The sequence below is a fragment of the Stylophora pistillata genome, chromosome 12 (assembly GCF_964205215.1).
Source record: "Stylophora pistillata chromosome 12, jaStyPist1.2, whole genome shotgun sequence".
NCBI classification, from domain to species: domain Eukaryota; kingdom Metazoa; phylum Cnidaria; class Anthozoa; order Scleractinia; family Pocilloporidae; genus Stylophora; species Stylophora pistillata.
Window position 1 is genome coordinate 12,848,529 of NC_142530.1, and position 58,972 is coordinate 12,907,500.

Genomic DNA, 58,972 nt, shown 5'->3' on the forward strand with positions numbered 1-58,972 from the left:
GAACATTGCCAACCAGAGGGATGGGAGTAGAGGCACGTTCCCGACGGGATTCATTTCGATTCGCGTCCTGAAAGGTGTTTACATTCCAATGCAAATGGCGCTGCGTCTCAACAGATAATAGACCCGGCATCGTGGACAGAGACTTCGATAGAGATCTTTCATATCTTTCTTTAACCTTCTTTCCAGAACCCTTCCCTCTGTATCTAAAGATATTGAAGCTTTTCAGGGTTTGAAAAACCGCTCGGTCACCAGGTTTTATAGAGTGTGACCGAAGACATAAGAGGTCGTGCCTTGAATACTGTATGACTTCTGTTTGATGAATATGGTAATTTCTGGCGGCGGAAATTTTCAGAGAAGGAATTTGAGCAAAGTCAGACAAATAAGGCCCAGGATTTAACAAGGCCGGCTGATACACTGTAACATCGGTTGGAGGATCATGTCCAGGAATAGCAACGGTGGTCAAACCGTGCTTTGTCCATTTAGTCGCTGCCAACGAGTAGCGAAGGTAGCCAGTCGATAGTAGACTGATTCGCCTGGGTTGAGGTCCGACATAAACCAAACTCATAGAGCAAGCAGCAGCATTCTGTCTCAACCAGCAAGTCGCGGGAAGGATTAGCAGAGATAAAGTCCCCAAAAATCTGTCATAACGAGCGTTTAAGATGAGTAACATCACCGAAAAGGACAGAGCCCAGAGTTTAGCGGCGGCCATTGAGGCGCCCGCGATCGTATACCACGATGTTCGATGTTCGATGTTCGATCGTATACCGCGATGTTCTACCACGTTCACCATTATCTACCTTAGGTAACCCATGTTCTACCACGTTCACCCTCATCTACCCTAGGTAACCCATGTTCTACCTGGTTTATCCCCATCTACCCTTGGTTAGCCATGTTCTACCACATTCACCCTTATCTACCCTAGGTAACCCATGTTCTACCACGTTAACCCCCATCTACCCTAGGTAACCCATGTTCTACCACGTTTACCCCCATCTACCCTAGGTTAGCCATGTTTCACCATGTTCAGCCTTATCTGCCCTAGGTAACCCATGTTCTACTACGTTAACGCCCATCTTCCCTTGGTAACCATGTTCTATCACGTTTACCCCCATGACCGTAGGTTAGCCATGTTTCACCATGTTCACCTTTATCTACCCTAGGTAATCCATGTTCTACAACGTTCACCCTGATCTACCCTAGGTAACCTATGTTCTAAAAACTGCTTTGATCGAACTATTAAAAACTACACACCACAACAAGTACATAAGTACATAAGGCTTCTGTGATAGTTATGGTTTGCAAATCATTGCTTTAATCTCTTGTTTGCAGCTTTTTCATCATCTACAAGTACCGCATCTAGTACGTGCATATGAATTGAATTTAATGACCTAAGTACAAGTACTTTACCATAAAAACAACTAAACCAGACTTGTTATCAGTGAAAGTCAGATAATCAAATTTCACAAAAAGTTCAGTTTTTTATTGTCCTCTGGGCATTGTTTTATTTGGTTTAAAAAACTATCCAAAAGGAAGCTTTTGACTAAACGAACAGATGAAATATAACCCTGGGATTAAAAGTTCGCTAGAGGAAGAAAGATAACTCATTGACGCTCCTTTTTCTAAATTGATTCCTTAACAGGTACAGATAAAGGCGAGAGACAAGCTCAACTAGCGATTTTCAAGGCAAGTTACACAACTGAAAATAAAATGCGGGTTTGAAAAGAATACTTATAGAAGCTTCTTTTTCTAGTTGAGTCCCCAACAGGAACAGATACAGGCGAGACAAGTTCATCGAGTGATATTCAAGGCAAGTTACAATTTTCAGCATCACGTGTATTCCCTGGCTTCAGTTAAATTACTTGTATGATATCTTTTTAATCACAGGATGAAGTTTTGAACTTATTTTATGCAAGCTTTTTCCAATATTCGTATTCAGTGCGGGGTGCCCTAGAATCATACATTCTTTGGGTTATGAATAGCTCACTTAAAAACCCCATGGTATAGGTTGTAAAGCATGCTCGCCTGCATCGTCTAAATATGACAAAATTGTATAAGTTCTTCCTCACGTTGAAACTTCACAAAAAAGCTAGCGAAAAATGTAGCTATTGAGTAATGAGAGTTGAAGTAATGCGATAAACCTCACAATGATGCAGTTTTTTCATTCCACTTATTAGCTATGTCACCTTTTCCTTCAGGTGATGTATCAACAGATGCTGAGCAAAGTACTCTTCGGAATGTTGATGAGCTTGATCTCCTTCTCCCCTTAGTATTTGAAGGATTGTTCAATTAAAATTAGCCATATTAAACATAAATATAGAAGCAACAATAATATGATGTTCACACGGTCACAAAGCAAGGTGTTCTCCATTAAACTGGCGAAGATCTATCGTTGGCTCCACCATCTCTGGATGTTTACTTTTGACTGTTACACATCTCTTAATCTTTTTCAGACGCGATAATTGTGAGTGATACTGAAAAGAAACAAAAGGTATCCTTTTTTGTTATGGTACACCCATAAAATACGTGTCCTGTTCCGGGAGATCTAATCTCTTTTTTATACGTTTTTATATCCTGCAAGAAACGTCAGTGCATCTTTGTTATTATAAAATTACTGTAAATCGGAAAACGAATTCCATGGAAAAAAGGGGAAGAAACCATTTCTTTTACAACTTTGCTGTGAGGTGAGATCACAGTGATTTAATCATCGCTGTTCTCAAAGTCCATATCTGCACAAACGATGTGACCAAATGATGTTTTTGTCCACTGTTTATAGAAATTGGGGAACCCGATGTCTTCAAAAGTTCCTGGTAAAAATCCACAATATTTAACTATGGAGGATGGAAACTTCATGTTATAATTTATTGCTGAAGAATAGTTTGCCATTAGAATGTGGAGGTTGAAAGGCAGAAAGTATACGAAAAGATAAAAATAACTAGATTCATTTTTCATTGAGTTTATACTCTAGTCACGCATAGAGGGTGTCCAAACGTGGAACGTTTGCTATAAGTTTCACTCGTACATGTCAACTACCAGTCGGTTTTGCTTTTTCATCATTGCCTAATGATTCTGTTGTAGGAGAAGCAGGAAGTACATTTTTTGTTACATGATATATTTCTTCTTTTCTTCAGCAACTGATAGAACGCAAGTATCAAAGACGAAAGAGCACAAAGGTATGCGAAAACGTGTAACAAAGATTTTAGAACTTCGGTATAATCTTTCAAAACCTACGTTGGGAAATGTCATATGTGCCGTTTACTTTGTTTTTCCTTCTGACACAAACCTGTCTTCAGGAAGGGGAAAGAACGAGTTAAAAGATTCGCTTACTCCGGCTGAGGACCTTCCCGCGAAAAGAGTTCGCAAAAAGATTGCTATCAGGTACTTAAACTTTACCTGAAGCAAGAACAAATCATGTCATGTTCAATATAAGATTTAAAGGTCCTCCAATATGGAAGTCTATGAGTGAAAAGTCTTTCAAATTTAAGGAATCAGTGCAAAACGATCTCGTTTTGAATTATTATCAGAGATATGTATTTATATCATCTTAGATTGCAATTCTGTCTTTTCCCAAATTATCTTCTTAGTTATTTGTTTGTTAAATTCTGTAGACCTTTGTAGGCCTTGATATAAATGATTTTGTATGATATGTATTTGATGCTATAATGTTGTTGCTGATCAGTAATTCATTTTCATTCAATGTTGTTGTCTACAGTCTACTGAGTACCTGGCTCCGCTAGTTCCTATGGTTATTCCAGATAGCCAATACTCTTTTTACTTTCAATATTGTTTTTTAACTTGACAAATACAAGAGTAGAAGTAATGATTATTGTTGTTGTTGTTGTTGTTGATAGGGAATGAAGATACTGAACGTTAATGCAGGTGGAGATGGCCAAGATCTTTCTTAATTCGATATTGCGTTTAATTAAAACCTATCGTGTGAAACGAGAATGGCAACATCGTTACTACCCGCTGAGAGGAATTAAAGTTCACCACTAAATTTTATCCGATTCGTACTGGTTTAAATTGATCACGAGACGCGATAGTGTTAATTCGTGGAGAGACACTATCGGTCCGTAGTCCCCGTCCGCGGAAAATCAGTGAAAAGTCTGAATGGTTTGACGGCCGCGAAGTTAGGCAGATCAGTAAAACAATGACTTTTCAATTCTGACAGGTATAACGTATTATTTAGCGAATGTACAGTTGCGAATTAATGACATTTGTGACAGGCTGTACGCATGAATACATATTTGATTGATCTGCATTTAGTGGGTTTTGGCTGTTTTTCAACTAGCGCAAGGAAGAAAATTTAGTGGTGAACAATAAAGACAATAGAGTGTTTATCGGTCTGATAGTTGCCCCTTGGAATTTTCATGTTCTTTAAAATAGCATATTTGCTCTCGGATAGTGACTTTTGAACGTATTTGTGTGACCTGAATAGATAGACATTGTTATTGAAGGGTGAAAATGGTCCATTTCGCATTTACTTAAATACGATTTAAGAAATAAAACCAAGGCAAAAGTCCTCGGTCAAATACTGATTTGAAATGGTTAAATGTATTTTGTGACATGAAAGGCGTCACGTTTTCTCCGCAGGGTGAAAATAGTTGATTTAAAAAAATAGTAACTCTTCTTATCTTACTGCTTTGCAAAATGAATAAAAATCCTTCTCATTGATTGAAGATTACTCCAAATCCTCGTGAAAGTCACCTTTAACTTATTAGAAAATATATCTGCATTATTCTTTTAATTTCGTTATATCTCGCCTGGTTTCGTTTCGTTTCGTTTCGCAAAATATTGTACTAGTAAGCCGCCGATTTGTTGTTCAATAAGCCTGTAAATACATGGGTTTTTTAATTAATGCTTTTGTAAGTGCGTAATCTACGGTGTCCCATAGAGGACATGACACATTTTTTTTATCGCGCGATAACTGATAGATTATCGCGCGATAAATGGAAATTATCGCGCGATAAATGGAAATTGTCCCGCGATAAATGAAAAATTATCGCGCGATAAAAGAAGATTATCGCGCGATAAATGGAAATTATCGCGCGATAAATGGAAATTATCGCGCGATAAATGGAAATTATCGCGCGATAAATGGAAATTGTCCCGCGATAAATGAAAAATTATCGCGCGATAAAAGAAGATTATCGCGCGATAAATGGAAATGATCGCGCGATAAATGGAAATTATCGCGCGATAAATGGAAATGATCGCGCGATAAATGGAAATTATCGCGCGATAAATGGAAATTATCGCGCGATAAATGGAAATTATCGCGCGATGAATGGAAATTATCGCGCGATAATAAAAATTATCGCGCGATAATAATAAAAATTATCGCGCGATAATTTTCATTTATCGCGCGATAATCTCCATTTATCGCGCGATAATTTCCATTTATCGCGCGATAATTTCCATTTATCGCGCGATAATCTTCTTTTATCGCGCGATAATTTTTCATTTATCGCGGGACAATTTCCATTTATCGCGCGATAATTTCCATTTATCGCGCGATAATCTATCAGTTATCGCGCGATAAAAAAAATGTGTCATGTCCCCTATGGGCCACCGTAGTAATCAATCGAATTTCTAGTCCCTTATAATGTCCATCAAAACCTGAAACTTATTACACTCAAGGCAAATTATTACTTCAAGAACTTTTTACAAGATAAAACGATAAACGAGCGATGTTACGCTGAAGAGAAAGAAGCAACGGAGATGTACAGGGTGAAAAAGATAGCATTAAGTCTATGGGAACAGCATGAATAAAGTACAGTTTTAGAAGGGTTGCTCGTGGCTTTTATCTTCTCTTCCATTCAGAGGAAAATAAAAGAAAATGTAAAGGGATTTTCAATCTACTTTGGAAGCGCTACTTAACGCTTCTTTTCCCAATTTTCAAAACTTAAACAAGTTTAAGTGGTGCGAGGGGGTCATGAGCCGAACGCAGGCGATATAGGCATCGTAGCGGAAAAACCAATCGAGCAGTGCACTTATTATGTTAGCCCGAATTAAGACGAGCGTACTCTGATTTTTTTTTTGTTTGTGCGCCAACTTGCAGCTATCTGTACAGCTTATCCAGATGAAAGATTAAAGGGCTTTTGTCATGATGCTTTTGAACTAATTACAAAAGTGTATAATAAGGACATTTATTACAAGACACGGGCAGTCAGAGGGCCAATAACTAATTCAACCAATCAAAATGCTCTATTGCCGGTCAATATTCTCTCAGTATTGGACCGGGCATTATCCCGAATGGTCCCGAATGATACCGCACTTGTGTCCCTTAGAACTTCAGTCGTATAATATATCTCTTATTAACCAAGCTTGCTCGGGGCCGTACTGGAAGAATATCGGCCCTCGGTCTTTTTTGCACGGACCGAGCGCAGCTCGGTCCGTACTGTCAAGACCTCGGGCCGATATTCTCCCAGTACGGCCCTCGCGCTTGGTTAATAAGATATATGTTTTCCGCAGATAGCTCAACATCAGTTAGATTTGTAACTTTCATTACACTTGTAAAAAACAACGAATAAAAATTTGTCCATGTTCCACGTATTTGCAGAGTTCCTGTAGACGATAGGAATTCTGATCCCTCAGCCTTTTCTAGATTCCAAGTGACCTTTATAGGCTGTCGACTTGTTCTTAGCCTAGGATAGATGAGGGTAAACGGAGTAGAACATGGGTCACTTAGGGTAGATGAGGGTGAACGTGGTAGAACATGGCTAACAAGGGTAGATGGGGGTAAACGGGGTAGAACATGGGTTACCTAGGGTAGATGAGGGTGAACGTGGTAGAACATGGCTAAACAAGGGTAGATGAGGGTGAACGTGGTAGAACGTGGCTAACCCAGGGTAGATGTGGGTAAACGTGGTAGAACATGGGTTACCTAGGGTAAATGAGGGTGAACGTGGTAGAACATGGGTTACCTAGGGTAGATAGGGGTAAACGAGGTAGAACATGGGTTACCTAGGGTAGATGAGGGTGAACGTGGTTGAACATGGTTAAACAAGGGTAGATGGGGGTAAACGAGGTAGAACATGAGTTACCTAGGGTAGATGAGGGGAAACGTGGTAGAATATGGCTAAACAAGGGTAGATGAGGGTGACCGTGGTAGAACGTGGCTAACCAAGGGTAGATGTGGGTAAACGTGGTAGAACATTGGTTACCCAGGGTAGATGAGGGTGAACGTGGTAGAACATGGGTTACCTAGGGTAGATAGGGGTAAACGAGGTAGAACTTGGTTTACTTAGGGTAGATGTGGGTGAACGTGTTGGAACATGGCTAACCAAGGGTAGATGAGGGTGAAAGTAGTAGAACATGGGTTACTTAGGGCAGATGAGGGTGAACGTGATAGGACATGGGTTACCTAGGGTAGATGAGGGTGAACGTGGTAGAACATGGGTTACCTAGGGTAGATAGGGGTAAACGAGGTAGAACATGGGCTACCTAGGGTAGATGAGGGTGAAGGTGGTTGAACATGGCTAAACAAGGGTAGATCGGGGTAAACAGGGTAGAACATGAGTTACCTAGGGTACATGAGGTGAACGTGGTAGAACATGGCTAAAGAAGGGTAGATGAGGGTGAACGTGGTAGAACATGGCTAACCAAAGGTAGATGTGGGTAAACGTGGTAGAACATGGGTTACTTAGGGTAGATGTGGGTGAACGTGTTGGAACATGGCTAACCAAGGGTAGATGAGGGTGAAAGTAGTAGAACATGGGTTACTTAGGGCAGATGAGGGTGAACGTGATAGGACATGGGTTACCTAGGGTAGATGAGGGTGAACGTGGTAGAACATGGGTTACCTAGGGTAGATAGGGGTAAACGAGGTAGAACATGAGCTACCTAGGGAAGGTGGTTGAACATCGGGGTAAACAGGGTAGAACATGAGTTACCTAGGGTACATGAGGTGAACGTGGTAGAACATGGCTAAAGAAGGGTAGATGAGGGTGAACGTGGTAGAACATGGCTAACCAAAGGTAGATGTGGGTAAACGTGGTAGAACATGGGTTACTTAGGGTAGATGTGGGTGAACGTGTTGGAACATGGCTAACCAAGGGTAGATGAGGGTGAAATTAGTAGAACATGGGTTACCTAGGGCAGATGAGGGTTAACGTGATAGGAAATGGGTTACCTAGGGTAGATGACGGTGAATGTGGTAGAACATGGGTTACCTAGGGTAGATAGGGGTAAACGAGGTAGAACACGGGTTACCTAGGGTAGATGAGGGTGAACGTGGTTGAACATGGCTAAACAAGGGTAGATGGGGGTAAACGGGGTAGAACATGAGTTACCTAGGGTAGATGAGGGTGAACGTGGTAGAACATGGCTAAACAAGGGTAGATGAGGGTGAACGTGGTAGAACATGGCTAAGCAAGGGTAGACGTGGGTAAACGTGGTAGAACATGGGTTACCTAGGGTAGATGAGGGTGAACGTGGTTGAACATGGCTAAACAAGGGTAGATCGGGGTAAACAGGGTAGAACATGAGTTACCTAGGGTAGATGAGGTGAACGTGGTAGAACATGGCTAAAGAAGGGTAGATGAGGGTGAACGTGGTAGAACATGGCTAACCAAAGGTAGATGTGGGTAAACGTGGTAGAACATGGGTTACTTAGGGTAGATGTGGGTGAACGTGTTGGAACATGGCTAACCAAGGGTAGATGAGGGTGAAAGTAGTAGAACATGGGTTACCTAGGGCAGATGAGGGTTAACGTGATAGGAAATGGGTTACCTAGGGTAGATGACGGTGAACGTGGTAGAACATGGGTTACCTAGGGTAGATAGGGGTAAACGAGGTAGAACACGGGTTACCTAGGGTAGATGAGGGTGAACGTGGTTGAACATGGCTAAACAAGGGTAGATGGGGGTAAACGGGGTAGAACATGAGTTACCTAGGGTAGATGAGGGTGAACGTGGTAGAACATGGCTAAACAAGGGTAGATGAGGGTGACCGTGGTAGAACATGGGTTACCTAGGGTAGATAGGGGTAAACGAGGTAGAACACGGGTTACCTAGGGTAAATCAGGGTGAACGTGGTGGAACATGGGTTACCTAGGGTAGATAAAGGTGAACATGGTGAAACATGGCTAACCTACGGTCGATGGGGGTAAACGTGATAGATGGGTTACCTAGGATAAATGGGGGTTAACGTGATAGAACATGGGTTACCTAGGGTAGATAAGGCTGAACATGGTGAAACATGGCTAACCTAGGGTAGATGGGGGTAAACGTGGTAGAACATGGGTTACCTAGAGTAGATGGGGGTTAACGTGGTAGAACATGGGTTACCTAGGGTAGATAAGGGTGAACGTAGTAGAACATGGCTAACCAAGGGTAAATGGGGGTAAACATGGTAGAACATGGGTTACCTAGGGTAGATGAGGGTGAACGTGGTTGAACATGGCTAAACAAGGGTAGATGGGGGTAAACGGGGTAGAACATGAGTTACCTAGGGTAGATGACGGTGAACGTGGTAGAACATGGGTTACCTAGGGTAGATAGGGGTAAACGAGGTAGAACTTGGGTTACGTAGGGTAGATGTGGGTGAACGTGTTGGAACATGGCTAACCAAGGGTAGATGAGGGTGAAAGTAGTAGAACATGGGTTACTTAGGGCAGATGAGGGTGAACGTGATAGGACATGGGTTACCTAGGGTAGATGGGGGTTAGTGAGGAAGAATAAAGGTAACTGATAGAACAAGGTTACATAGGACATATCGTGCAACATACATGAACGTAATAATACTTAGTATTAATATGTATTAGTTAGTGGGACATGATATGGACCTAACATGAACGCTGTTACGCTTCTTTCCATCTTAGCAACTTCCCGCGTGCATCCATAACTCGATGGTTGCACGCTGCACTCTAACCATTTCTTAATTCAAATTAATTCAATTAATTCAATCCAAAATTTCGCCGATAATTAACGGCTAAATCGAGTGTTATATATATATATATAAACCAAAAATTTCGCCGTTAATTAATGGCTACATCGAGTATTATATATATTCAAATAAAAAATTTCGCCGTTAATTCACGGCTAAATCGAGTTTTATATATATATATATTCCCTTAGCTCCGGTTGGAGCATAGGCCATTAACCACTTCCGTCCTCCATCGGGTTCTGTCCTGGGCAAATCTTCCTAAAGTGGCCCAAGTGTGGCCCCAGTTTCTCATTTGGGACTCTACACCTCTTCTCCAGGAGTTCCTGGGACGACCCCTCTTTCTCTTGCCCTGAGGGTTCCAACGTAGTGCCTGCCGGGTGATGTTGTTAGCCGGTTTCCTTAGGATGTGACCTATCCATCTCCACTTTCTCTTTGAGATCTGAGTTATGATTGGTTCCTCGCCTGCTAATTCCCACAGCATCTCGTTCGTTACCCTGTCAGTCCAACTAATTTTTAAAATTCGCCTAAGGCACTTATTGACGAAGGTCTGCAATTTCTGGGACGTTTGGTTAGTTGTTCTCCACGTTTCAGAGCCATAGAGGAGGACTGCTTTGACATTATATATACTTTTATATATAATGTTTTATATATACTTAAACCAAAAATTTCGCTGTTATTTCACGGCTAAATCGAGTGTCAGATATATTCAAACCAAAAATTTCGCCGTTAATTAATGGCTAAAACGAGTGTGATATATATTGAAACCAAAAATTTCGCCGTTAATTAACGGCTAAATCGAGTGTCATATATATTAAAACCAAAAATTTCGCCGTTAATTAATGGCTAAATCGATTATTATATAAGTACAAACCAAAAATTTCGCCGTTAATTAACGGCTAAATCGAGTGTCATGTATATGCAAACCAAAAATTTCGCGGTTAATTAATGGCTAAATCAATTATTATATATATACAAACCAAAACTGTCGCCGTTTATTAACGGCTAAATCGAGTGTCATAAATGAGTTTGGGTTTTTGTCGAGGGTCGAGGGTAAAATGTCGAGGGTCGAGGGTAAAATGTCGAGGGTCCGAGAAAAGTGTCGAGGGTCCATAAAAAACTAAAAATCGTAAATTAAAAAAAATTAAATGTCGTGAAATGTCAGAGGAAACTCAGAAATTACATATGGATAAATTTCAGACATGTTTTGACTTATTATTTTTGTATACTTTCACGCTTCATTTACACAGCTTCCACAAATGCACCCGCAACCGCAAATAAATAGATGCCGGCTGATCGAGGTCAAGCTTAACTTTGTGGAAAGCGTGCCTAAGCAATTCGTCCATCGAAATATCGTTTTCTCTTAAGCGCCTAAATCTCGCAGTTTCTGGGTTTCCATCCACCGTTAGGTCATAAGCAAAAAAACTCGAACTGAGGAACAGCAAATAAAAAATGATTTCGCAACCAGAGATGCGCTAATGGAGGGGCTTTTAGCAACGTCTGACAAAAGATTGACAAGAAAAACGTACACATTTTTGTTGTTTGAGTACACTTTTTTATCATTTTTATCGATGGTGTGTTTTAACATTTGTTCCCTCTGATCCTGCAAAACGTTTTGCACATAACTGAAACTAAAGTTTTAACTGCTGCTGTTACTGTAGTTTTAGTCGAATTTTTCATGATTTCACCCCATACTCGGAGTGTTAAGAATCTTCTTTCTCCTGACATCATAATGAACTCGGGGATTTCAATCTGATTTAAAACTCTCAGAACTAACCTTGCTATGCCTGAAGAGCCGCAACAGCGGTGAAACGCGTAGCGCAAAAGCAAAGAGAAAGACAAAGAAAAAGAGGACTTTCGTTTTTCATTTATTTTAGTATCTTTATTCGACACAGAAGTTTACAGTTTGTTTACATTTTATATATATATATATATATATATATATATATATATATATATAACCAAAATAGCGGAATGAGATCATCATCTACTAAAAAGTGCTCAATAGCAGGGCTAGAGCTATGGATAATTATACCTCAAGATTTAGGTTACTTGAACTTTTACTGCAGTAAAAGTTCAAGTAACCTAAATCTTGAGGTATAATTATTATCTATATATATATATACTCAAGTTACGCACATATGGATTTTAATACAGCCTGTTTCGTAGACCAACAAAAGTTGATCCACTCATCAGTTAAACTCCATACACACTGAGGCATCGTGACGGTTAACTCTAACTCAGCAACGTGATCACATGACATTGTTTAAAAAATTCAAAGCTTGAAAACCGTGCGCGCGCCGATAATAGCGTTAAGAATACTTGAGAAGATATTTCCGCCGATGTCTACAATTGGATATTATTTCACTTCGCTTGTTTAAAGAGGCTTCATGTGGATAAGACAAGATAAAAAATTTCTCAGTGAGGCATAAATTGCAACGTTTTGTGGCATTGGAATATGCTCTAGCCCTAGCAATAATTTTCCATGAAATCGAATAGTCTTCCCTCTTCTCCTTTAGTTTCCACAGGTACTTGTTCAGCTCTGTGTCATTTCGCCGTCTCTCGTGGTTGAACGACATTCGGTGGTTGCGCCATCTAGTCTTAAAATCTGTCGCTGTGAGGCCAACTTACGTTTCAGTTTCTTCCCTGGTAGCGACTGTGGCTTGGTAGACGACCTCGCTTTGCAAACATTCCCCTCCTAAAGGGCATTCGTTTTCGTTCCTGCAGTTGCACAATCTTTGGGGGCGGCTATCTTCGGACATTTTTGCGCTCCTCATTGTGGCTTTGTTATGCCCGTCTATGATCTGTTTCATAATGGGTGTGCATGAGTAGCTCAGTTTAATGGTGTTTCTATTGAAAATCTTCCTCAGTTTGTGGGTCACTGGAAAGCACTTGTCAATAAGGTTGATAAACGCTCTGCCAATGTTGGTCTGGACGTTTCTGTTAAATGTTGGGTTAAACCAAATTATGTTTCTTCGCCTTTTGGTTTGGTATTGCTGTCGGTGCGGTTCCGGTTCAGTGAAGTGCAGCTTGTATGTGTAGCCACTCTTGTGTAACGCGTCTTGGTAGGGAGGTGCGGCTTTGTTAAACATGTCTTCGTCAGAAGAGATTTCAGAAAGTCTTTTATTAACTGCTTCGGAGATGTTTCGTAGTATAAGATGGGTGGTTAGACTTGCTGTGTACGTATAGATGGGTAGTTGCTGCTTTAGAATAGGGTCCGAATCTGCCGGTTATCAGGTCAAGCGTTACATCGAGAAAGTTGATGATTTTCTTGTTTGCCTCGATGGTAAATCTAAGGTTGTTTTGGGCAAATATCGTGCAAATCTGTTTCTTAATTCTCTTCACTTTTTGGGGTGTCTGGTTTATAACTGCAAGGCCGTCGTCACGGTAAAGTCCGATGTTAATTTCTGGTATAGTCGCAAGCTGTGATAGGAGGTAGCAGCCGACTAGTTCACATGTCTCCGCTCCATCATAACTTCCCATGGTGACGTCGAAAAGGCCGTTGGAATTTTTCTTCTGCCAAGAGGTCTCATTACTAAATAGTAGTGATTCCTTAGCAAGCAGGACGATTTGGCGATCATCTGGGGAGATGGTCGTGTAGTTAGACGCGAAGTCGAGGGCACGTCTGTGCTGCAGTGGTTCAAAAACTTACCAAATAAATGCGAATCTGCTTTCATCAGCTTCGATGTTGTAGAATTCTACCCCTCAATAACGAAAGTTCTACTCGGACTTCGGCCTTCTTCAGGTGGAACGTATTTACATAAAAACTAAAAACTAAAAGTCCTAGTAGGTTTACAGAATGACCTCAATTTATACTAAACGTAAGAAATATAAATAGTATTGCTTAATGTATTCCAGACCTAAATAGTAGGATATAATAATGAGTAAAAGGCAAGAATGTACAAGGGGCGAAATAACCACGATTGGTTGCGAAGAACTCAATTACATTGTGTAAATGATGCCCTAATTACGTATTATAGCGGACGCGATTTTTGGATCTGAATTCGCGTCTTTTGGTAAGTCCGTGGGGACTAGGTGTACACAGTTGTGCGGTCCAGTAGGCCTCTCTCGTAAGTAATAATCTATCAATATAAGCTGCGTCCCCTTGGCTGGTAATTTTCTCAATAACAATAAAATCAATTTCAGAAATTTCGTGTTTGGTACAATTGAAGTGGACTGCAAGCTCGCACGTTTTTTTTGTTTGTTCGCATGGATGACTTGTAATTACGAAAACGCACCTTGAATTCAGTGGAAGTAGAACCCACGTATTGTAAATTGCATTTCTTGCACGAGGCCAAGTAAACAACATTTCTGGAGGAGCAAGACAAGTTTTGGCAAATCTTATAGGTTCGGCCTGTGGAAAAACTCTTCAATTTGGAAACTTGAATTAAAAAATTCTTGCAAAGGTCGCATCTAGAAGAGCATTTAAAACACCCTCCCGTTTCCTTCTCTGCCTGACTAACTTTCCCACCCACACAAAATCTAGAAGGCGCCAGAATGTCTTTGAGGTTTTTGGTACGGCGATATGCTGGAAAAATCGATTTTGATGGAAAATTTCCGATAACTCAGGTGACGATCTTAAGAGATGAGCATGCTTTTGGATAACCCTATGAATATCAGGGAGGATAGGATTGTAGTCGAGGACTAACGGAAATACTTTTTTGTTGGACTTGACATTTTTCTTGAGGAGTACTGATCTTTCAATTCTCAGCGCTCTGTCAAATTGATTGTCTACCAGATCTGCATTATAACCCTGGGATTTAAGATACCCTTTATATTCAACACATCTCTTGTAAAGGGACTCATCCGTAGAACAGTTACGTCTAATGCGTAAAGCAACTCCGTAGGGAATTGCCCTTTTACAGTGTGCTGGGTGCGAACTGGAAAAGGGTCAATAAAGATGGCTATCTGTAGGCTTAGCATAAATATCAGTAATTATGAACCCGTCTTGAAGGTGCAGTGTGAGATCCAAGACATTGAGGGTGTGCTCAGAGTACGCCAGCTCAAATTTGATAGTGGGATAGAGGGAATTGATGTACTCGGTAAACTCTAATAACTTAGGCAAACCATGTGTCCAAACATCGAAAACATCATCCCTATATCTCCACCATAACAACGGTTTCACACCACCTCCAAATTTAGCTTTCTCATCAATTAATCCCATAGCCAAGTCGGCGTAACTGCATGCGTTTTTGGGGCCCATAGTCGTACCATGTTTTTGCACAAAATTTTTCCCCGAAAATTGACAATTATTGGCTTGGGGACAAATTTCGATTGTCTCAACAATGCATTCGGCGGTGGATGGAAATTTGATCGATCTAGAATCAAGAGCTTTTCTAACAGCTGGAATGCCTAAGTTATTATCAATATTGGGAAACATAGCCACGACATCCCAGGAGACCAACAGACACCCAGGTGGTAAAGGACCTCTCTCAGAATTAAATGTTTGGATCTTGTTGATAAGATCGGTGGTATCTTTAACAAACGAGGGTAGATTTTGGGCGAGAGGCTTAAGATAAAATTCAGTAAAAGCAGAAAGTCTTTCGATTGCCGTTCCGCAGCAAGATGTAATTAAGCGGAGAGGGTTGCCCTCTTTGTGAGTCTTCACATTGCCAAAAGCCACCCCCGGTTTTGGTTCCAAATTGGCAACCCAAGTGGCAATCTCCTGACTAATCTGTCCTTCACTAAACCATTTCTGTCCCCAAATTTTGACTTTATCAAAATGCTCAATGGTGGGGTCCTGGTTAAGCTTAGTATAATGGAGATCAGTACTCCTCAAGAAAAATGTCAAGTCCAACAAAAAAGTATTTCCGTTAGTCCTCGACTACAATCCTATCCTCCCTGATATTCATAGGGTTATCCAAAAGCATGCTCATCTCTTAAGATCGTCACCTGAGTTATCGGAAATTTTTCCATCAAAATCGATTTTTCCAGCATATCGCCGTACCAAAAACCTCAAAGACATTCTGGCGCCTTCTAGATTTTGTGTGGGTGGGAAAGTTAGTCAGGCAGAGAAGGAAACGGGAGGGTGTTTTAAATGCTCTTCTAGATGCGACCTTTGCAAGAATTTTCTAATTCAAGATTCCAAATCTAAGAGTTTTTCCACAGGCCGAGCCTATAAGATTTGCAAAAACTTGTCTTGCTCCTCCAGAAATGTTTTTACTTGGCCTCGTGCAAGAAATGCAATTTACAATACGTGGGTTCTACTTCCACTGAATTCAAGGTGCGTTTTCGTAATTACAAGTCATCCATGCGAACAAACAAAAAAAACGTGCGAGCTTGCAGTCCACTTCAATTGTACCAAACACGAAATTTCTGAAATTAATTTTATTGCTATTGAGAAAATTACCAGCCAAGGGGACGCAGCTTATATTGATAGATTATTACTTACGAGAGAGGCCTACTGGACCGCACAACTGTGTACACTTAGTCCTCACGGACTTAACAAAAGACGCGAATTCAGATCCAAAAATCGCGTCCGCTATAATACGTAATTAGGGCATCATTTACACAATGTAATTGAGTTCTTCGCAACTAATCGTGGTTATTTCGCCCCTTGCACATTCTTGCCTTTTACTCATTATTATATCCTATTATTTAGGTCTGGAATACATTAAGCAATACTATTTATATTTCTTACGTTTAGTTTAAATTCAGGTCATTCTGTAAACCTACTAGGACTTTAGTTTTTATGTAAATACGTTCCACCTGAAGAAGGCCGAAACGTCGCCACATTAAAGCTGGAACAGTTAGAAGTTTGCTTAATGTTTCATCGTTTTACACTTACTTAATATTTTCATTGAAGCACTGTATCCTCCGCGGATCCTTCTACTGGGAGCTCATCGTTCTGTTTACCTTTTTATTCCGTTTATATATATATATACATACATATATAACAAGTTAAAAGGCCTCGAGCCAACAGTGACGCCGCGCCAGAAGGATCCAAAAGGATTCACAGTCCAAACCTCGATAAATGGTAGGAGAAGTAGTGTGGCACACGAGGACGGACAACTTCGAGCGAAGGAAGACATATACTCAATAAAAAGTCTAAAAAGTTCAATAAAGAGACCTCTTTTCGACTATGGCTTGTATTAAAAACAGCTTGTTTTCATAATCAAGTGTGCCTTCTAGCATAAATAATACCAAAGAGAAACGTTTGGCAAAACATCTGTCAACCTCAAGCGCTTATTAGAGAAGTAAACTACAAACACAAACACCAATCCTCAAACACACCAACGATAAAAATCACAAAAAATCAAACATTTGTTTTTCATGTCAATCCTTTGTCAGACGTTGCTAAAAGCCTCTCCATTAGCGCACGACAGTAACATATCTTTTCGATGTTATGTCATGTTTGAGAAACTTTTATTCCAGCTTATTATTATTGTAAACGTTAACTTACAAACGAAAATTATTTATTCAGAAAATTTTGATTTTGTAGCATTCGGAGACAACAAATCTTGAAACATACCATCGATAAAACAAAACAAAAAAAAAAAAAAATACCGAAACAACAAAAATGTGCGCGTTTTTCTTGTCAATCTATAGGCGGATTCATGCTGACGTCATTGTTTACATTTTTGCTCATTTGCATATGGCTTTGTGTAAAGAAGGAAGCATGTTAGATACAAATTGACTTCAGGCAGCTAAAGAGCTAGAAAACCTTAGGACATGGTGAAATTTTTAGCTCTTTGGGTGTAATATTTAAGGAGAAATAGTCCATCAAAAACTGCAAAATTTCTGGGTGGCAAAAGCGCTAATGAGCTCATACATTCTATGTAAAATTTTGAGTTTTTAATGCATCAGGCTCGTATTCATTGGCCGAGTTAATCGTACTTTGACCTTTCGATATTCAGAACTGATTTATTTTTAGCTCCATCAGAAACTGAATTGCATATGCCGATGAGGCAAATATTGTAAACAAGGATTCCCCTATTGTCAGACGTTGCTAAAAGCCCCTCCATTAGCGCATCTCTGGTTGCGAAATCATTTTTTTATTTGCTGTTCCTCCGTTCGAGTTTTTTTGCTTATGACTTCACGGTAGATGGAAACCCAGAAACTGCGAGATTTAGGCGCTTAAGAGAAAACGATATTTCGCTGGACGAATTGCTTAGTCTCGCTTTCCACAAAGTTAAGCTTGACCTCGATCAGCCGGCATCTATTTATTTGCGGTTGCGGGTGCATTTGTGGAAGCTGTGTAAATGAAGCGTGAAAGTATACAAAAACAGTAAGTCACAACATGTCTGGAATACGTAATTTCTGTGTTTCCTCTGACATTTCACGACATTTAATTTTTTTTAAATTTACGATTTTTAGCTTTTTTATGGACCCTCGACACCTTTCTCGGACCCTCGACATTTTACCCTCGACCCTCGACAAAAACCCAAACTCGTCATAAATATACAAACCAAAAATGTCGCCGTTAATTAATGGTTAAATCGAGTGTCCAACTGGTTAAAGTGGTACAATCAGTTAAAATTATCTTAGTTGATAAAGAGGCGCAATCGCCTAAAATGGACTTACCAGATCAAATGGTCGTAGGAAAGAAAAACGTCTAAATATGTAAAATGACACAAATTGTTTAACCAGAGAAAAGGGTCCAAGTAGTTAAAATGATCAAACCGGTTCACATGGGAAACTAGAAAATTGGACTAATCGATTAAAACGGTCTAACTAGAGAAAACTGTCCAATGGTTAAAAGGACCCAACTGGTTAAAAAGGTCCTAACTGGTCCAACTAGCTTAAAGGGTCAAATCAGTTGACACAGTTTCTTTAAATAAAATGATCCAAAGTTTAAAATCATCAGAATCATGTCTTAATGTGAACATAGGAGTGATAAAAGTTCTACGTAAAGTGGTCTAACTGGTACATTGGTCTTCCTGGAGAAATGTCCAGTTGTTTTAAAATGATCTAACCAGTCAACATGGTTAAAATGAAAAAATGGCCGAATCGGTTAAAATGGTCAAACTGAAGAAAATTGTCCAACTGATTAAAAGGACCCAACTGGTAAATAGGACTCTGTGCAATTAGCCATTTTCAAAACGAGCGGCGGTCTGGGTACGATTTGCCACCCTAGAGGCTCTTGGGATCGTTTGGAGGGACAGCAAGAACATGGTGGACAAGAGCAATGCAACCGTGCGAGACGCTCTCAAGGTTATTCTGACAGAAGAAGATATACCTGGTGCAAAAATTCCTCGCGAAACTGTAGAACAATGTAGCGTCGTTCAATTGAAAAGGTGGTTGCTGTGCAGGGGAGCAAAGACTACGGGAAATAAGAAAGCATTGATAACAAGGTAGGTTCACTCGAGGTGTATATTTTCATTTAGTGGTGTACATATGAGCTTAAATTATATCGAAGGAGAAATTGTGTCGTTTTATTTTGTTTCATTCCAGTCATATATCATGTTCATATTTTTCAGAGTTCAAGATTACATTAAGCATGGACTAGACGTTAAATATCTCCGTGATCCAGACGGTGGACTACACCTTCTCCGCAAGAAGGCTCAACTTGGAGTGCTGGAGGAGGAAGAGCCGCAGCTCAACCAATTCTTTCCAAAAGAAGGATACAAACCTGATTTTAAAGATTTGCCTAAGATAGCTTTTGGAACCGTTTGGCAGTTTATGATTGAAGGAGTTGAAAGTAAAAAACAACTTTCCACTGCAAAGCCCCTAGTCAAGGGATTTAACTTCTTCAAGTCAGGGCATGTTTTATACATTGGACATCTGCACCAAAATGGAAAACATTATGTAAAAAGCCAAGTTCTGCCATCGATGAAAAAAGATAAAGTATACTCTTGTTTTCTGTTAATGTCATCCATAGGTTGTGTGTTAAAAGCACACTGTAAGTGTCCTGCTGGTATTGATGGCCGTTGTAACCATGTGGCATCTACATTGTTTGCCCTTGAACAAAGCTTTAAGGAGACGAAAAGGAAAAATTCGGATGCAGCTGAGTCCTGCACATCTAAGCCTTGTAAATGGAATGTGCCAGGGAAACGCAAGGGTCCAGTGACACCTATCTCTGAGATGAGCTTTGTCAAACATGATTATGCTAAAGAAAAGAAAGCAAAAAGGCCAAAGCTAGCCTCATGTCCAGCACAGAATGGTACCTGTGTATCAGAAAAAAAAGTCTGGCCAAGTGAAAGATTACAAAACTTCCATAAATCTTTAAAAGAATATCAAATGAAATCTGGGAGAGCTGTTGGATGGACACATATTCTTCCTCAAAAGGTAAATAATCTGGAAGAGCCACTCATCTCACCCATCAAATGTCATCCAATATCAGCTGATGAACTAAGAGTGAGATTTGAGAAAGTGAAGAGGAACATTAATTTTGATGAAGAAAAAATAAAGAAAGTAGAAGAGCAAACACGAGGGCAGTCAAACTCAAATTTGTGGCATCATCACAGGCAGCCCAGGATTACTGCTACAAATTGTTACAGAATAGCTGTGCAAAGGGAAACAACATCACCAACAAAAATCATCCAAGATGTCCTTGGTTACAAAAAACCATTTCAGAGTAAATACATGCAAGAAGGACTTGAAATGGAGGACAGGATCATAGCTGCTTACAAATTATTAAAGCAGGGGGAAGGGGTTACTGATATATCCGTAGAAAAATGTGGCTTTTTCATTTCCAAGCATCATGGGTTACTCGGAGCAAGTCCAGACGGATTAGTGTGTGACCCTTCTGCAGAAGACAGTAAGGGTCTTCTTGAAGTGAAATATATTCAGATGGAAAAGCAAGAAAGTCTGGAGGAGGCTCTGCTCCGAAAAGGAATTTGCAAGAAGTTTGAGGAATCTGTGATTTTGAACTCAAGACACAAATATTATTTTCAAGTACAACAGGCAATGTTTGTGGCAGAGCAAAAATGGACTGACTTTGTGGTTATGGGAACAGCCTCTTCCACACCTTTTTGTGAGAGAGTTTATTTCTCACAAGAACACTGGGATAGAATATTCCCAAAACTTGAATCATTTTTTAACTGCTGGATTGTACCAGAACTTTCATATCCTTGTGTGAAATATGGGCTCCCCAAAATTGATGCGCGCATGTTTTGAGAGCTTTTTGTTTTAAGAGTTTTATTCTTTTTCATCTACTAGAAAACTTATAACTGAAGTTGTATTTCTTAACATGTCCAATGTTGAATAATATCATTATACTATACGCTGCATGTTTTGGCAAACCTAGATTTAAATGTGTAGTCAAAGCATTTGCAATGCTAAACCTAAAATGCAAATGACCCAACCTACTATCATTGTGTGATGTAGCTGCTCCCCAAAGTAAGCTGAATTTGAATCACTCATTTGACTCCAATTTCAATACCAATATTATTGTTTGGTCCAAACAAAATTTATTTCATTACACCATTTAATGAAAGTTATTGCAATATGAATGTTTTCGTGTTTCATCATCAACATGTGTCATGACAGTTAACAATATTACATGATAATTTTTAATTTATAAGAGGGGGTTGAAAATTTGACAAAGCACAGACCACTACAAGCATGTCTGATGCAATAGGTGCAATAGTAATTGGTATCTTATGGTCGAAGATGTGCCAGTTCTTTATACGTTCCATGAGCCGCTCCACATGAACTCTTAGGCTAGCAACCACCTTGTTGTGATTTGTTTCATTTGTGGAAAACTGTATCTTCTGTTCTAAAAATTTTGGTATAACAAGGCTTGCACCAACAGAAGCTAATTCATCCTGACAATTGAACCCTTTGTCAGCCAGTACCTGGTCACCAGGATTTAGTCTGTCTAGAAAACCACTAAGAACAGTTATTTCCTTATCTGAGGTTGAACCAGGAAATAAGTCACTCACAAAACATAAAACACCGCTTGGCGTTATGCCCAACAGTGATTTCATGGTGGTTCTTGACTTGTATGATGAAAAACAGGTAGACTGTGAATCAAGAGCAGATGGCCTCTCCATTTCAAATTCCGTGCAATCGACAATGACTGTTACGTTAGGCAACAGTTTCTTAAAACTGTCAGGCCTATAACATTGAAGTACTTCTCTTGGGGGGATGATGATAAGAGGTTCAAATTCCCTCCTCAAAAATGGAATCCAGGCATTTACAATCTTAGAGACAGTTGATCTTGAAACCAAAAATCGATGAGCAAGATCATTCTCAAACAAACCCAGCCTCAAGCGCAGCATAACAAGGGTAAACTCCTGGAATTTAGTAAGTACTCTGGGTCTCCCAACATTACCGTTCGTGGTGGTCCTTTTGTGCCCATAATTAATATTGCTAGAGGCTTGTTCTACAGTTTTGTAACAAAGAATAAAAGCATTGTAATCGGGAAAGCCGGTGTAGAATGCAATATCATCATCTTTATCTTTAAATTTGCTTATGTCAAATCTATTGTTATCTAAAGCATGCTTCAAGCTTTCGATTTCCTTTTGTAATTTGCTGTTCACCTCTTTTATGTTGTTGTTTTCTTTCTCCAACTGCTGAATCTCTCCCTTAAGCTTAACAATTTCTTGTTCTCTTGTTTGCATTCTGTTGTATAAACTGTTTAGTTGGTCTCCAGTAAGTAACGTTTGCATTTCCACACTGGTACTGGTGTCAGCATTAACATTCATATTTTCTGTCTGTTCTTCAAATTTAAAGTTCGCTTCCTGTGGTAATTGAGCAAGTGCTGTTTTTCTTTTTTTGGTTTGCTCTATTTTCTGTACATCTTCGAAACTGGCCCTCTTGCGTTCTCTACGTTGAGCTGTCGGTTTTGTCCATGGAAAAATTGAAGGCAAGTGCGTTCTGCTAAGTTTTTCTCCTCCATCGAAATGAACTGAGCAAATCCGCGTACTCGTAGAATCTAATTTCAGAGTCTCGTTCCTCATAAGAACCACGTACTTTCTACGTATATGAGGGTCTTTTGGAATTCTATAATACTGAAGGTTAGGTGCATTTCTGTAACTATTAGTGCAGCCTGGAATACAGCAGTTATAGCGTGCCATGTTTGTCACACGTCAGCTGTGCGTTTGTTTACCTTCACGCTGTCCCTCCAAACGATCCCAAGAGCCTTTATGGTGGCAAATCGTACCCAGACCGCCGCTCGTTTTGAAAATGGCTAATGTGCTGTCTGTTTATGATAGACTTCCCATAACCGATGTAAACAAATGATGGCACCATATATACTTGCTCATGACTTTTTTACAACTTTTTACAACAAACTAACAAATCACAAATGACTCTTGCTAATTGAGTCTCACAGCAAATAGAATAACAGCAAAACTGACCATCAGTTTCATGAACTAGACTTAAAAAAAAAAAACCCATGGTTGTTAAAACATCAGTCACCACTTCTGTCAACAGTTCTTCTATCCTCATCCAGATGATCAGACTTCATGATCAGACTTCATGATCAGACTTCATGATCAGACTTCATGATCAGACTTCATGATCAGGACTATGAGAGGTATACCACATCAATTATGTGACATTGCATCAACTACAAGACATTATGTCCAGCACAAGGATAGAGGGCTATTGGAAAAGGTGTAACAAAACACAATTTACTTAATGTGTTCTGAATTTTGTTATAAAAATGTGAAAACGGGTACACATTTGTAACGAGTCTTGAATCTACCATCTTCTGCAAATACAGTTTTCTTTCTCTTTGATGGTGCTACAAGACTAAATTTCATTTCCTCCCTTATTCCATTATAATGCAGGCCGGCATCTCAGGAAAATGTATTTTTTTTCTGACTTCTAATGTTAGAATGTCAGTCATGTATTTGGTTTCTCTTGTATGGGCAGATAAACAAGCAGAAATTACTTTTACAACACCTCCTAAAGGATGCCATCATGAGATAAAATCTTATTTCTTATTTAGTAATTATAGAAATAATACAAATAAATATTATCGTAGTGGCAATTATCATGATATTACAGAAAATAATAAAAGATCTAAAGTTTGGTTTTGTGTGAAACTGCAAGAATGCCATCCACAAGGTTAAGTTGTTTTTCTAAGATAATGGATTTTTGTCCACCTATAAAATGTTTGAGAAAAATTCGAAGGTTTTGACAAAGGGAAGCAAGCTCTTTCTTTACTGAGATCCTTTCAAATACATATCTGTGAACAAAGTAGAGAGAAATAGGACATCACTGGCAGGTCATAGAAGGGTCACAGGTTTTGGCAAGTTGTTCTCTGTTATGGGCAAACAAAACCCAGCTTTAGTCAGTCACTAAGGGTATGCACTGAGTGACATAAAATCCCTCATGTCTGATATTTCGTGTTCAGGCATTCCTTTGTTACTCCATATTCAACTATTTTTTATCTTTCATACAAAATAAGGGAATATAAATTATACCAAGCAGGAAGGGAGGGTACAATTTAACTGAAACTGAAGCAGTATTAATCCCATTGTTTATATTAACACTTAAGCTTCGTTGTTTAACTGTTTTTATTTTACTGAAAGTTGTGTGAAGCCAAGAAACATTAATCAGAAGCTTCACTGCAACTTACCTTCACTGGACAAATGAGAAGAATATTGTCAATGGAAAACATTTTACAAATAGAGGACTCTTTTAGAGTGGAGTAGAATTATAACAGTCATTTCCCAACAAGGTACTTATGGTTTCAGAGCCCCTCTTAGTAAATTAATATTTTGATTAATCTCTGAGCTCTAATTAGTATTAAGTAAAATCTCACCTTATTGCATCTTTAGAATAAGTTGAAAGAAGGTGATGAAAAAGATCAGTGAAAAACTGAACAGAGGACTTCTCAAGAGCCATAAAGTTCACAACCTATCAAACACAAATCATGTCATTGTTAGCTTCTCTTTTGTTGTTTTGACTGACAAATGTATGATATCAGCTGGAATCATCAAAGTGGTCCACCAACTATATATACCTTGTTATGAAAGTTAGTGTTCAAGTTTCATTGCTGTAGAAAAATAATAATTAAAGAAAAGTCCATGCAATTGACCCAAATCTATCAGATTTGAGTCGATTTAATTCATTTTTTTTCTAATTTCTGCTCCGTTTATCAATCTACCAACTCTTAGTTTTCTTTATTTCCATTATTTTGGCCCCCAATTTAAGAGAAATGTCATACATTTTTGACAACTATGAAAAAAAGTTGTTTGATACCTATACTTTTTCTGCACCAGTATCTTAGACAACAACAAAAACCATAATGGAAATAGCAAGATTCCTTCCATTGACAGCCTTGTTTAGCAATAATTTCACAACCATTGTTTGTCTTAGAGATTTAATACTTTGCATATGAAAATACAATTTCATCCTATTAACTATTACTAAACAAATTCAATTTCTTTTTGTGTTTCCCCTATTTTTAAATCTACGCCCCACTTTGAGTTCATTATCTTTATTAGAAAGGATAACAAGTAGCCTTGATTTTAACCAGCATACATTTCTTCTGGTAACAAATTAAGGTATTGTCAGACCAATAAAAGTTGCAACGTGTACAATGTTTGTAACACTGTTCCTGAAGGGAAGTGTCTACAATACTGGCAGATCTCAATTCTAAAACTAGAGCACTTTTGTTTCCTCAGTTGTCAAAAATATGTGATATGTGTTAGGTAATTGTGGCTTAGGGTTAAGCAAAATTACTGCAAACTGAGGTCTCTAAAAATAAGCTTGATAAAAGTGGAAATGAGAGTTGAAGAAAAAAACCTCACTTTAATGAACATGACTTTTCCTGTCCTACTTCATGAGGCAAGAATTCCCCTTGAGGGATAGTCATCAAATAGTTATGTCAGAAAATTATCAGTCACTAAAACTATTGATTAAATTTGCCCAAGATGTGGGCTGCTCTCGAGTACCTTGAGCATGGATAGAGACAACGCTCTTGTAGCAAAAAGATGACAAATAAGACGTAACAGGTTATCAAGACTGTGAGGTGCTAAGCTGCTCAGCAGTTTAAACTTGTCCCAAAAAGAATACTGAAAAGTTACCTGAAAAAACAAAATGCAAATCACAGAGAAATGTTAAAACTTTACTGAAATTAGCTTTCTATGTTAACCAAAAATGCTTTTTTGGTAGGTGCTTGTAAAATACTTTAAATGCAATATAAAGAAAAATTTTATGAAAATACATTTGACTTTGCAAGATTGGACAAACAGAATGTGTTTATCTTTGTTACTCAAACTGGATTGTTTTCCAATAGTACAAGTTTGTCTGTCTTGCTCTTGTATGGGAAATTTTCAGGAATATCCATCCCATCACGCCTGTATCCTCTCTCGCTAAGCAGTTGAGAAAATGTACAACATGGCATGTGGATGTGGCTATAAACAGCTCATGCTTATCTCAGATAGAAAGTGGCTGCTAAGAAAAGTTGTGGTTTCATCAATCTGTGCATGTAGATCACGTGTCAATAAGTACAAAAGTGAAATTTTTTCTAGCTATGATCAGTTCCTTGTTTAATCCCAAATCAATTTTCAATAGAGTTTCTATAGTAATGTAAAGATCCAGGTGAGTGGGAACAAAGAAACTACTAAAAACAAGTACCCATTACTCCAAAAAAGGAAAATTAATAGGGTGTGCTCCATAATGAGACTGAGCAAAAAAATATCCTGTTTGTTGCTTACCCACTGACCAAGGGCTTGAAATGTTATTTTCTACAGGTAGATTAAACTCAACTGTTGTCCACAGTGTTTTTCAGACTAAACCAGCAATGCAACAACGGCAAGTATCATTTAGTTTGGCATGCTACTTGTGCTCCAAAATTTCATTGATAATTTTCTTAACATACATACACACACTTGATTGGACTCTCCCCAAAGGGTCTTTTCAGGCCAATTTATGAATACAACTAAGAAAAGGTAGTTAAGGGTAAAATGAAAAAATTACTAAATTTTTTTCATGTGGAGCAAAAGCCACAACAGAGATAATGTACCTGGTAGCTTCTGCTGTTTTCACAAAATTTTTGACCAAGGTAGGCATAGTAAGGATTGTACATTTTCTCCTGTAAAACATCAAAAGTTAAATAGGAAAGAGTTAAGCACATCATTCTGAATTTACTAACAGGGTACTACGTTCAAAACAATACTTATCATCATAATTATCATTCAGTCATGTACCTGAATACAGCAGTCAATCAGAACATGGATGACTTCCCGAGTTTGAACATCTTTCAAGTTCAATCGCATCAACTTTTCAAATGCATCAATATAATCCTGGGAAAAGGCAGAGCATATTCTGTAGTAAGGTTGAAGCAAGTCATATCAGTGATTTTTTTCCCCTTTGTAACTATAGAAAAATATATGTTAAAACAATGAGGACTTCCCAACATAAAGTGTTGATATCGTTAGAAATATTCCATAAAGAACAAAACAAAACAATAGTACAGGGATGCAACTTACAGTATCTTGTCATTGGTGACAAATCGTCCTCATGCAAATGTAAAAGTGATTGTGTTCAAGTTATCTGTTTACCTCACTTGTCATCATAATAAGGAAAACATTCTTTCGGACATCAGTGTTCATTCGTTGTTTTCTTGCCAGTTCTAACAGCTTGGTGTTTTGAAGTTTGGTAGAAAACACTTCCATGGTGTTAATTTGCGGTGTCTGTGGCAATGCATACCCTACTGTCCACCAGCGGCCTTTTAAACAAAGAGTATTAATATTAACTCAACCATCTTTCAGAGCCAAGTTTCCACATATCACTTCTGAATTAATCTTTCTACTTTTCTATATCCTTGCACTACAGTCAAAAATTTGCCTTTAGTTATTATTTTCTTCTAAATAGGTTCAAAATATAGTATGTCATGTATAAGGTAGATATTCAGTGTTTGCTTCACCAATACAGAGTGAAAATGATGTCCATAATGTTTGCTTAATAAAAGATATTATACATACAAGGCTAAAAAGATTAAGAAAAGTTATTAAAATGTTAAAACCAAACATTTTTGGCTGTTTGCCATCGCAAAGTGAGTTGTGCAATAAAAGGTAATTGCTAACCTCCACAATGAACAGAGTTACTAATCAGTGACCTTTCGAAATAGGTTATTTCAGATGTTCAGAATTGAACTTAATAGCGGGAAAAAACATCAGTATGTACTAAATGTGATCTTAAATTGTAATTGATATGAAAACAAAACTCACAGAAGGTTGTTACAGGTTTCACGCGAAACAACAAGAATGTGAAAACCAAAATCTTAAATTCACTTGTTGGCTTATGGTGTAGTTCCTCTGTTATAATATAGTTATTCTCTATTACTCACCTTTTAACTTAACATTCAGTAAGTCCTCCAGACTGACTTTGAGCTGATTGGAGACTAAACAGCCTTAGTTAATAGACAAAAACTACATCAATGCTGATTTGCCTTTAGGTTATTATATCTAACAACAAGATGCTTTCAGTAAGTGTAAATGGGGTACATTTAGCAGAGCCCTAGATAAATAAAGAATCGTAAGACTGGTTAAAAGATGGAATGTCATATACAGTATTATTCTCAACAAAGAGAGTGTTTTCCATTTATTTGCTAACACAGTGATCTCACAATAATGTCAAAACCCTATATCCCTATTTATGTTGGGATTTATATTTATCTTGGGTTCCTTTATGTAAACTGTAGCTGCTAAATTACTGTAACAGTTGTAAAGTACAAAACACCTCCTTATAATGTGTCTTACCTATAATATTTAAATCTATACATCTCTGGTGATGCTTGGAAATTCATTGACCTCTTAAGAACCTTGCCCTTATTTTGGTCTTTCTCATGAAGAAAGATGTATTCCACTTCTTTAATACCCAAGTTTTAACCCACGGTTCATGATGGAATTTGTGCTCCTTGAGTTCACATAAATCTTTAAATAATTTCCAAAAATTCTTAAATTTATCTTTTCACTTCATTAAGTGTTGGTACTCCAATTAAAAATATGCAAATAATACCTGACTCTCTGATCAATGAGTGAAGAGTTTTTCTAAGGTGTTCTAATTGTGAGCAATCATAGCCTGGTATCTTTCTTAAATTGTTGTTGCGTAGCTTAGTGATTATTTCCAACATGAAGCAAACTCTAGAGCTAGGAAAAAAAAGAAAAAATTGATCAGGTAAACAGGCCAAGCACAGGCAGGCACCTAAGGCTAGTTTACATCACAGAGCAACTTGTTAGCCCTGAAAATCAACATGTATAAGTTAGTTCTCGTTCTCTAATCACTTGGGCATGATATTTATCACCAAACACCCTCTTTGGGTACACATGTACTTCAGGGAAAGAAGTATTGATACCAAGCTTTGGTTTATACATTATAACACTGGCACATATCCAGTAAAAACCTCAAATAAATTCACAGTGATACCAGATGCACTCTGACAGATATAAACCCATCTGACACAATTCACTTGCAGTTGGAATGTACATTAATCTTGTAGGCTTATTTTATAAAGGAACAGGGCTGCACACTTACTCATCAATCAACATTGGTGTAGAAGATGCCTTTGCTTGAATTTGGAGAATGATTTCCTACAAAGGAAAAAAAATCATTCCTTCTCAAATAAATTCACAATGTTAATGGAAAAAAAAAAAGGAAAACAATGAATTTTTGTATTTACATATTGACATAGTCATTTGAAACAACAACAATCAAGCAGACAGAGTTGGAATAAGTTATATCTAGCTTTCTGAGGCAGATCACTACCATTATGCACGATAAGATATTAATCCTCTCACTGCTCTACATAACCCATCTAAGTCCCCATGATGGACTTAAACAAGGAAATCTCTGTCAATGAATAAAATTTGACAAAAGAACTTCAAAATACTGTTATTAATGTTCAAATTATTAGTTATTACTGTTCAAATACTGTATAGCTGTTTTGGCTCTTACTCTGAAGCAAAACAACAAAGTCCGCAAATTGTTGACCAATTTTTTTTTATATCAGACTTGACTTGCTCTTTATAAAAAAGGTTAATATCCAAAAATCATATTCAAAATCTGCTCATTAATGGCTTTAATTACTCGAAGTAGCCTAAAATATCTGATTGCTGCTATTAACACAATGACATGTGAGAAAATCCTTCATTGTAGAGCTAGAGCAATATTAGTTCTGAATTTGCCACAACTATGTGTTTAAATGACACAGAATGAACTCAATTGTTTCAGATAATAATTGTAATAGTGAGCAGACAGTTCCATCCCTCATTCCTATTTACGAGCACTAATGGCATTGACATTGTTATGATAACATGAATGGGTAATTACACTGAAATTATCACCTTTAATGCTGATGGATCACCTCTTCTGATTTCTGCTCCAACCACTAGTAAAAGGGAAGTAAATAATAGACTGTAAAACCAGGACCGTCTGATTGATTAAGGGTAACATTGAGCAAACTATGGATGCTGAAAATTAATTTGTCATTCAAAACTAGCAAAAGGTAACATAGAAAAAATCTTAAATCAGATTCCTAAATGCATATTAAGAAATCAAAATGGGAGAAAAGGGAATTTTATAAAAATTTGTGTAATAATTCTGGATTGAGTTTTTCTTAAGTTTATCATCACATGAATCAACCAAGCTAATACTTTAACCTCTGCATTTTTTTATGATTTTTATTATTATTCAACAACATCACTTATTCTTTTGCTGAAGTCAACCAAAAATAGAGTCTCTAATTTGTATTCAAGACAAATTTAAATTGTGACTGTTGGCTACCGTAGATTTTTTTATTATTCGAGAACATCACTTATTCTTTGGCTGAAGCCAACCAAAATAGAGTCGTAATTTGCATTCGAGACAAATATAAAAATTGTGAGTGTTGACTACTGTAGGAAATAACTGGAACATAACAATATTAATGTTGTAGGATTATAATTTATTATCCAACTACACTTAGATGAGTACAAATAACACCATAGACGAGTACAAATATCACGCGGTATTTGTACTCATCTATTGTGGAGTACCGGTTAAACAAGTTTTCTCGCATCGCGCAAGCGAAGAATTGGATTGTAGTTACGAAAAAAACAAAACGTGGTGGACAATTTGAATCATATTTCTGACGACGAAGAGTCAGAATGGCTGGCAAATATAGATCCAAGTTTATTAGATGAATCGAACAAAGAAAAACAGCTTGATAACCAGAAAATTTCTTCATTTAATGAAGAAAATAGAAACAGCAGCACACTGCGCCAATTCCGTTCCGCTTCGCATACTTCTGTCACGCACTCCTCGTAAATAAATATCCGCGAAATTCGCAAGCACTGAAATAACAGTTTGGCGTGTTGGATAACAAATAACTTATTAGACGTTTTGTTGTGTAGTATCACTGAGTATTTTACTCATTATTTGTATTTTGACAAGCCCATAGGGCGAGTCAAAATATGGCACAACTCGTAAAAATACAATTAAATAAATATTAAGACAAAAAAAGCTAAAAGAGTAAATTACCCAAATACCCTTTTAAATTCAATGTCTCTTGCAACATTTAAAAAAATGACCACTTCTATCCTAGAAAGGATGACAAAAATCCCTTTTTAATGTACTTTATTATAATTCTCTTGCTTACATTTCAGAAGCAGTAGAAGTAGTTCAATATCTTTTTCACTAAATGAATTTACCAGCTGTTGAACAATGTCATAAATGAGACAGCAGTGAGTAATCTGTGAAGGAATGAACAATGGGAGAACAAGTCATGGTCAAAGAAAAGCAAGGCAAATATTAGCAATACATTTGATCCTGTAATAACACTTCAATACTCAGTAAAACATTTGGTTATTATATCAATTTTCAACAAAGAGAGGTGCCTAAAGAGTAAAAGGAGTCTATTTACTTAGTCCACTGCTAGCTCCTCAGAGCTACTAGCACAGTCCTTGTCTGGATATTTACCTTCCAAACAAATTATAAGATTTAAGTCTCCTGATGTACCAGATGTTATTTCAGTTTCCCAAACATTATTGCAATAACAAAAATACAGTATTTGTCTAAAAGTACACATACTTTAAAGTTGCACAGATGTGCAAACAGAGCTACAACATTAAAACACTCTTTCCCCAGTCCAGAACTGCCTTTGTTATGATGGTGTAGTTCATCAAACAATTCTGCCAGTCTCTCAATGAAGAAAGCAGCTTGGAATAAATACCCAGAATAAAATTAATCAATACAGAATACTCATCATCACTTGGAACATCTGATTTAGTAAAAAATTAATGTCAGGATGGCGGGTAAGATTAGTCCTATCAACACTTGTTCATGACTACATCAGTAAAAATTAAGTGTGATTGCAAGTCGATGGCTCCATTATAAGTTTTTCCATTGTTTCTTAAATAATTCATAACACAATGCAGTTGGAGTTCTCCCAAACAGAAGTATTTATAATAAGTCCCTGTTCAAAAATTGAACTCCACATGAGATGAACCAAATTGCAATTTTAGTTGGCCCAAAACTGGTGGAATTGAATTCAGAGCTGCAAAAATGAATATTTCAGTCAGTGGGATTTCAAATAATACAGTTTATAATTTGTTCATTAAGTTGGATCACGAAAAGAGCAATGTTCATCCCACAGTCCATCTTCACACATTCTATCCATCTGAAGCAGACACAGAATGTGTGAGTGGATCCAAATTCAGTTGGATGAGCTCATAATTTCATCTTTAGTTAGTTTAGTTTGTCTCAAGTTAAACTCAGTTTAAGTCAATTCTACATATCACACTCGAGAGAAGCTAGGTGTTCAGTTTTTAACTTCCAGAACTCTCTCAGCTTGTCCAGCCTTTACCAGGAATTTTGTAAACATCACAAACCACTAGCAAGTGATGTGATAGTGTCTATTGAATCCCTGGTGTTTACAAGGAATATGCAGCTTCATGGGAAAATGGTAGAACATTTACAATCACATTTTACCTAATAGGTCCTGAAGTACAGTGTAAGACAAGGCTCCCTATATAAATATTCATCAAGAAGTTTTACTGCAAGTAAAAGAAAACTTACCTACATCAATTCCAACATGACTTGAGAGAATTGCCAGCAACATAATATGCTCCATTAAAAGTTTGTCAGGCATCATGGATACAGAAACACAAGAGGCCAGAATATGATTACTTAGGATCTTGTTCACATCTAAGAGGATTAAAATGTTAGCTGGCTTTGTAATCATTCAGGTGATTAAGAAAATGACAACATTAATCCTCCCAGTTCAAGGTTTACGTTGACATTTTAACCACAGGCAGCAACAGTGTGTAAGTGGTCAGAGAAGTGTGGAACATGGGAAGGAGGTTTATCTGGTAGGTCCTTAGAAGTCTCCTGAAACTGAAGAAAGATTTTTGGGGGCATAACACAATTGTGTTTGCTTGATGCCACATTTTCCCTTTTTGTGTCCTTGTTTCAGCTGCCACAAATGAAATTGGTAACCAATTTACGTTAATTTTTGTGTAAGAATGTTACAGTAGTGTCCTCTTATTAATGATTAATAAATTATGTTCCAACATTTGGCATCCATAAAGAACAAATTAGCTATCTTTGGGTGTATCAGATTAGTGGATTGAGTACCCAGTTATTTTCAAGCTTTGCGTTTAGTCTGACAGTCTTCCATTTGTGTCTATCTTCTACTACCAAAATCTAATCTTATTGGTTTATTTGGGGTACATTTAGGTGAAATAAGTTATTTTTTACACATTCCTTTTCACAGAGAGCTTCTTGTACTTCCAGAATTTATATATTTTTTGGCTAAAAAAGGACTTTCCTCAGTTCTTCATTTAATTCATTCTCTCAGTTCTCATCACATTTTATTTTAGGAGGTACATTCACTCAATGTTGATACTTCATGGAAAAAAATTTTTTTTTTGGTAGACAAAGTTACACAATTGTAAGGTGACATTTAACCTTACTCATTTCCTTGACAATTGATAACACATCAGATTGCATAGAATGATTGAGGATGCTAGGTAAAGCTAATCCTTCCAAGTCACTTAAAAGAGATCAGTCACTCAGAAATACAAGCCATTCAATGTTCTTTTGGGTCATAAGGTAAAATTAACTGTTTTGCAACAAATGCCAACTTGCATGCTACCCTATTTCTTCATGCAACTTTTATCTTTCCCTGTTTTATACTGTACTGTATCTGAATGCTCCAATCAACCAGAAACAAACATCTATCCACAGGATACTATGAAATAAAAAATTATACAATATCTCATGGAATAGATATGAATGTAAGTGCAATAATAAAATAAAAGCCTTGACATACCGTTTCGGCTGTTTTGCATGTAGATGTGTTCAATCTCATTGCTGATAATTGACATATTTCTCTCATTCAGCCTGTCATAAATACAAATATAAAAGATACAACAAAGATACAAATTATAGTGAGGGGTGGAAAGGCAACATTTTTATATGACATATAAAAATGTTGCCTTTCCATCCATCCCTGTAATCAAGCAAAATTATTTCATGTTCATGCAGAATCACAGTTATTCATACAAAAAGTGCAGCAGACTCTCATGAAGTTGATCACAGTTTGAAACTACAGCTATCTAATTTGCATGCATTTGAGTTACATTGCATCTCATAAGCTCTTTATAGAACTGAAAATTGTGTTTCGTGTTCTTATCAAAATACTCATGTCTTCTACAAAAAGTATTTTGGGCAGTCTTCTGGATTTAGTAATATCACACTGTGTGCAGTTTAAAAGGATCTAAATTTACAACTTACCTATTCAGTAGACCTTTCATCTTACATGATAGTCTCTGTAAGTGTTCATTTTGGTTCTGCGACAAGTTCTTGATTCTCAAATGAGGGGGAACGTATCTTTTAAACTCATCTGTTTGGTTAGAACTATTAGCCTTACTGCCACTGTTTTTCAACTCAAAATCAATCTCTTTGTTATTTTCAAATGTCTCCATCAAATCTCTCTTATCAGTGCCATAATCTTCCTCTTCAGATCCCTCGCCGTCATCATTATTATCATGACCACTGTCATCAAAACTTTCATTGTAGTGTTTGTTTTCAATGCATTCACCATAACTGGGATCACTAGTACTGTACTCATCATCATTAACATCATGATTATTGTCATCATCATCATCACTTATTTGAGAATCACCATAGCTATCATTGCTGTCTCGCTGCGCACTTTCACTCATGTTTAGTTTAGAATTTCCATCAATGCCCATGACATCATAGTGTTCTAACTGATTATGCAAAATATAAAGAAAAAAATGGTCATATTTTACAAAGGACTACACATAGACAGTTTGAATTCTTCATAAATGTCAAGAATTACCTCCTTGGAAAATAGCCCATCACTTGACTTCAACTCATCTCCACTATCTTTATCATGTTCCTTTAGCTGATGCTCGCAAACTTCTAATAAATCTGGTGTCAGTTATGTCAAGACAACAATGTAACAACATCCAAACGTCCAGAAAGAATGGCACTACATAGCTGTGGTTGTTTTGAAGATGATAACTAGAATTATCCAGGCCTTGGTTGCTGATATCCACCTCAGCCTTTGGCTCTGGTAGATAACACAAACCTCAGCCTTGATAATTTTTAGTATAATGTTCATCCTCATCCAATAATTGTTAATAGGCACAAGTCTACTGGCGTTTTATCACAAATGCTGCAATCTGATTGGCTATGGTACTTACTACCTATTCTGTGATAAGCAGTGAGCAAAATTGGTGGCCTAACAGTTTGAGTAGATTATCTAAGTAAAATGACACTTTGAGCCTGTCTTATTGTTTACTTTTGAAAGTAAACAAGATTTATACTGGAACAGTTACTGTAATTTCCGGCTGTTTACCCACAGGTAATCCGTTGATTTGGCCTTAAACACACGCCTCTGCGGGTAATAGGGAGGTGCGGGTTATGCGACAATTTTGAAATCTACTGGCAGTTGAATCAAAGAAAATTCTCACCTACATGCATTTCCACCTCTCAGATGAATTTTATTGTATTAAAAGTGCCATAAAGCGGCACGAAAACATGATGCTGACTTGAGCTCATTTCATGCACAATTAGTACAAATTTACTTTGTTTTTAAGGTGCGGGTTATCCACCAGTGTGGGTAATCTGTTGACTTTTTTTTTCGCTGCATGATATAATCGGCTGGTGCGGGTAATCGGCCATGCAGGTAAACGGCTGGAAATTACAGTAGGTTATTCACTCGGCTTGCTTTCAGTACACAGTAGCTGATCAGGGTTTCACCCATAAACCATTTGTCACAAAACCAAGCTTTCTGTACCAAAATAGCTAGTTACTGGCATTATATAATCACTAACATTTTAAAAAGAGTATATCAGCTCTTATGACAACTAGCCCATCCCGCCAGGGTTTGTCTTGTTTCCATAGCTTGAAAGAATTAGGAGCATTACTATGTAAGTCCATCGCAGGTTTCTCTCCAGAATTCCATCAGCCTTCCTTGATGGTTGAGCAGTACTCATTAATACTCCTGGGAGGCGAGGAGAGCAGCACTGTGAGAGTAAAACGTCTTGTCCAAGAACAAACACAGTGACCCAGCAGGGTCTGAAACCTGCTCCCAACTTTTACATAATTTGTAATTTATAATGAAAAGATACAATCAAGACCATCCACTTTGAATTTCTTGCTGGTAACTTTCTCCTTACTGCCAATGTTTAAAAGCTTTTCAAGCCTCTTTATCTCCTTGTTCTCTTTCCTGTTCTCTGCTAAAAGCCTCTGTTTGAGGAATTCCTGTCCTTCTGCAACTTCCTGGGTATAGATTATTGAGAGTAAAATCAAAACGAGGGAGCATTAAAAGTAACAAATCAAAATATTTTTTGCTTCCAATTAACTGATGAGTGTTTCTGGTGCCTGGTAAAGAACTTTTAATTATTTCTATGCTCTTGATACCTTCAAATTTACCTTTCAGTCAACCCAGACAATTAAGTCACTAGTAATATTATTAGATGCCTCCATAAAATATGCATTCTTCACAGATTTTTTGTTTGTAATAATAATCATAATTTACTCTATGTGAGAGATGATATACTACCTACTATTAGGAAAGACCTGGATGCTTCTTATGGGAGCAATATGAAAGACTACTGGAAATAATGTAGTTGTTGACCAATGGCTCCATGTTTAGAAAAAAATAGCACACGACAAATATCAGGAAACATAATTTTAAGGTGGCTGAACACAGTTTTCACGAGTGCTTTTGCTGATACAATTCAGCGCGTGCACAAGGATTGCAAAAAACAAACATGCTGTCTACAGAGCGGTCACTTTATCTACTCAACACGTACCCGTACCATCTGTGCTATTTTTCTCTATAGTTGGCGCAGTGTATAGAGGGCTTTAATCTTTTATTACAAAGATATGTTAGAAAAGTTAACGGTGCAAAGAACCCAGCAATTCTCAGCTTTTTCGTCGTTACCGGAAGAAACCAGTTAAATGCAGCGCATGTGTAGTAAGTAAAAGAATTGTGATTGAATAGAAAATTGCTTTCTCGAAAATATGCCTATTTCTTGAGAACCACTCATTAGAATTTCACGAAATTTGGCACAAAAATAATTTAGGAAATAAGTAACTGGAGTATTGAAAAAAATTTATTTTAAACAGAGGAAATTCTATAAAATTGAGTGAACCTTCAAAGGGATAATCAAAGATCTCTCTGTTAAATTGTCAGCAAAATGGTGTTAACTTGTGAGTATTGTTACAAGCTCGCTGCATGCAAATTATAAAGAAAATATAATGACTAGATTTTCTACAAAGAAAACCGATTTTAATTGCTTGTTTATATCTATTCATGTCACCATGGCAATGGCACATACATCAGCTTAACTATCGAAAAAACAAAGTTTGTGTTGTTAACTTGCTAGCTGCCAGTTTTGGTAACTGAGAGATCAAGGGTTTTAGAGAAAATGGTGAAAGAAACAAGGGTATCAAAAACTGTGTTCAGCCACCTTAGGAATAAGTACACTCCTGGAAGATTTAATTTTCATCTCTGCCAACAAAAAGAACCTAATAACTAATTAAAACACTGACAGTATCCTGAGTCGTGATGAATAACTCCATGTTTTGGAAAATTGTCTCACCATGTTTAAAAAAAGTCTACAATTGACAACTGTACACTATTTTGTATCTTGCTTGAAGACTTGGTCACTTACATTACCCTTTCAACCCTTCATAATTTGGAATCAATTGGAATCTCAACAACCATGGGGTATTCCATTTCCATATAATTATACTTCTAGATAGCCAAGATAGAAATTGGATGGTGGCTGGAGCATACAAGAGGAAGTGGCTAAAGATAATTCACACAAATGTTTCTGGGGATTAAAAAGGTGTCATAAAGGGAAAACCATAATCAGAAATCCTGCACACGGTGTACATTTTTTATGCTTAAATGAGTTAGCTTGTATTTCCTCTTCTTGAGCCTTATCAAACAAACCCTGACAGTAAACATTTCTCTACAAAATCTTTAACTACCTGTTTAAAAAAGGTACACCATTTATTTGTCACATGTCATTTCACGTTTTAACCCTCATCCATAGGATAACCAGTTTGACTAATGCTGTTTTACAGCCTTTGTAAAAACTGAAACCAACAGCTATATGAAACATGCCTTAGTTCTCCTTCTTTTCCTTTTCTTGGTTGAGACCATACCACGTTTGTTTCCTGTAGGTTTCTCTGTTAAATCACTGCCTTCCTTTAGCTTGTTTCTGATGAATCCACTGCTCAACATTTTTGTGGTCTAGGAAAGATAGTTCAAGTTTCTAATCACCTGACAAGCTTTTGCCATATTAATTTTGTTCAATATTAAGTTTTCCTTTATTGTTGTTTTTAGTTTGGTGTGGTGCGGTTCTGAAATGAACTAAAGAAAAGTTAGTTAAGGATAAAGTTGGACAGCAACATCTATACCAAGTATTGCACATCAAGATCAGACATACCTTCCCTTTCTTATTGGAGAAAAAAGCTGCCTTTTTTGCCTTCTTCTGAACTCTTGCCTGTTGTCTTTTATCTCTTCTGCTTGGCAATTTTCTTACTCTTTCCTCTCCTAAGCAATATAACAAAGTATGAGTTTAGGATGACTAATTACAGTGTATCTCTATCTTAGTGAGTTACTCATTTCCATATCAGAGTTCTCAGGTAACTTGCTTCTATGCTTTCATACCCACAAGTTAAAAAAGGAAAGGGACATAGCAGGTAAAAAATCATAGTAAAAGTTTCTATTTCGTGAATACAAAAACGAGGAAGGTATATAAAAAAATGTAGCTTGCACAAAAACACGCCTGATAATTAAAACTTGTCACAGCACATGAAATTCCCATCAAAAGGGTACACATACTTTAGAGTTTTTTTTTTTCCAAAATAAATTGCAGTCTTCGGCAAGATTTCCATATAACCCCATACATTAACGTAATGTATTTAACGTATTGATTGACGACGTTGAATTCGTAAACGAGGATTGGTGACTAAAGCTATCGGAGGTAACGGCTCGCACTACTAAGTTCTTTATAGAGCCTTATCTAACCTAAAAGTTATTTATTTGTTTCGAGAAAAGACTTAACAATTAGACGAACAAAACTTTTGGACGAAAAGACCGTAATTCTTTACCATTTTGTTCACATGCTGCGTGACAGAATGTGATGATTATTTTGGAAATACTACCTGCTAACATGGTAGACGTTTAATCCCGAAATCTAGCTCACCTCCAACTGTTGAGGAGTCTTCCCCATCCCACTCTTGATTTTTTGGTATTTTCAAGTACTGTCCTTTGGCTTGAATGTGGAAGAATTCATCACGTTTCTCTTTCTTACGCTTTCTCCCTCGAGGGTCCGCCATCTTTGACAATGGTGGTTATATACTTCATGGTTTTCGCCTATGAAGTGCATCTTCTCTCCATCTTCTCAGGACCATTCTCGGTGGTAACGAGGAATGTGAGTCAGCGGTTGGTCTCTTCAAAGTAGGAATGTGGCTTTCACGCACCTCCTCGACTAATAACGGTGGGATTGTTGCAGAAGTTTCAAATTCGAGTCAGAAGACTGGGGGGCTCACATGAAAGGGCGATTAACCGAGAAGAAGTGGTCAGTTTGGATTGTCTTTTTCAGAAGATGACATCTCAGCGAAAACAAGTTGACTTTTTTTTCAAACCAGACCAGTTAAAAAGAAAAAAACGCTAAACTTTGTTACTTACTGCGTTTTTAAATTCCACCTTGTAGCCTAACCATGAAATGGCTTGTACTAAAACACAAAACAAAAAAGCAAAACCAATGAAACGACCTGAAATATAGCAAGGCCAAACAAAGATCAAACAAAGCAGAACAAAACGACGGTAGCGAAAAGCTCTTAAAAAGCCAATCCAACACTAGTAAATAACGTTATAGACAACCAAAATGATCGCCCTAGAATGAGTTGCCATCACTTTAGAAGGTTTTGATTTACCACCGTCTTAGATTAACCTTTGAACAGGTTTTTCTTTCAGTCACATATTGTTAAACTAACTTAAAAAAACAGAACAAAAAACAGAACACAAAAGGAAGAAGACATTCCTCTGTCCGAGTTATGCCGACAGCCATACTTTACTCACTAAGTTAGGTCGGGCCGCACGGAAAAATGTTTTGCTTTAGTTAGGTCAGGAAGTAGAACAGACGGGGCATGTTTGACCGCAGGGCGCCCACACAAGCGGCGTGTCTGGTCGTTTGTTCGAAATATAAAGAAATGTATGGGAGAGTATTGAAGAGTCGCAATATCGTAAACTTATATCAAGGAATGTCTATGTTAAGGCTCAAAATAAATGTAAACCTACCTCACTTGCTGTGTATTGTCGTTTCTGTGCCGTGGTTCTAAATGGCGAATTTGAGCGATTTGGTAGATTTTGCGTTGAGCGTTACTTTACTGTATAAGTAAAGTAACACTCACACTCAACGCAAAATCTACCAAATCGCTCAAATTTAACTTGCCAATTCCTAGTCCGGTTACACGAGGAGTCCACTTGTCCAACTGCAGCACTTATTTGTCGTCTAAACACCACAACACACTGATATAAAAGACAGTTGCAGCGGCCGCTTTGAAACTGAAAAGGATAGTGATTTTGACAGCAACAGTGAAAGTGAGACAGTAGTGACAGTGATGGTGACAGTGACAGAGACAATGACAGTGATGGTAGTAGTGACAAAGATGAAGATACTGGCAGTAACGGAGACAGCCAAATGAAGTAACAGTAACACTGACGGTGATAGCGACAGTGACAGAGAAAGAGACAGTGACAGTGACAATGAAAGTAACATAACTGTGGTGGGAATGGTGACAGAGACAGGGAAAGTGACGATAACACTGAGAAAGACAATGACAGTCAGAGTTACAGCAACAGAGACAGCAGCAGTGACAGTTTCAAAGTCTTCTTAAACAGAAAGTAATGCAGGTGAAAACAGCAAGTAGCCCCGAAGAAAGTCATTGCGTACATTCATCAATCTGAAAGAGAAATCGCAACGCATGGATTTTTGCTGAAAAAAGATGACACTCAGAGATAGATTCGATTCCTCTCTTTTTGTGTCTAGTGCGTTGCAATTTATTCCAATTTATTCTCGTTGCAATTTATTCCAAATTGCACGAGAAATTCATGTGATTATCTATTAATAATATACATGAAAAAATACGAGATAGCTTCTCATAACTACGCAGAAGAAAAGCGCGCGCATCACGTGCAAAATTTATTCAAACCCTGCAAGTGACATTAACCTTGACATTGACCTTGACCTTGACCTTGACATTGACCTTGACCTTGACATTGACCTTGACATTGATCAATCATTCTGACCAATCAGAATGTCCGGTTTCTTTCTTTCTTTGTACTGAATTAACCCTCTTCTGCACTGAATTAACTCTATTCTGCACTGAATTAACTGAAAACTGCATTCATCTTAACCAGTCAGAACTGAGAAATTTTTTGATGTATATTATTAATTTAGAAAAGGCGCGGATCATTGTTCAAATCAGAAGTCCATTTAACAATTATTCCACGAGCGCGCGTTGGATATGAGATGATAGATAGCCAACGAGGCGCTACGCGCCTCGTTGGCTATAGTCATCTCATATCCATAAGCGCGAGTGGAATAATTGTTTTATTAAAAACGCCCTCAAGAAGTTATTATTTCGTGAGAAGAAACCGGATGTTTTAGCTCCCTTTTGATTTTAAACTGACGCGGACGCTTACTATATTTGTAGATTATGGTATATTGGCTCATATACCATAATGGCTAAGCCAATAAAAAGTCTTGAATTGCATTATCCAATGATCCAGTTTTTAATAATTCTGATTGGATTATGCGAACACGTGATGATGGATCGGAACTAATTCAACATGGCGTCAGACATGGGGGGAAAGGTGAGTGCGAGTATTGTGTAGAACTTCTTGTAAATGGAATGTTATCGAGAGCTTTTTTCGCCTATTTACATCTTGACGAACTTGTAGAAATTGTTGTGTGTATTCATGGTCGAAAAAAATAGTTTACGGGCGAAGCCATCGCAAGACTTCTTTTATTTCGTTAACATTTGCGATCGACTGTTTTCGCGGCGTTTTTACAGTGCAGTTTGTTCATTTTCAGGATTCCTCGTCAAATAGAACAATCTTATTGGACTTCAGAAATGGACTTCTGATTTGAACAATGATCCGCGCCTTTTCAAAACGGATACGGCTATTGGGTTCAATATTCAAATAATCAATCCATTATTGCATTCGTGAAACGGCTAGCGGGTTCAATAATCAAATAATCAATTAATTATTGCATTCTTGAAACGACTGGCGGATTCAATATCCAATTGATCAATTCATTAATGTAATCTTGAGGGGTACGCTTCACTTAGTTTGACTGTAATATTCAGGATACTTTTCAATAGCAGTGAAAGTGCAGAACAGCTGTAAGCATGTAATTATATTGTTGCCCGTCACGCGTCACGCATGTTACCCGTCAGTCTTGGCAGGCTTGTTTTGACCTTCTGTTTTAACTTTAACTTTCTCTGGATTGAGTCTCATATTGTGTTCTGAAAGACGCTCTAAGAGTTCCAAAATAATACGGTTATGATCAACCAGAGCCGAGGCTAATGATGCGCCGCGACCAACTACACAAATATCATCTGCAATGTTAATTACTCCCTCAATGCCACACAGAACATCGTGAAGTCTCCGCTGGAACTCCTCGGGCGCGGAACTGATTCCGAAAGGGAGACGAGCCCAACGGTAGCGGCCCCAGGGAGTATGCATTGTGGTCAGCCGAGAAGATTGGTCTGTTAATCTAATTGTTTGGAAAGCGTCCTTTAGATCAAACGTGGAGAAGACTTTAGCTTGATGTAGACGGTGAATGTTTTCCTCTAGGGTGGGAATGGGGTATACAGGCCTGATAATGGCTTTGTTGATGGTTTGCGAAGGATATAGGCAAATACGGACTTTGGCAGGTTTTGTGGCTGAGGCTGGGCGCTCACGAACCACCATATTGGAGATCCAAGGGGTTGGGTCATTCACACACACCAGTTGGCCTGAGTCTACCAGTTTGTCTAACGCTTCCCTGATGATTGGAAGTTTGGGAGTAGCATAACGGTGAGGTGCGGCTTGAGTGAGTCTTACGGTAGGGTCAAGAGTTAATGAATAGGGCTCTCCCAGTTGTCCTAGACCCTCAAAAAGGTGAGGATAGACTATTTTTATAGAACTAAATGTCAACTCGCCAAGAGGTGGTAAAGTAGGTCTTGGTGTAGCCTCGAGTTTCTGAATAGTGTCGACGTCATACTTAAGAATTCCCATCCGTGTGCTGTCAGAGAGACCTAGTAGGGGAGCATAATAGGTCTGAGCTGTGATGACTTGAACCGCTATGTCATAAGATTTGCCACGATGGGTGCAGTGTAAAGCAGTTTGCCCCTGTGTGGGGATGACATTCTTGGAATAACCAAGGAGACGGACTGTATTAGGCTCGATCTTAGCTTGTGGCAGTTGCTGAAGATCACTGGTATGGATAGTGTTGCAGGAGCATCCGGTGTCAACTTGGAAGCGAAGTCGGTGGGGGCTGGAGGATGCTGGGTCTAGGTCTAGGTCAACAAATATACCTTTAGGTGTGGAGTGCACATGAAGGACCTCTTGAGTGATGACGCATGCAGATTGTGGGTTGACAGGATGGGCTTCCAGTGATTATGATACGGTATTCGCTGAAGAGGAGGAGCGACAAACTTGCTGCCAGTGGCCCCTTTTCCCACAACGATGGCAAGTAGCATTTGCTGCAGGGCAGTCTCGCCTGGCTGAGTGCGTAGCCTTTCCACGCCATTGACAAGCTGGGGGGGAAATCACACCAGGCTGAACATGGGGTTGACGTCGGGGTAAGCGATGTGGTGTCTTATTGCCAGCAGAGGCGACTTTATGGACCATTTCTTCCAGCTGGTTTTTGGTGATAGCGGATTCCGTGTTGAGTCCAGCCTCAAAATCACGAGCCTTAGAAATTACTTGAGCGAAAGTGAATGTCGACATGTCTTCTCGAGAAGTGACATCACTGCGAAATTTTTTAAAAGTTTCGTTTAAACCAATGATGAAATTATCTCTTTGAAGGCGATCATCCACTTGTGTGGGGAAATTGCATTTTGATACTCGAGGCGAACGAGCGTGTGCCAGGCTTGAACGCTCATACCCGGTTCCTGTTTGAGTAAACGAAGAAAGTTATGAGTACTTTGAATAATGGGTTCTTCGCCGAGGTAGTGTTGTGAAAGCTGGGTCAACCATCTCGCAGGATGCCCTTTGTCCCCATCTGCAATTTGAGCATCGATGGTAGCGGTCAGGACGTCCCATTCTGCTGGGGGAAACGCTCGTCTGAGAGCAGCCATAACTTTTGGCCGCTTCGCGGCAATCCAATACTCATTGCTGTCAACAACTTTAGTAGGATCCACGTAGTCTTCCATAATACAAAAGTCGCGAAAGTTCGCCATAAAAAACTTGAACGCACGTCGACGATCGTCAGACGTCGCATCAAAGACCGGTCTGTCCTTTCCCATGATGATGAGAGGTGAACGAATTGGACACCAACGCGAAGAAAAAAACGTAAAACAAGTGACGTCGAGATAGTCGAACGAAGGCGAGAGTTACGCCTTTCCTGACACCATGTGATAGGCCGTGAACAGAGACAGCAGACAACGAGAATAAAAGCACGTGTAGTTTAATGGCGAACTAACAACAGAAGGTCAAAACAAGCCTGGACGTCATGGTGTTCCCCACACTCTTATCACTGACAATGGACCCCAATTCACCTCCGATTTATTCAAGGCATTTGCAATAAAATATGGTTTTAATCATATCACCTCCTCCCCTTATTGGTCCCAATCCAATGGTCGCGCGGAAGCAGCAGTGAAATCAGCTAAACATATTTTACTAACCGCTGCTGATGTGGATCTGGCCCTCCTTTCAGTACGCAACACTCCGCCGGCAGGACACACGCTTTCACCGGCTCAACGATTGTTTGGACGCACTCCTCGAAGTGATCTCCCACAACTCATATCCACTTTGGAACCCCTTCCCCCTCCCGGCCACCACATTGTGGCCGGGAGGGGGAACAAGCATATGACAAGCATGCCGGGCCTTTACTACCTGAACTCCCTCCTGGTAGCCATGTTTACGCCAAGCCTCCCACCTCCTCGTCATCCAAAGCATGGATTCCTGGTCGGATAACCGGTTCTGCTGGTCCACGCTCCTACTACATCCAGACTGGCAACAAACAAGTTTGGCGCAATCGAGTGCAAATTCAACCTGCCCCACCTCAGGACCCAAGCTCCCTTTCCCCTACTCCTCATCGTAGCCTGACTTTACCGGAGAAACTTCGTCCGAACTCCTTAATTGCCACTTCACCGATACCCTCTCCTCATTCAAAACAAGTGGAACCTCCATCTCCATTGCTCTTATATCCGGGTGACAGCGACACCACTTCCTCAGCACTGGAGAACACACCAATCGTCACCCCTTTCAACACCAGAGACTCCATCAAAGGCATCACATCCCTTACCTGTTTTTCAGTCATGTGTACCATCCAGGACACCCACTCTGCCTTGCACGTTCACTCCTCGGTCTCCTCTCTCCTTTCCAGTCCATGACCCTCCAAGCTCCCCACAAAGAACTGTTACTCGAAGCGGTAGAGTAATCCGTCCTCCTGCCCGTTACTCTGACTAGAAAGTCTCCCCAAACATTGCTTTTGTTTACTTTGCAGGTGATCTTTACCCTAAATTGTAGAGTCCTTCCAATGCACCCTGGAGAAGTGGAACAATGATATCTGATTTGATGGGCCTTCGAAGAACCACACCTTAGAAACATTGTTTGGTTGAGATGTTTTATTGATCAGTTACCATAAGATCACTATTGAGACATTCTTTGTTTTTTTTTTGCTTCTTGACACTGTTACTGCTGTGGAAACTGAATTTTATTAGTTTTAACTTTCCGTTGTTTAAAGGAAAAGGCGTGTTGCCGGTCACGCGTCACGCATGTTACCCATCAGTCTTGGCAGGCTTGTTTTGACCTTCTGTTTTTAGTTCGCCATTAAACTACATGTGCTTTTATTCTCGTTGTCTGCTGTCTCTGTTCACGGCCTATTACAATATCATAATACATTCAATTCAGTTTGTACTAGACGCAGATACAGAACGTCATATTGACAGAACGTCAGCAGCGTGTAGTAGAGGCTTCCGATTGGTTAACCGTAACCTCTGGTGTCCCTCAGGATTCTTTGTTGGGACCATTATTCTTCACAATATACATCAATAATTTACCAGGGGTAATTAGTAAGAACAGCTCAATTGTATTATATGCTGATGATAGCAAAATGTATAGGGTTATTAATACTCAAGAAGATCTGTCCTCTTTTCAAAGTGACATAGATAAAATATCAGATTGGTGTGAGATGAACAAGATGACAATTAATACTAAGAAATGTAAGATCATGCGAATAACCAGGAAAAAGGCACCCTTAGTTGGGGAGTATAACATTGAGGGTCAACCTTTGGAATGTGTTAATGTTTATAAAGATTTAGGATTGTTTACTGCTAGTGGTCTCTCATGGAACCAACATATACATAGAATAACTGCTAAGGCCAATAGGGTTTTAGTGTTGGTAAAAAGGACTTTTAGGGACTTAAATGATGTTGAAACCATGAGAACACTTTATTGTAGTCTTGTCAGACCCTTGTTGGAATATTCATGTGTAACTTGGAACTCTTGTACTAAATGTAACATTGACAAATTGGAGGCTGTTCAGGGAAGAGCTACCAGATGGATCACTAGGTCTGATGATGATTATGGTACTAGACTATCTAAATTGAAATTGTTGCTATTATCTGATAGGAGGTTCATTAGGGATGTTACGTTTTTGTTCAATGTAATTAATGGCCATTATGACATAGCCATTTCCAATAAGCTCATATTTTGCAACGACAGAAGCAAAATAATTTGAGGAAAAATGACACACAGGAGCTTGTCCCAAATTTTAACAGAACTAATATATGGGGGCCCGTTCTGGTCAAAATTATATTAACTATTTTGACTAATACAGAATTAATAAAACTTTTCGTTCAGTTATTTTTGTGGTGTCTAATAAATAATTATATCCACTCTTCGAATTATTTTTACCTATTTGACATCTTATTTTTTTACTTCTTTTAAGTCTGGAATTAATTTTACCTGTCTCATTTTTTTCATTCCTTTCTTCAATTATTTTTTCCTACATGCACGAATTTCTCAGCAAATCCCATATCTCATTGCGGGCTGAGTTGAATGCCATAACCCCGAGGATAATTCCAAGATGGCGGCCAGGAACGTTTTACTTGCAGCTAAATAAAGGAATTGCACCGACCTGTGATTGGAAGTTAAAAATAGCATTAGTCACGCTGTTTAGCTCAAGAGACTTGTAGATCACGTAGGCATTTGTGGTCGAAAGTTATGTTAGCATTAAAAATCTTTCCTTTTTTCAAATCAAATAAACACAAACTTTTATATTATCGCTAGAAGAGAAATTTTCGGGTCTGCAAATCTACTTCGGTAAAGGGGTAAATTTATGGCGTGGATTTGTAACCTACCGTTCGTTATTCATGGTCGAGAATTCACCACTGAAACAGCAATAAAATTTGTTTTCGCTTCAGTATCGAGCGGTTTTCGTTCGTTAATTGACTCGCTGTGTAATATGTTCTATTTGCAAACGTTACGCTCTTGGTGCAATTCCTTTCTGTAACGCAAGTCTTAAAGACAGGAATTGCACCGGCCCGATTGGTCGACTTCCAGCGGTGAAAAATGGAAACGCCGAACGCGATAATCTTTCTTCCTTCAGTCCAAAGCCTTAGATCTTCACTAGCGAAGTTATTTTTCCCACAGCTCCCGTTCTCAACACGCTTTCGACCCGGTGATTTTCTTGCCTTTAACGAAAGAATACTTAATTTCGGTGTCGATTACATGATTTAATTAATGAGATACCACTGTTTAGAAACCTTGAAAATTCTCTTTTTTCGAAACTTTCGCGGGAAACGAAACGAACGAAAACTGCTCGATACTGAAGCGAAAACAAATATTATTGCTGTTTCAGTGGTGAATTTTCGACCATGATTAACGAACGGTAGGTACCGAATCCACGGCATAAATTTACCCCTTTACCGAAGTAGATTTGACCCGAAAATTTCTCTTCCAGCGATAATATAAAAGTTTGTGTTTATTTGATTTGAAAAGAGGAAAGATTTTTAATGCTAACATAACTTTCGACCACAAATGCCGACGTGATCTACAAGTCTCTTGAGCTCAACGGCATATGGTATTTCGTGGACTGGACTGGACTGGACTGGACTGGAGTAGTAAAACGCGGACTAGTAAAGCGCGGACTAGTAAAACGCGGACTAGTAAAACGCGGACTAGTAAAACGAGGACTAGTAAAACGCGGACTAGTAAAACGCGGACTAGTAAAACGCGGACTAGTAAAACGCGGACTAGTAAAACGCGGACTAGTAAAACGGGGACTAGTAAAACGCAGACTAGTAAAACGCAGACTAGTAAAACGCGGACTAGTAAAACGCGGACTAGTAAAACGCGGACTAGTAAAACGCGGACTACTAAAACGCGGACTACTAAAACGCGGACTACTAAAACGCGGACTAGTAAAACGACAACAACAACAAAAAAAATTTCATACGAAGGCGACCATAAGACTTAATGGCAAGCCAATTTAGTAAGTGACAATCCCTGTTTGATTTTTAAGCTGCAAATGGGTTTGACATGCGCCAAATACAAACGAATTCATAAGTTTAGGCTCAGAAAGAATTTTATTCAGCACCAGTTCAAAATCCTAAAATACACTTTCGTCGTAAATTTCACGGCAGAAACTGAGGAATTCAATAAATAAAGGTCGCATTAAATCTCTTTGTGTCTAGGTAGAAAGAGTCTCACTGACTTCAGCTTTTCGGTGGAAGAAAAACCGATTTACACACGCCATTACAGAAAACAAACAAGCAGACTGACAACTCCAGAACACATATTTGCATTCACTTACAATTTGACTTTCCGTGAAATTTTAAAACGGAACAGAGGTAAATCTTCGAAGATTAATCGTCATTGGAAATAAAAAATACTTTCCGTAAGATCTCTGTTTTTCTTTTTACGAGAAAATCGTCGCATGATCATTTAACTCGTTTGTGTTTGTCATACCAATACTGCTGTTTCTTCAAAAGCGTATGCTTCTTTCTTCTTTAATTGACAGGTGTCATATCGTGACAGTTGCTTATCAAAAAAATGTTTCGGCGAAAACATTCTCTTTAACTTGAATAACACTTGTTTTCTTTAAAACTCACTCGCCATCAAATTGTGAAGTTCAAGGAGGATTTTCCCGTAATTAAACTCGTAATTGTAGCCCTAAATCGTTCGTGTTCTTTTAGCAATCATTGTTTTTATGCGTTAGAAAAAGATAAAAGTGTTATTCACCAGCATAGGTCGGTCCATAACGGGAACTTCTGAACTGTTCGTATATTTCTGAACTATTCAAAAATTGGTGTAGCATCCTGGATTCTTTAAGGCTCGGGTCGCATTACGACCGAATTGTTTACTCTAGGGATTAAACTCTGTCAACACATGCATTTTCTAATGCGACCCAATTTTTGCGGTTTTCTAAAAGTTTCAAAATTCTAAAAATCATGAAAGACGCCGGTGTGCCTGGGTGGGGCTGACCGATTTTGCCAAATTTTTTTGAAACGAAAGGACCCGCGTACGTTGCGGACAAAGTTGTCATTTGTGCGTGCGTGTGAAAAAAGATAAAACCAAAAAGAGCGGGAAATTTCTCCATTTCTCAATTTCTCCATCAGCAAAACAAAAGCAAACCTTTGATTTTGTTGTTGTTGTTAAATAGCTGAAAAAAAAGACTATAATCGCCATGCAAAGTGTTCTGTTTCGCCGCATGGTTAGTTCGGGGGAATGTTTATTTTTGCCGGATGTGAGATTGACTGCGTGATTGACGTTTCCATTTTAACCCGGTTGAAATGCGATCCTAATTAATGTTGTCAATTTCATTTTTGTTTTCCCGTTAAAAAAATTTGGTTTTAGGTTTTTCGAAATCCGGTGAAATTAAAACTTGTCTGTAATGCGACCCCCCTAAGTAAAATTGTCTTGACTCAGTTGCATTAGAAAACGAAAATTGTCGGCTCGCGTCTCCTTAAATGATTGCCAAAGGAGCCCGAATGAATCAGGGCTACAATTACGAGTTTAATTACGGGAAAATCCTCCTTGAACTTAACAATTTGATAGCGAGTGAGTTATAAAGAAAACAAACGTTATTCAAATTAAAGAGAAAGCTTTCGCCGAAACACTTTTATTTCTAAAGGTAATTAAAAGGCTTCCGAGCAAATTTTGAAACATTTTTTGATAAGTAACTGTCACGATGTGACACCTGTCAATTAAAGAAGAAAGAAGCATACGCTTTTGAAGAAACAGCAGTACTGGTATGACAAACACACACGAGTTAAATGATCATGCGACGATTTTCTCGTAAAAAAAAAACAGAGATCTTACGGAAAGTATTTTTTATTTCCAATGACGATTAATCTTCGAACCTCTGTTCCGTTTTAAAACTTCACGGAAAGTCAAATTGTAAGTGAATGCAAATATGTGTTTTGGAGTTGTCAGTCTGCTTGTTTGTTTTCTGTAATGGCGTGTGTAAATCGGTTTTTCTTCCACCGAAAAGCTGAAGTCAATGAGACTCTTTCTACCTAGACACAAAGAGATTTAATGCGACTTTTATTTATCGAATTCCTCAGTTTCTGCCGTGAAATTTACGACGAAAGTGTATTTTAGGATTTTGAACTGGTGCTGAATAAAATTCTTTCTGAGCCTAAACTTATAAATTCGTTTGTATTTTGCGCATGTCAAACCCATTTGCAGCTTAAAAGTCAAACAGGGATTGTCACTTACTAAATTGGCTTGCCATTAAGTCTTATGGTCGCCTTCGTATGAAATTGTTCTTTTTGTTGTTGTCGTTTTACTAGTCCGCGTTTTAGTAGTCCGCGTTTTAGTAGTCCGCGTTTTAGTAGTCCGCGTTTTACTAGTCCGCGTTTTACTAGTCCGCGTTTTACTAGTCCGCGTTTTACTAGTCCGCCTTTTACTAGTCCGCGTTTAACTAGTCCCCGTTTTACTAGTCCGCGCTTTACTAGTCCACGTTTTACTAGTCCAGTCCAGTCCAGTCTACGAAATACCATATGCCGAGCTCAACAGCGTGACTAACGCTATTTTCAACTTCCAATCACAGGTCGGTGCAATTCCTGTATTTAGCTGCAAGTAACGTTTTCGAGAGAGAAATGAGCGAGGTTTTCGTAATTTTCTGAAAAATTTGAAGGCAGTATTTCGGCTTTTCCTGACTCCTGGGAATGGAAATTTAACAACCGTTGCTTTAGTTGAAGGAAGACATCATCTGCTAGATAACAGAGGGACTTTGTCTTTGTTAATTGTTGACTTGGAAAGAGATGACCCCAACCCAACAGGTTTACCGGCAAGTACTTTACAAGCACCCCTTCAGAAGTTAAACGAGTTTGCGGCTCAAATGATTAACATGTTGCCAGCCGAGATAGAGAGTAGACAGCATGCTGAAAATTCTGATCAGGGCACTGCTTATTCGACATCTGTGACAACAGCGCAGTTTGGACCTGGAAGGAGACGTTTTGACATCTCTAGGGACCAGCTCGAACACTTGCGCTCACTTTTTTTCTCTTGGAAAAAAATAGCAAATATGCTGCAGGTGAGTGTTTCTACCATCCAGCGTAGGCGCAGGGAGTTTGGGCTTAGTGATGAATTTGAACGTTATTCAGACATAACAGATTATGAAATAGATCAGATTTATGCATTTGTAAGAGGTAACTCATGTGAAGGCCCCCTCACCCCTAATATGGGAAGGAGGAGGTTCATTGGTGCATTGAGAAGCCGTGGTTTACGAATTCAAAATTGGAGAGTTAGTGAGTGCTTTCGCCGCGTTGATCCCATTGGCACTGCTTTGCGATGGAGAATGACAATTCATTACAGAAAATATTTTGTTGCAACACCTAACAGCCTTTGGCATATAGATTCTGGGCACAAACTTAAACGATACAAACTGATCACTCATGTTTGCATTGATGGCAAGACCAGATTGTTAGTTTATGTTTCATGCTGCAACAACAACAAGGCTGATACAGTGCTCTCTTTGTTCCAAAATAGGGTGGAACAGTGGGGACTACCTTCACGTGTTCGCTGTGACTAAGGAATGGAAAACTTTTATGTTGGCCAAGACATGATTGAACACCGTGGAGAAGGCAGAGGAAGCATAATCACTGGATCCTCAGTGCACCACTCCAGAGTTGAAAGAGCTCATCGAGATGTTTACTCTGGAGTGCTCGCCTTTTATGCATGCATTTTTTAGGCAATGGAAGATGAAAGCATTCTTGACATATCGGATGATGTTCATTTATTCAGCCTTCACCATGTCTATGTTCCCAGGATGAATAGATCTTTGAATGAGTTTATTCAGCAAATGAACAATCACCCAGTTTCAACTGAAAACAACCAATCACCCTTAAAGGTGTGGGAAAAGGGAATGTTAGAGAACATGCATTTTGGGCACACTGCACTTTCATCAGAAGAAATTGAAAACTTTGGGGTGGATCTAGAGGGTGCACTGTTGGTTAAAGAATACGATTACCAGGTTAATGTTATCCCTCCAACAATTGAGTTAACTGAGCAACAGTTAACCCAAATGCCAAGTCCACTGCAAAATGATGAGAACTGTGGAGTTTATATTTTCAAGCAATGTGTAGAGTTAATTCATTCTTTCTTGAGGTAGAACTTTAGAACATGTAAACCAAGCAACATTGACAGCAGAATGAGCAGATGGAAGATATCTGGATCGAGGCATTAGATGTGTGTTCCATTTATGGAATCACTTAAAGTAAGCAAGGGACAGCATTTTAATATAAGATTTCTGTTCCAGTTTCCATGGAGGCAGACAGTGTGTTGTGAGTCAATTTTATTCTAAGTTTAAATTTTATTTTTCTTGGATTAAAACTGCTTTACTATACAAACAGGAACAATAAACAAGAACCATCAATGATACTAGAAAATATCCATACCCAGTCAGGGTGGGGATTTTGTAATTTAGGATGAATATTGTCCTGGAAGGTGGGTGGTAGCAGGGTAGAAGTTTTGACTGATGGTGACGGAGGTATGGACATTTTCTGTAAAAACTCAATGCATGTATCCCATATTAACTTCTTAGTAAACGCAATCCTACACTGTTTTCTCTAGGTCAAGTGCATCCACAATTATAACAGTCAAAATAGGTCAAGCATCTATACTATAGGTAAACTTATTCTGGAAAAATTCCTTTAATCCCTCTTTTCAATAGATCCACTGTTCAAATGGAAGTTGAAAATGCAAACCATTACTTGTTTCAAAAGTCAAATGTTGATTGGATCTCAGTGAACCCCATGTGACAATATGTGGGAATTTTGTGAGATTTTTTCCAGTTACACCAAAAGAGAGGCCTTGTCTGTAAAACAGTTTGTCGAAACAGTTAAATGCTGATCAAACAGTCATCAAAAAAATAAATCATCTGAATAATGAGACAGCACTGGTAGTTATTGTCTGAATAACAGGAGTGCCATTTTTACTCTATTTGCTGACTTTCCAATCAATTTCTTTACATCAGTCAGATGTGAAATTATATAATTATAAACATTTCCATGCTTTGGTAAAAGTGATGAAATAACAAGAGCATTAGCGTTAAACAAGGGGAAAGAGTACCATATAACCCCACACATTCATTATGCATTCAATTTCACTAATTATGTATACGCCCCATTGTTTTTAAGACAATGACTTATTCCCATGGGTTTAGCATATATACATTACTAATAAGTACTTACTGCTTCAATAACAAAGAAATTGATTGAAAGCGGCTTTTTCGTCTCCATTCCTTTCTCACGTTCTTCTCCCTTCTCCCCTTTGTTCCTAACTTCTCAGTCCTCGGTTTATTTTTTTCTTTTCTTTCCTTTTCACCTTCTTGGCAGTTCTGCTGAGCCTTGAACCATCGCTCCTCAGACAACGCGTTATAATCAGACCATTATCAAACCATAGCCTTACCACTATGCTACGCAAACCAGTTAGGAGTTCCTCTCCAAAAGCTACTTTTTCTTTTACATTTCAGTAAAAAAATTTTCATAACAATATGTGCATTGATATAATACACCAAAGGGCCCCTTTGCACTAAAGAATGCATTTCTTCTTCTCTACGATTGGCCAAATACCACACAGAAAACAAAATTTATTCATACCTCTTTCTAATAACATCAACGAAAGAAGATAGAAGGAAGAAGAACAACAACTCGGAGATGGAGAGACTGAATTTTATTCGACTTTCTCGAATATTATCGGATCACGACCGCTACATACAGTGGTGTAAGGATCACAACCTGCTTGCGACGTCGGTAAAATGTCCTCGAGCTGGGTGCAGCAATGAACTTAGCTGGACGCGACGTGCTTCATCGCGAGACGGGTACGAGTGGCGATGTTCAAAAAGGGGTTGCGATGGAATGGCTTCAATGCACCGGAATTCACCGGTGCGCACACACAGGGCATCGATACATGGTGGGGAATCAAGCGAGGTTTGCCCCAAACAGGAACATCCAAAGGACTTTTCGATGGCTACCTACAAGAATATATGTGGCATCCGCACTACGGAAACGATCCTTTGGAAACATTATCGAACATAATCGCCCAACTTTATGAAGTCCAGAAAGACTAGATACAAAGGTTTCTTTGCATCGCTGTATGCACCGGCCATCACGAACAATTTTCATCACTAGGACACGAAAGGATAATGAAAGAATCAACCAAAACCACAAGAACAGGTAAGACAACATTTATTTAAACTTTGCATTGACAAACTTCAAAGCCTGACCGTAGACTTGACGTTATTTTCCGGCCAATTTTACGCTTTCAAAGTGAAACTGAACATTAAATTATATTTCAAAATTAAAAACCTCTGGAAAATGGCTTAAATTTCTCGTTTTGCAAAGCCAAAACGCGCCGAATTTACCCTGTTTCAAAAAAGGCTTAGAAAAAAAATCCAAATTTTGAAAACAAAGACTACTAGTGTCTGCGGAGTCCTATTGTTATCGCTATTGTTTTAATTGAACAAAGACTGAATGCATAATTAATGTTGGGGTTATATGGTACTCTTGCCAAACAAGGTAATGTTGACGAATTTGTATTCCTGAAAATATCCATAAACAACTTCCCCCAAGTTGGCGGATAATTTGACCTTGAACCTCTGGAAAATCTTTGACCTGCAGTTGGAATCTGCGATGAAGTTCATCGACGGCGTTTTCTGAACGCGAACTGCACCTATTACTTCGAGCTGGAACAGGAGCAGGGTTTGATCTTCCCACTACGTTTGAAAGTTGAGTTAGAGTTTCTATTGCACTTTCTGCAATTCTGATAATTTCATCCTTCTGAGAATCGCACCACATGCACCAGCCGCCATATTGTATGAGGGTGAGCAATGGCGTATGGGATTCCCCTCAGCCCGCAATGAGATATGGGATTTGCGGAGAAATTCGTGCATGTAGGGAAAAATAATTGAAGAAAGGAATGAAAAGAGTGACAGGTAAAATTAATTCCAGACTTAAAAAATATGATGTCAAATAGGTAAAAATAATTCGAAGAGTGGATATAATTATTTATAAGACACCACAAAAATAACTGAACAAAAAGTTCTATTAATTCTGTATTAGTCAAAATAAGTAATATAGTTTTGACCAGAACGGGCCCCCATAGAACTAACGGTCTCAAATATAGTTTTTTTTAACCGTATCGTTGGTGAATGGAATAGCTTACCTAATCACATTAGAGAATCAGATAGTATTGAAACTTTTAAAAAGAATGTTTTAGGTTTTATTAAGGATAAGGATAATTAGGGCATCTATTTTTATATTTCTATATAGTTTTGCTATATTAAAATTTTTTTAATTAGAGGGGGCATCCCTTGTATGGTGCGTCAGTGCTTTTGGTTGTCTCCTCCACAATTTTTCCTTTTATGGTTTTTATTAACCTTAATTGTAATTAATACTAATTGTTTGTGTATTCTTGTGGAGTGAATTTGTAATAAATAAATATATGAGGTGCAGACCTATTTTTGAAATTATTGCATGCTAACTTGGTTTAGTATGGGTATGAAATGACTCAACTCAAAGGGTAAGAATCATCCTAGCTAGGTACGAATGCAGCTCTGCTGTCCTGCTTTTCACTGGGTGCTCAAAGGACAACAGAAAGGCAGGCAGAGGAAGTGGAAAGACTACAGTGGAGTTGAGAGGGTTATTGGCTGATTTCCAATAAGCAATGAAAAACGTACAAAAATGTGTGGTTTATCAAAAAAAAATTCAAATTCTTATGATGCGATATGATTAACATAGTTTGTATACCTGAAATTAAAAGGAAGCCCACTATATCTGGCGGTTTGGGTCCTGGCCTAAACAGTTTATTGAGTGAAAATCAACACAAGACAGTTAAAACAGAGTAATATGGGGAACATGCAGCTTTGGCATCTGCTCAGGAATTAATACTGTTTTAAACATAAAAGAGTTATAAGTAAAACTTGGTAAAGTCAATAAGGTGGAAACTTGACGAGCGCTGTCACGGCTGTTACAATTTCATCCATGTCTTGAACTCCTACAATGGTAAAGCAGAAATATCTGTACATGATGGTAGCAACAGTAACCGATCAAGTCACCCATGAGTCATCTCGACTGGAACCCGAGTGATGTCGCCCCAAAAAAGACAAGTCGCCCAAAGAAACAAATACTTGAAACATCAGCCTTGCAGACTGTAATAAGCAATAAAGTTCAGAAATCTTTATTATGAAAGTGCTCTTTAAATTATTTCTAAAAGCTTTGTTTGTTTTTAACAAAATGCAGCGTTTTTCGTTTGGTATGCACTCGTTGCGTACTCACGGACGTTTCGTAAGCTTGAGGAACTTAATTTTAATTTCTAAAAGCACCACAAAGACTTTAACTGCACAGAAAACGAACATATCGTTGGAATTGAAATACGTTTGAGTAACGACTCCCACGCGACAATCGACTTCTGTTTACGGGGGTTTTGATCATCACTGGATGTTTGAACGGCGGGTGCTAATCTACCACCAGGTTGGAAACGAACCGATTTTTAAAAGTATTTGTTTCTTTGGGTGACTTGACTAAAATTTTGGGCGACATGACTCAGGTTCCGGGCGACTTGACTGTAAACAGTAGATGACTTACAAATAACATCCTCATAGGCTTTTAAACATTAAATAGGCCGATTTTACTTCTAAGTGAAAGATCCCATCAACCTTCCCATTTTCCCACAAAAAAGCTTCTGAATACAGTTATGGCTTCTAAACCTTTAGTGGGTTTCCTGCATAATTCAAAACCATATGTTACGAAGGGAAAGGACAATATTTTCAAACTAAAAAAGAAAAACTCTTACAAATTCATTTATTTTAATCTACACGACATAAACAGGAAATCACCGTCATCCCAGCTGATCCTTTGTAAACTTTAAGTTTGGCTTCCTTATCAGAAAAACAAGTAAACTACAGCCGAAAATGAAAAAAAAAATTAAATAAAATGAAACAAAATCAAAAAGGAACCAAAGAAAAGCTACATCGTTATCTACATTTATCCAGAAAGATTTTGTCTTCTGCCCCATATTAAAAAAAACAAACAAACAAACAAAAAAAAAAACCGTTACTCACTTAACAGCTTCTTCAATTCGGAAATCATTGATTGGAAAGCTGGGTAGAACTCATCATACTGATCCAAGCGGTTCATTATGCTGATGTAAAAAAAAAAAAAAAAAAAAAAAAAAAAATCGTGAAAGTTTTCAAGGTTTTCAACTCAACGATTTAAGAGCTCATTATTGGGAGTAGCTATTTAACCACAACTAAAACACACCACACAGTGGCTGAGCAGATTGTGGAAAACAGTCAAGTTCACTCGCTAAAAACATTCATGTGCCTTAAATCATAACCTGTTGAGGGGACAAGCGGCAGCCAGTGGCTGCTACGAAGTGTCCCCCTCCGCCTTTTATTACATGGTTGCTTTTTCCTCATTTGTACTATTCCAGAACTTGGCACAGGCTATTTCAATCTTTAATGGGAAAGAAAGATGGGTTTTGTACTTTCAATAATTATGTTGATGAGAATTTCTTACATCTTGGATGAACGCACCGAGGTTGCTTGAGACATGTTGGTCCCTGTAGTAAGCAGGAGTTGAACCCCTATCTCCCTGACACGATTTCCAACCACATGTTGATGGCAATAGATAAACTGCCAAAGGTTAGGTTTTAAAGCTTAGTCTTGAGCGTGAATAGATCGTGGTTTGCATGTGTGTTTATATTATCGGACAGCGTGGTGGGCTGAACGGGGGAACATTTGTCTCGAGGTTATGATGTGTGGACCTTGGTCTTTATGTCATGATACCAATTCAGCCTAGTATTTTCCTGCTTGGACCAACCTAACTCAGTCAATTAGCATTTTATCAAATGAACGCTGCTATTGCTATATCTACCTTTCTCCTTGTATTCATAACATCCTACAGATTCTAAGAGATGGGCAGAGGCCAATTTTAAAGACACAATTTTTTGAAAATTCAAGTTTCAGGTGGTGGAGGGAAATCC

At 38.4% G+C, this 58,972-nt stretch overlaps 4 protein-coding genes, 1 long non-coding RNA gene and 1 pseudogene across 21 annotated transcripts in view; 2 read left to right on the top strand and 4 right to left on the bottom strand.

The window, feature by feature from the left end:
• Positions 1–664: 664 nt before the first annotated feature.
• Positions 665–5,789, top strand: LOC148718851 (uncharacterized). 3 transcript variants are annotated; one of them, XR_015994044.1, is made up of 7 exons: positions 665–802; positions 1,640–1,683; positions 1,751–1,807; positions 2,196–2,488; positions 3,129–3,170; positions 3,291–3,375; positions 3,849–5,789. It is a non-coding gene; the product is annotated as an uncharacterized LOC148718851 (long non-coding RNA). The 3 variants fall into 3 exon arrangements; XR_015994046.1 differs by having other exon boundaries at positions 2,451–2,488; positions 2,774–3,170; XR_015994045.1 differs by having other exon boundaries at positions 2,451–2,488.
• A 6,393-nt stretch (positions 5,790–12,182) lies between these two features.
• LOC148718852 (uncharacterized) lies at positions 12,183–15,644 on the bottom strand (annotated as a pseudogene).
• Positions 15,645–18,906: 3,262 nt separating this feature from the next.
• LOC111339054 (uncharacterized) lies at positions 18,907–21,046 on the top strand. Its single transcript, XM_022945631.2, has 2 exons — positions 18,907–19,175; positions 19,302–21,046. Exons 1-2 carry the CDS (start codon positions 18,994–18,996, stop codon positions 20,938–20,940), a joined length of 1,821 nt encoding a protein of 606 aa, XP_022801366.2. The 5' UTR covers positions 18,907–18,993; the 3' UTR covers positions 20,941–21,046.
• A 164-nt stretch (positions 21,047–21,210) lies between these two features.
• LOC148718853 (uncharacterized) lies at positions 21,211–22,961 on the bottom strand. The gene has a single exon (XM_088740846.1). It carries the CDS (start codon positions 22,842–22,844, stop codon positions 21,336–21,338), a length of 1,509 nt encoding a protein of 502 aa, XP_088596972.1. The 5' UTR covers positions 22,845–22,961; the 3' UTR covers positions 21,211–21,335.
• Positions 22,962–23,570: 609 nt separating this feature from the next.
• LOC111345595 (nucleolar MIF4G domain-containing protein 1-like) lies at positions 23,571–39,673 on the bottom strand. 3 transcript variants are annotated; one of them, XM_022952878.2, is made up of 20 exons: positions 39,465–39,671; positions 38,703–38,809; positions 38,378–38,506; positions 36,369–36,519; positions 35,072–35,163; positions 34,501–34,979; positions 34,037–34,107; positions 32,782–32,910; positions 31,795–31,922; positions 31,364–31,457; positions 30,072–30,115; positions 29,263–29,318; positions 28,747–28,877; positions 28,076–28,138; positions 27,288–27,454; positions 26,934–27,029; positions 26,750–26,818; positions 25,677–25,808; positions 24,542–24,636; positions 23,571–23,962 (listed from the first exon to the last, which is right to left on the bottom strand). In XM_022952878.2, exons 1-20 carry the CDS (start codon positions 39,595–39,597, stop codon positions 23,797–23,799), a joined length of 2,532 nt encoding a protein of 843 aa, XP_022808613.2. In that variant the 5' UTR covers positions 39,598–39,671; the 3' UTR covers positions 23,571–23,796. The 3 variants fall into 3 exon arrangements, with proteins under 3 accessions (XP_022808613.2, XP_088596970.1, XP_088596971.1); XM_088740844.1 differs by having other exon boundaries at positions 36,369–36,515; positions 38,374–38,506; XM_088740845.1 differs by lacking the exon at positions 25,677–25,808 and having other exon boundaries at positions 39,465–39,673.
• Positions 39,674–56,760: 17,087 nt separating this feature from the next.
• LOC111328362 (centrosomal protein of 70 kDa) overlaps positions 56,761–58,972 on the bottom strand; it is a 28,060-nt gene continuing 25,848 nt past the window's right edge. For 12 of the 13 annotated variants that reach the window (XM_088741840.1, XM_088741832.1, XM_088741836.1 and 9 more), the window contains 2 exons: positions 58,050–58,129; positions 56,761–56,983 (listed from right to left, as the gene is read on the bottom strand). In XM_088741840.1, coding sequence (XP_088597966.1) covers positions 56,919–56,983; positions 58,050–58,129 — 145 coding nt within the window. In that variant the 3' untranslated portion in view covers positions 56,761–56,918. The other variant, XM_088741846.1, reaches the window with a different exon arrangement.

Coding starts and splice junctions, on each gene's coding strand:
- LOC111339054 (XM_022945631.2), top strand. CDS start 18,994: ATGGTGGACAAGAGCAATGCAACCGTGCGAGACGCTCTCAAGGTTATT. Junction 19,176..19,301: donor AAGAAAGCATTGATAACAAG/GTAGGTTCACTC, acceptor CATATTTTTCAG/AGTTCAAGATTACATTAAGC.
- LOC148718853 (XM_088740846.1), bottom strand. CDS start 22,844: ATGGCACGCTATAACTGCTGTATTCCAGGCTGCACTAATAGTTACAGA.
- LOC111345595 (XM_022952878.2), bottom strand. CDS start 39,597: ATGGCGGACCCTCGAGGGAGAAAGCGTAAGAAAGAGAAACGTGATGAA. Junction 38,507..38,702: donor TCTCCAATAAGAAAGGGAAG/GTATGTCTGATC, acceptor TATCTTTCCTAG/ACCACAAAAATGTTGAGCAG. Junction 36,520..38,377: donor GGAAAAGAAGGAGAACTAAG/GCATGTTTCATA, acceptor ATCTATACCCAG/GAAGTTGCAGAAGGACAGGA.